Source organism: Capra hircus, chromosome 2 (assembly GCF_001704415.2).
Source record: "Capra hircus breed San Clemente chromosome 2, ASM170441v1, whole genome shotgun sequence".
NCBI lineage: Eukaryota > Metazoa > Chordata > Mammalia > Artiodactyla > Bovidae > Capra > Capra hircus.
Genome location: NC_030809.1, coordinates 15667670 through 15737485, shown reverse-complemented (window position 1 = coordinate 15737485; position 69816 = coordinate 15667670). Strand labels below are relative to the sequence as shown.

General features: G+C 50.5%; 4 protein-coding genes across 4 annotated transcripts; all 4 read left to right on the top strand.

The window, feature by feature from the left end:
- Nucleotides 16453-19338, top strand: LOC102179897 (intestinal-type alkaline phosphatase-like). Its single transcript, XM_018038246.1, has 11 exons — nt 16453-16519; nt 16599-16715; nt 16830-16945; nt 17137-17311; nt 17389-17561; nt 17791-17925; nt 18014-18086; nt 18184-18318; nt 18401-18592; nt 18816-18932; nt 19043-19338. The coding sequence occupies exons 1-11, from the start codon at nt 16453-16455 to the stop codon at nt 19336-19338; spliced, it is 1596 nt and encodes a 531-aa protein (XP_017893735.1).
- Nucleotides 39773-42754, top strand: LOC108633351 (intestinal-type alkaline phosphatase-like). Its single transcript, XM_018038236.1, has 11 exons — nt 39773-39839; nt 39919-40035; nt 40150-40265; nt 40455-40629; nt 40708-40880; nt 41168-41302; nt 41391-41463; nt 41568-41702; nt 41794-41985; nt 42214-42330; nt 42459-42754. The coding sequence occupies exons 1-11, from the start codon at nt 39773-39775 to the stop codon at nt 42752-42754; spliced, it is 1596 nt and encodes a 531-aa protein (XP_017893725.1).
- On the top strand, nt 51699-54627 carry LOC102180168 (intestinal-type alkaline phosphatase-like). The gene is made up of 11 exons (XM_018038227.1): nt 51699-51765; nt 51843-51959; nt 52074-52189; nt 52381-52555; nt 52634-52806; nt 53056-53190; nt 53281-53353; nt 53452-53586; nt 53675-53866; nt 54094-54210; nt 54332-54627. The coding sequence occupies exons 1-11, from the start codon at nt 51699-51701 to the stop codon at nt 54625-54627; spliced, it is 1596 nt and encodes a 531-aa protein (XP_017893716.1).
- LOC102190650 (intestinal-type alkaline phosphatase-like) lies at nt 61951-65370 on the top strand. The gene is made up of 11 exons (XM_018038215.1): nt 61951-62017; nt 62096-62212; nt 62327-62442; nt 62634-62808; nt 62888-63060; nt 63275-63400; nt 63488-63560; nt 63658-63792; nt 63884-64075; nt 64292-64408; nt 64538-65370. The coding sequence occupies exons 1-11, from the start codon at nt 61951-61953 to the stop codon at nt 64831-64833; spliced, it is 1587 nt and encodes a 528-aa protein (XP_017893704.1). The 3' UTR covers nt 64834-65370.

The following is a 69816-nucleotide window of genomic DNA, read 5'->3' as shown; positions in this document are numbered from 1 at the left end:
GTCATTTAAAGAGGGCAGTTCTTCTGGGTCTTTGTTTCAGTTCAGATCAGTCCAGTCGCTCAGTCGTGTCCGACATGAACCGCAACACACCAGGCCTCCCTGTCCATCACCATCTCCTGGAGTTCACTCAGACTCACGTCTGTCGAGTCCGTGATGCCATGCAGCCATCTCATCCTCGGTCGTCCCCTTCTCCTCCTGCCCCCAGTCCCTCCCAGCATCAGAGTCTTTTCCAATGAGTCAACTCTTCGCATCAGATCTAGGCCCTTAGATCTATTTCTCACTTCCACTGTATAATCGTAAGGGATTTGATTTAGGTCATACCTTAATGGTCTAGCGGTTTTCCCTATTTTCTTCAATTTGAGTCTGAATTTGGTAATAAGGAGTTCATGATCTGAGCCACAGTCAGCTCCTGGTCTTGTTTTTGCTGACTGTATAGAGCTTCTCCATCTTTGACTGCAAAGAACATAATCAATCTGATTTTGGTGTTGACCATCTGGTGATGTCCATGTGTAGAGTCTTCTCTTCTGTTGTTGGAAGAGGGTGTTTGCTATGACCAGTGCATTTTCTTGGCAAAACTCTATTAGCCTTTGCCCTGCTTCATTCTGCATTCCAAGGCCAAATTTGCCTGTTACCCCAGGTGTTTCTTGACTTCCTACTTTTGCATTCCAGTCCCCTATAATGAAAAGGACATCTTTTCTGGGTGTTAGTTCTAAAAGGTCTTGTAGGTCTTCATAAAACCGTTCAACTTCAGTTTCTTCAGTGTTACTGGTTGGGGCACAGACTTGGATTACTGTGATATTGAATGGTTTGCCCTGGAAGCGAACAGAGATCATTCTGTCGTTTTTGAGACTGCATCCAAGTACTGCATTTCAGACTCTTTTGTTGACCATGATGGCTACTCCATTTCTTCTAATGGATTCCTGCCCACAGTAGTAGATATAATGGTCATCTGAGTTAAATTCACCCATTCCAGTCCATTTTAGTTCGCTGATTCCTAGAATGTTGACATTCACCCTTGCCATCTCTTGTTTGACCACTTCCAATTTGCCTTGATTCATGGACCTGACATTCCAGGTTTCTATGCAATATTGCTCTTTACAGCATCGGAGCTTGCTTCTATCACCAGTCACATCCACAACTGGGTATTGTTTTTGCTTTGGCTCCATCCCTTCATTCTTTCTGGAGTTATTTCTCCACTGATCTCCAGTAGCATATTGGGCACCTACTGACCTGGAGAGTTCCTCTTTCAGTATCCTATCATTTTGCCTTTTCATACTGTTCATGGGATTCTCAAGGCAAGAATACTGAAATGGCTTGCCATTCCCTTCTCTAGTGGACCACATTCTGTCAGGTCTTTGTTTACCTTTGGCAAATTATTTGGTTTCTTTACCCACACCTGACCTGACCTAGGACCCTCCCCAATATGTGTGTGCAAAATTTTTCCAAAATGGACTCCAGCCCAGAGGCCTATGGGAGGCTTTGGCATCGCCTATTCTGGGGTGGTGCCCCTTCTTTTTGACCCCCAAGAAGCCTCTATGCACATGTGCAATGTCTCCCTTGCCCCCAGGATGGAAAATATATGGATCTGTTACTCAAACAAGGGTTTAGCCCCTCTCCATTCCTGCCATGACTGTTATCTTACAATGTCCTCAGGAGACAAAGCCTGACGATTTACTCTGTTTCTGTTGTTATTTCTGTTTCAAAGTGCAAACAGAAGGCTGACAGGAAATGCCTAACCTGAAGCCCACCTAATCTCTTGTCTCTGGAAATGTAAACGGGAGACTTGTTGTAAGTATCTGGACTGAAGCCCATGTTTTTGCTGTCCAAAGAAATGTAATCAAGAGGACAGTTGTAAATGGAGCCTGGAGTCCATCTATCTCCTGCCTTACTAACTGTCTGAAAGCAAAAAAAAAAAAAAAAAAAAAAAACCACCAGTGAAGGGCTTCCCTGATGGCTTAGAGGGTAACGAATCTGCCCACGATGCAGAAGACCCGGGTTTGATCCCTGGGTCAGGAAGATCCCCGGCAGAATGGAATGGCTAGGAAGTAACTGAATAGGGACCCATTTATCCAAAATATAAAATCCCTCACTCTGTTTTTTCTGTCATGAATTCCCGAGGACACACTGTTGTTAGGTGTCTGCAGTAGATTTTGGTTTAACCCTCTGTGTAACTGGATAGTGAGTTCTCTCTGTTCCTTGGCTGTTGTTGTCGTTACAGTCTCTCCCATTTGTGGTCGTAAGTTCAACCAAAGTTTGGGAGGCAGCATCTCCTGACAAATTCGTCCCATGGCGCTAGGAACTCATTCCTAGGTCAAATGAGGATTCCGTTGATAGGTCATTTGTGTGCCTTGTCTGGATGAGGTCATGTTAACAGCGTAAAACTTCTCTGGGTCACTTGTCTTGCTAGTCTCTAATGATCCAGGAAGTGTTCCTCCACTGTTACTCCTTCCTATACCTAGAGTTGTTGCTGCTTAGTTGCTAAGTCGTGTCAGACTTTTTTGCAATCCCATGGACTGTAGCCCCCAGGCTCCTCTGTCCATGGGATTTCCCAGACAAAAATACTGGAGTGGGTTGCCATTTCCTTCTCCAGAGGATCTTCCCAACCCAGGGATGGAACTCCTGTCTCCTGCATTGGAGAGCAGCTTCTTTACCACTGAGGTGGCAGAGTTGTACCACTACAATTAATTTTATGGAGAGCTACATACATGATCGATTGCCTCAGGACATTTAATCATCATTAATTTGGTCAGAAAACTGGTTACCTATCAGGTAACCTAAGAAACAACAATCTTATAAAACAGACAGGATATAAATAATACAGCTAGCTAGTACATTAAAAAGGTCATAGGACAGCAGCGAGAGAAAGAAGAAGGAAGGATTTATTAATTGTGGCAAGTAGGGAGAACACAAAGATATTCCCCAAAGCAGCTTCTTCCCAAAAAGCAAAATGGAGAATTTTTATGCTAAGGGTACATGCTTATTCATGGAAGGGGCTTGGGCAATGGACAGAGTTCAAGATGTAGCTGATTGAAATAATGAGGGTCCACAAAGGCCATCATACATGCCTTAGGTTCCAATTGATCTGATGATGGAGCGCCTTAGGAGGATGATTTAAATTCTTCAAAAACTGCTCAAGATTGTGCTTCAGGCTCATTTTTACCATTGAAATAGGATTGGGAGTCTTTATCAGTTCAGTTCAGTTGCTCAGTCGTGCCCTACTCTTTGTGACCCCATGGACTGCAGCATGCCAGGCTTCTTTGTACAAGCCATGGAGTCTTTATACCTGATTTCTTACATTTACAATTGTTACTTCTCTTGTCTGATAAGTTTGCCCTTCTCCTGAGATCAATTACTACCAAGACCTGTGCAAGGGAAAGCACTGTGTCCAGGCTTACATGACAAAATGGCTTTGGGCCAAGACAGATCTCTCATGTCAGAGAAGAGATATAAGTCTCTCTGGTTCTCTTGCTCCAGGGACCCCTACCCAATCTGGGTATACCATCCACAGGTAGAGACATATTGATAACATACGTATGACAAGTAAGCAGAAGCAGAGAACTCATAATTTCAAAACTTACTCATGTATCAGGTATTACCATTTAAGACTAATTTATAAATGGACTTTCCAGGTGGCACAGTGGTAAAGGATCCACCTGCCAACGCAGAAGATGCAGGAGACTCAGATTCAGTCCCTGGGTCAGAAAGATCCCCCGGAGACAGGAATGGCAACCCACTCCGGTATTCTTGCCTGGGAAATATCCCATGGACAGAGGAGCCTAGTGGGCTACAGTCCACGAGGTTTCAGAAGAGTCAGACACAACTGAGCAATTCAGGACAAACACACACAACAAATCAACAGAACCCAAAATCTCATATGCGTGCCTGGTGGCTCAGGTGTGACCAGCTCCTCTGCAACCCCATGGACTGTAGCCCACCAGGCTCCTCTATCCATAGGATTTCCCAGGCAAATTTACTGGAATGGGTAGCCATTCATTTTTCCAGGGGATCTTCCTGACTCAGGGATCAAACCCAAGTCTCTGGCATTGCAGGCAGATTCTTCACCATCTGAGCTACCAGGTATAGTATATTGTTAATATAAAAAATATAAATATATAATATAAAACTAGTTTATAAACACCAGTTCAAATAAGTTTATCTTCTCAAATGGCTAAGGCTTTTACTAGGTGAAGAAAGCACTTTTAAGATTTGTATTCACCTTGACAAATCCTCCCCAAACATTTCTTTTCCACGGGGATGGTCTTGATCCCTGTCTCCTGTACAATGTCATGAACCTCTGTCCATAGTTCATCAGGCACTCTATCTATCAGATCTGGTCCCTTAAATCTATTTCTCACTTCCACTGTATAATCATAAGGGATTTGATTTAGATCATACCTGAATAGTCTAGTGGTTTTCCCTACTTTCTTTAGTTTAAGTCTGAATTTGGCAATAAGCAGTTCATGATCTGAGCCACAGTCAGCTCCTGGTCTTGTTTTTGCTGACTGCATAGAGCTTCTCCATCTTTGGCTGCAAAGAATATAATTAGTCTGATTTTGGTGTTGACCCTCTGGTGATGTCCACGTGTAGAGTCTTCTGTTGTGTTGCTGGAAGAGGGTGTTTGCTATGACCAGTGCGTTCTCTTGGTAAAACTATATTAGCCTTTGTCCTGCTTCATTTCATATCCCAAGGCCAAATTTGCCTGTTACTCCAGGTGTTTCTTGACTTCCTACTTTTGCATTCCAGTCCTCTATAATGAAAAGAACATCTTTTTTGGGTGTTAGTTCTAAAAGGTCTTGTAGCTCTTCATAGAACCATTCAACTTCAGCTTCTTCAACATTACTGGTTGGGGCACAGACTTGGATTACTGTGATATTGAATGGTTTGCCTTGGAGACGAACAGAGATCATTCTGTCGTTTTTGAGATTGCATCCAAGTACTGCATTTCGGACTCTTCTGTTGACCATGATGGCTACTCCATTTCTTCTGAGGGATTCCTGCCCACAGTAGTAGATATAATGGTCATCTGAGTTAAATTTACCCATTCCAGTCCATTTTAGTTTGCTAATTCCTAGAATATTGACGTTCACTCTTGCCATCTCTTGTTTGACCACTTCTAGTTTGCCTTGATTCATGGACCTGACATTCTAGGTTCTTATGCAGTATTGCTCTTTACAGCATCGGACCTTGCTTCTGTCACCAGTCGTATCCACAACTGGGTATTGTTTTTGCTTTGGCTCCATCCCTTCATTCTTTGTGGAGTTATTTCTCCACTGATCCCCAGTAGCATATTGGGCACCTACCAACCTGCAGAGGCCTTACAAATAGCTGTGAAAAGAAGAGAAGCGAAAAGCAAAGGAGAAAAGGAAAGATATAAGCATCTGAATGCAGAGTTCCAAAGAATAGCAAGAAGAGATAAGAAAGCCTTCCTCAGCAATCAATGCAAAGAAATAGAGGGAAAGCAATAGAATGGGAAAGACTACAGATCTCTTCAAGAAAATTAAGAGATACCAAGGGAACATTTCATGCAAAGATGGGCTCGATAAAGGACAGAAATGGTATGGACCTAACAGAAGCAGAGGATATTAAGAAGAGGTGGCAAGAATACATGGAAGAACTGTACAAAAAAGATCTTCATGACCCAGATAATTACGATGGTGTGATCACTCATCTAGAGCCAGACATCCTGGAATGTGAAGTCAAGTGGGCCTTAGAAAGCATCACTATGAACAAAGCTAGCGGAGGTGATGGATTTCAGTTGAGCTCTTGCAAATCCTGGAAGATGATGCTGTGAAAGTGCTGCAGTCAATATGCCAGCAAATTTGGAAAACTCAGCAGTGGCCACAGGACTGGAAAAGGTCAGTTTTCATTCCAGTCCCAAAGAAAGGCAATGCAAAAGAATGCTCAAACTACTGCACAATTGCACTCATCTCACACACTAGTAAAGTAATGCTCAAAATTCTCCAAGCCAGGCTTCAGCAATACGTGAACTGTGAACTCCCTGATGTTCAAGCTGGTTTTAGAAAGGCAGAGGAACCAGAGATCAAATTGCCAGCATCCAGTGGATCATGGAAAAAGGAAGAGAGTTCCAGAAAAACATCTATTTCTGCTTTATTGACTATGCCAAAGCCTTTGATTGTGTGGATCACAATGAACTGTGGAAACTTCTTCAAGAGATGGAAATACCAGATCACCTGACCTGCCTCTTGAGAAACCTGTATGCAGGCCAGGAAGCAACAGTTAGAACTGGACATGGAACAACAGACTGGTTTCAAATAGGAAAAATGAGTATGCCAAGGCTGTATGTTGTCATCCTGCTTATTTAACTCATATGCAGAGTACATCTTGAAAAACGCTGGTCTGAAAGAAGCACAAGCTGGAATCAAGATTGCCAGGAGAAATATCAATAACCTCAGATATGCAGATGACACCACCCTTATGGCAGAAAGTGAAGAGGAACTAAAAAGCCTCTTGATGAAAGTGAAAGAGGAGAGTGAAAAAGTTGGCTTAAAGCTCAACATTCAGAAACTGAAGATCATGGCATCCGGTCCCATCACTTCATGGGAAATAGATGGGGAAACAGTGGAAACAGTGTCAGACTTTACTTTTTTTGGCTCCAAAATCACTGCAGATGGTGATTGCAACCATGAAATTGAAAGATGCTTACTCCTTGAAAGGAAAGTTATGACCACCCTAGATAGTATATTCAAAAGCAGAAACATTACTTTGCCAACAAACGTCCATCTAGTCAAGGCTATGGTTTTTCCAGTAGTCATGTATGGATGTGAGAGTTGGACTGTGAGGAAAGTTGAGTGCCGAAGAATTGATGCTTTTGAACTGTGGTGTTGGAGAAGACTCTTGAGAGTCCCTTGGACTGCAAGGAGATCCAACCAGTCCATTCCGAAGGGATCAGCCCTGGGATTTCTTTGGAAGGCATGATGCTAAAGCTGAAACTCCAGTACTTTGACCACCTCATGCGAAGAGTTGACTCATTGGAAAAGACTCAGATGCTTGGAGGGATTGGGGGCAGGAGGAGAAGGGGACGACAGAGGATGGATGGCTGGATGGCATCACAGACTCGATGGACATGGGTTTGGGTAAACTCCGAGAGTTGGTGATGGACAGGGAGGCCTGGCGTGCTGCGATCCATGGGGTCGCAAAGAGTTGGACACGACTGAGTGACTGAACTGAACTGAACTGAACTGACAAATCCTTAAGGAGGCTGTAAATTAGATTTTGGATGATGGAGTAGTTTGAATTTTAAAAGGCCTCTTTTCCTTTTTCCCCCTTTGGTTTCAAGTTCTACCTGATAGAATTAACTGGGCTCACTTTTAGGCCATTATGGACTGTATTTCCATTTCTGATTTCTAGAGGTGTGCAAGACAAAGACAGTTGCTTTTGATTCCCAAAGGAGCTGGCCTGCCACCAAAATGATGTCAAAAGATTGATTTGCCCAACTACATTATCTTTCATTTTCTACTTTATATTACTTAGAGTATTTCCAACTAAAATGGAAATAAAAAGATTTCTATATTCTAGAACTTTAGGATTCAAACTAGCATGCCTTCAAGAGTTTGCACACGGTGTTCAACAAAGGCCATTATTTCTGATTGGGGGTTCTGCTCAAACTCAGACCAATTCACCCTAGGAGGGAAAAAAGTCTCCCTCATTGCTTTTATTAGTTCTTGGCTTTTACCAAATACTGAATGGGCTCAGGCAACCCTATTGATTTCCTTTAGTATTTTTAACTAACATTTTTGAGAGGCAGATTTATATGGGCTCTCTTACACGCCAGGCAGGGGAAGTTTTCCCAGGGAGATATAGGTCCATCCCCACAGTACAATCCAGAAAAGGAGAAGTAGCCATCTTATATAAAGCTCACTCAAATACCAATTTTATGTAAACTTGCATCTCTCAAACAAGTCCCCTCCACTAACCCCAGTTTAGAAAAATGTAGAAGGCTGGAAGAAAAAAGTTACACTTCAGATATCTGACTAGCAATGACTTAGGGCAACAGTTAGACCAGTTAATCAAGTTCAAGGTTGACAAGAGGCCCTGGATCCCTTGGCTCCACCACTCACTGGGGGACCCCAAAGCCTTTTATATAAGAATGGATAAAATGGTGGAGTGGAGGGCTAAGAAAGGTTTCTGGGACTCCCTGCATGATGGAGACTTGTTAAGAGGGTCCTGATGGAGGCTAAGGGTAGGGGTATAAGAGTTGATGGAACTGAGATGTGCCCTACTGTTTGCCTTCTTCTGATTGGCATCTTTCATTCTAGATTGTTGGTGAAAATCTGTTGCCTGCAACAAATGTCTCCTTATTCCTATTGCTGTGCAGTGTTCCATGTATCACAGTGGGACAATTTTTTTTTTCCCTTTTTCCTGCTGATGAAAGTTGAGCTGTTTCCAACATTTTGTGTGTGTTAGTCGCTCAGTCATGCCCAACTCTTTGCAACCCCATGGACTGTAGCCCACCAGGCTCCTCTGTCCATGGGGATTCTCCAGGCAAGAATACTGGAGTAGGTTGCCATGCCCTTCTCCAGGGGATCTTCCTGACCCAGGGATCAAAACCAGGTCTCCCGCATTTGCCATGTGAGCCACCAGGGAAACCGTTTCCTGTTTTTCGCTGCTTATTAAATGGTGCTGCTGTAAGTGGGTTGGCCACACGTGCCACAGAGTCTGGAGGACATTTTACCCAGAGTAGAAGCTCTCCATCCTGGGACGAGTGTGTCCTGATGTCGCAGAGAAGGCTTGTGTCTGCAGCGAGTACAACTCCCTTCCCCCCCCCCCCCGCCCTTTCTCTCCAAGGCTCACAGGGTGGGGCTTTTGCCCTTGCCCACCTGGAGGTCTGTAAGAGCACCGTGTGGTTGATGCTACCTCACTTGAATGCCTTTCCACTGTCTCCTTGGGTGAAGAAGCTCTCCAGTGGTGGGTGGACAGGCAGCTCAGGCGAAGGGGAGAGTGGTTGGCAGAGAAAGGACAGTGGCAGAAGAGGGAGCGGGGGAGGAGCTGTCCAGGGGCACTAGCAGGAGGGAGCCAGCTAGGAGGGCAGGGACCAAGCAGAGGGCAGATTCTGAGGGCCAAGGTACCTGCCTCTCCCACCTTTCTCAGCCATGACTCCCCACCTGCATCTGCCCAAGTGCCCCCTCCTCCAGCACCACCCCTCCAGCAGCACCTTGCAGGCAGACCTCATCCGTGGATGAGGATGGTGGAGGGCCCAGCATCTCCCCACCTCTGTGCCCTCTTCTAGCCCCTGAAGTACCAATCTTGTGACCTTGTCTTGGGAATTATTCATATATCCAGGTCCTACAGGAAGCCACTCGACTTCCTGCTCCTCTCCCATGAGGGCCGGACGTTGTAAGCAGGGTAGGTCCCTGGGCTCCAGCCCGTAAGCTGTCCACACTCTTCCTATTGCCCAGCCGAGGGGACCTCGATCCTTCCCCAGGACAGTGTTCGGGAGCATGAATGGGTCACCACGCCCGGACACTCCTAGACAGGAGGCCCCACCCTGGGTGGGTCTGTGGGGGCCCCCCTGGGCCTCAAGGATGCTTTCCATGTGGTCACTGCTCAGGAGACTTTTAACTGGAATCAAGTGTCTCCTTCAAAGAGCAAGTAGCTGCCCAGCTTCTGATTTCAGTTCCTGAGGCCCTCTCTGAGGAGGGCCCCTCTCCACCGGCTCCCTGAGAGCCTCACCTCAGCTCCCTCCCCTGATCTGTGCCCAAGACCAGTATCATGAGCCCCCTCCACTAACAGCTGCTTCTGGGGCCTTCCTTTCAGCTTTGCCACCTCCCTCTGACCCCAAGTGCCACCACTGGTGCTGACTGTTCTGCAGGTAGAGCCCCAGTGTGGGGGCGACTGCAATCCCTGGGGTCCCCGGGTGAACCCCAGTGTGCACTGCCCAGCTCTGCTGAGTCCAGACATTTCCCCCCGGTGAGACCTCGGGTGCCCCCCAGGCCGTGCTGTCTCTGGGTCCTTCCACAGCCCCCGGGACTGGCCCTTCCCAAGGCTGGTCTCCGATCTGCCCTTCAGGACGTGCAGAGCCTGATCCTAAAGCTCACGGACCAGAGCTGCCAGCGCCTTCACCTTCACTATGACCTCGGAGACTCTGAGCAGCTGACCTCCACAAGAATCCCCAGGAGCCCGTGACCGAACGGGGCGGCAGCACCCTACTTGCTCTCACCTGAGCCGTCCTTCCTGAACCATCCATCACTCCGGAGCCATGAGGCCACAAACTGCTGTGCGGCTGTGATCTTCTTCTGACCAACTTTCCTGACGGCCCTTCCTCAGGGGGACTGGGAGGAGGGGTAGGGGTGGGTGGCCTGGCCTCCTCTCCTGGCCTCAGAACTGCAAGGACTGGCCTGGCTGGAGGCGAAGATACTTCATCAGAAATCCTAGGACGACCAGGCACGCATGGCCACCCTTGTCTGGGCTAGGAGGCGAGGACGTCCCCCAGCCCAGTGCTCACTCAGCGTCCGCCGACCTCCCAGTCAACCCCCCGGGGGGCGCTTCAGGAGGCTCAGCAAGGCCCCAATCCCATGTGTCCCCCCAGAAAACGAGGAAAAAATTAAACTTGTGTTTGGTTCCTGCATCCGAGCTCCAGTGGAGACATTCATACCATTTCTATGAGGCTGGCGGAGGTGGAAATGAAAGGTGGAGAGGAGGGTCCAGGGAGCCACTTGCCCTAGAAAGGGAGCCTCCATTTCTGCAAACTTCTGGAGTGTGGGGGCTGGGGGTGGGGTATTCATGATCAAAGCCTTCCTGTTCCCAGTTGCTGCCCTGCTCTCCCGAGTGACAGGACTGTCACTACATCTCAGGGGACATCCTGAGATTGAGTGGGCAGGACGCAGGCAGAAGACATCCCCCCAGGGATCCCCTGGTGCCTCTGTGGGCTCTGCACTGCCCGCATGCCAGGGGCTGAGACACAGCCCAGAGAGCCCAGGGTAGTAAATGGAGACAATGGTAGAAGGTTCTGGGCTCCAGATGAGACCCCACAGGACTAGGCCTTCTTCCTAGAGAACAGAGAGACTGGGACAACCGTCCCCCACAGAGCGGGCTCCATGGAGCTGGCCATCCCCTGGCCCCAGGCATCCATAACCCCGGAGTGCAGGACCGGAGGTGTTATCTCTTACTGCAGAACAGAAGCCATGCTGCCTGCTGCCTGATCATCACGGGCCCCAGGGGAGAGAGTGGAACAGCTTTTCATCTCACTCAAGTGATTCAGGCCCAGAAGTGGGGAGCCAGGGGCCCTGGTGGGAACTGGGACAAACACCCTTTGTTTACCACAAGGGACACCTGGTTTGTATTAGGTCTTCAGTCCTGCTCAGGAACAGGAGAAAATTCACAAGAAACCAAGAGAGATCACAGTGCCTGATCATTTAATGTTGTCATAAGAACGTTTAAGAAAACTTTATGCTCCACACCAGGCTAAAATTAAAAACTGTGACAAAACTGAATAGTGATGTGGATGCAGAAATGGTATCCCCCATAAGCTGCTGGTGGGGATGCAAAGTGGTGCGGCCACTCTGCTGAACTACACATGCAGCAACCCTATGACCCTATGACCCAGCAGCTCCACTCCTGGGCATATATCCCAGAGAAATGAAAACAAATATTCACACAGAAACAAGTCCGAGAAGATTCCTGGCTGCTTTATTTAAAACAGTCAAGCCTGGAATCAGCCCAAAGGTCCTTGCACACGTGAATGCTTAAACACACCAGGGTGGGGGGTGGGGGCAGTGGTCCAGTCACCCTGAGACTCTTCTCAGCAACACAAAGGAGTCCTGGCCCTAGTGAATCTCCAGGGGATTAGTCTGAGTGAAAAGAGGCCACTCCCACAAGACTACCTGATTCCATTCATGTAGCTTACTTAGAAACACAGGAATGGGTTAGGGAAAGAGGGCAGGGTGGTTATAAAGGGGCCCTGGGGGTTGGAGCTGTTCAGACTCCTGACTACGGTGTGTTTACATGAACCCACACATGTGATAAATGGTACAGAACCCACACACATGCAAGTGAGTGCAGGTAAAACGGCAGACTCTGAACAGAAATGTGGAAATCTGTGAGTTATACCATCGGAGAAGATTGGAGAAAACATACAAGGGATATCTGTATTACTTCTTACAATCACATGTGAGTCTATAGTCATTTCACATCAAAATTTTTAATTTAACAAAGGGACTGGGAATTCACTGAAGATGAGTCTTGCAGTAACAAAAATTTAAATTATGGCCTGATGAAAAGAACCAATCAGCTAATTAAGCACCTGCCCAAGAGTTAGTCCCTTCTGACCTTTAGCCAAGAATTTTCCAAGCACAAGACTATGTAGGGGACAGAGGCAGCTGTGGGGTGGGGGGCAGAAACAGGAAGGAGGCCCCAGCGGGCAGGTCCTCTGGAAGCTGGAGGGTAACCTGGGTCAGTGTGGTGAGCGGGTGGGACAGCAGGTCAAGGAGGAGGAACCCGGAAGCTCTGCCTGAGGGGAGGGCACCTGGGCAGGGCGCTGGGCAGGAAGATGCTAGTGGCCAGTGCAGTGTGGCTTGGGGGTAAGGGGGCCCGAGTTGGGAGGGGGCTACCCAGGTCCACTGGGGTGGGTGAGGCAGGAGGGAAGGGCTTTCTTTCTTTTGGAAAAAAAAAAAAAAAGTCTTAATTGTGGTAAAATAAAACACAGCATAAAAGTTACCAACTCGGGACTTGCCGGGTTGCCCAGCATTTAAGACTCCCCCCTCCCACTGCAGGGAGGACAGTTTCCGTTCCTGGTCAGGGAACTAAGATGCAGAATGCCCATGGTGCAGCCGAAAAAGAAAAACAAAAAGTTACAATCTCTACCATTTTTAAGGCCCAGTTCAGTAGCGCTAAGTATTCACACTAGGTTGGCCACAGATCTCCAGAACTTTGTCATCTTATAAAACTGAAAGTCTGTATCTGTTAGGTTCGATCCCTGGGTCAGGAAGATCCCCTGGAGAAGGAAATGGCAGCCCACTCCAGTACTCTTGCCTGGAGAATCCCATGGACTGAGGAGCCTGGTGGGCTACAGTCCATGAGGTTGCAAAGAGTCAGATACTGAGCGACTTCACTTTCACTTCTAGGAGCTTCCCTAGTAGCTCAGAGGGTAAAGCATCTGCCTTCAATGCAGGTAGACCTGGGTTTGATCCCTGTGTCAGGAAGATCCTCTGGAGAAGGAAATGGCAACCCACTCCAGTACCTTTGCCCGGAAAATCCCATCGACGGAGGAGCCTAGTAGGCTACAATCCATGGGGTCGCAAAGAGTCGGACACGACAGCAATTTCACTTCACTTTTAGTCTCCCACCTCCCAGCTCCTGGCAGCCACCATCCAACTTTCTATTTCTATGCACTGACTACTAGAGATACCTAAGGAAGTAGAATCACACAGTATTTGTCTTTTTGTGAGTGTTCCGCCCCCCCCCCCGCCCCCCACTGAGCATCATGTCGAGGTTCTGAAAAGTTGTTACTGAGCTGTGAAGGATGCCGGGATTCTTGGCCTCCAGAGGAGAATTCAATCTAGGGCCAGTGGCGAGGCTTGATCGCTCAGAGCTTTTGTGTGATAAAGTTTTATTAAAGTATAAAAGGGATAGACAAAGCTTCTGACATAGACATCAGATGGGAGCAGGAAGAGTGCCCCACTGTAGCCTTTAGCAGGATGTTACATGCCCACCCAGAGAAGGCAAGGGCACCCCACTCCAGTACCCTTGCCCGGAAAATCCCATGGGTGGAGGAGCCTGGTAGGCTGCAGTCCATGGGGTCTCGAAGAGTTGGGCATGACTGAGCGACTTCACTTTCACTTTTCAGTTTCATGCATTGGAGAAAGAAATGGCAACCCACTCCAGTGTTCTTGCCTGGAGAATCCCAGGGACAGGGGAGCCTGGTGGGCTGCTGTCTATGGGGTCGCACAGAGTCGGACACGACTGAAGCGACTTAGTAGTAGTAGTAGTAGTAGTAGTAGTAGTAGTAGTACCTGCCTACCAGCAAGCTGTTAATTAGAGAAAGGAAATATCTCAAAACTGGCACCAGGCCCCTCACCCACAACATGCATTTTGAGATAACATTGGCACAAGGTGAGCCATCCCAGGCCATAAAATGATTGACATGAATCTTGAAGGAAGGCAGGTTTCCAAGTAAATATATAGTTTCATTAACATAGATTAGGAGAACAATGTATAAGTAAAACATATTTTACTCCAAACTAGTAAAACATCTTGGTTTGTTGAGCCCTTATTGGTTCTGAGCCTTAAGCAGAACTGACTTGAAGAAAGACAAAGTCTAGGGTAAATACATAGTTCATTAACATAGCTTAAGAAAAACATTTCCATAAGAAAAACGCATCGTTTAGCTCAAGTTTGTTTTTTTTTTTTTTTAATTGCTGGAAACAAACAGAAATAGTTTGTTTATTTAAGACGGAAGCAAGGTAGAAATATACATCCAGAGAGGAGTGCAAGAGTCCTGAATGAGCAGCACAAAGAAGCGGATTTAACACATGCATACAGGGCTTCCCTTGTAGCTCAGGCAGTAAAGAATCTGCCTGCAGTGCAGGAGACCTGGGTTCAATCCCTGGGTTGGGAAGATCCCCTGGAGAAGAAAATGGCAACCCACTCCAGTACTCCCTTGCCTGGAGATTTCCAAGAACAGAGGAGCTGGCAGCTGATAGTCCGCGGGATCCCAAAGAGTCGGACATGATTAGCTCAAGTTTTGAGAAAAGTTAAGTTCAGGTGGAACTAGGTGTTGTCATGGCAACACAGAATTTTAAGAGAAACCTACTTTTAATTTTGATGCTTTTGAACTCTGGTGTTGGAGAAGACTCTTGAGAGTCCCTTGGACTGCAAGGAGATCCAACCAGTCCATTCTGAAGGAGATCAGCCCTGGGATTTCTTTGGAAGGACTGATGCTAAAGCTGAAACTCCAGTACTTTGGCCACCTCATGCGAAGAGTTGACTCATTGGAAAAGACTCAGATGCTGGGAGGGATTGGGGGCAGGAGGAGAAGGGGATGACAGAGGATGAGACGGCTGGATGGCATCACTGCCTCGATGGACGTCAGTCTGAGTGAACTCCGGGAGTTGGTGATGGACAGGGAGGCCTGGTGTGCTGCGATTCATGGGGTCGCAAAGAGTTGGACACGACTGAGCGACTGAACTAAACTGAACTGAACTGAGCCTTCTTGCCCTTTACCCTCTCAGTTCATTCATGTTGTAGTGGGTGTCAGACTTTCCTTCCTCTTTAAGGCAGCATAGTATTCCACTGTATAGCTCTATCATGCTTTGTTTATCCATCCATCTGCCAGTGGACTGTTGAATTACTTGCAAGTCTTGACTATTGTGAATAATGCTACTACAAATGTTGGTGTGCAAAAACTTCTTCTAGACCCTGCTTTCCACTCTCTGACACTATTTTGGCTGAGCCACACAGCTTGCAGGATCTTAGTTTCCTGACAAGGTATCGAAGCTGAGCCCCCTGCATGGAATCCTAACCACTGGACCACCAGAGAATTCTTTCTGCCTTCAAAGTTTTGGGGATACACGCCCAGAAGTGAGATTGCTGGATTGGAGAAATATCTTTTTAACCCAACCTAGGGTTGCTGAAACCTCTTAACTCCTATCACAAGCTATTCCTATGAGTGCGGGTGGCCTGAGGAGAGAACAGATTCACCTCTGCCTTCCATCTACCTGTCTAGGGGAGCAGAGGTCTGCGTCATGTACAAGGCACTGGGCCCGCATTCCTGGCCTTTCACAGGAAACACACACACACACACAGCGTGCCGACCGAGCCCAGCCCTCAGTAACTGAAGACACAGACAAGGCCCTCACTCTGCTGTCATCTCAATTCTCCACAGAAGAAGTTGGGCCCAGGCTCCCAGGTGCCCCCGCTAGCCTAGTGCCCACCCCACCTGCCCAGGCCAAGCCTGGTGAGGAGCTGTGTGGTGGGCAGGGCTCCCAGGCCACCCTCTCTGTCTCTGTCCCTCAGGGCATCAGGAAACCAAACCCAGGCCCTGGCCCAGTCTGTATGCTTCCAACCCTACCTCCCTGAGCACTCAGAACCAAACCTGAACACATGAGGTGAATAAAGCAGAGATGATTTTGTCACAGCACTTGGTGGGCGAGGATTAGAAGTAGCCCCTGTCAGGACCATGCAAATATTCCTCAGGCGAAAGACATCTGCACCCTAATCCCACCCCTACTCTGAGCAGATGGCGGGGACCATCCTGTGAGGGAGGGACCTGACTCAGATGCTTGGCCACATCTACCAATTCTGATGTTGACAGGGCCTAAAGTCACAGGGCAGGTGAGGGGCAGGGTGTGGCCCCCTCAGGCACTGGGAGGGACACAGAGACTTTACAGCAGGAATTTAAGCTCGGCAGCCAGTGCTGCAGCCAGTCCCTGGTGCCCCAGCCTTGCCCAAGATCCGGCCTCCCCAGGTCCCATCCTGACTCTCCACCATCACACAGCCATGCAGGGGGCCTGCGTGCTGCTGCTGCTGGGCCTGCAGCTACAGCTCTCCCTCGGCCTCGTCCCAGGTAACCAGGCAGCTCCCGGCAACCCCTACTCACAGGGGCAGCCCCAGGCTGACCTGACCTCCACTCTCCCCTTGGGCAGTCGAGGAGGAAGACCCCGCCTTCTGGAACCGCCAGGCCGCCCAGGCCCTCGATGTGGCTAAGAAGCTGCAGCCCATCCAGACAGCCGCCAAGAATGTCATCCTCTTCTTGGGGGACGGTGAGTGTGCTAGGCTGGTCCACTCCCTGTCCTCCCACAATCCTGGAGCCCTGGGCTGCCAGCTGACCCAGGCTGGCCCCAGGGACTCAGACCTGACACAGTGTGTACCTTCAGGGATGGGCGTTTCCACGGTGACAGCCGCTCGGATCCTAAAGGGGCAGATGGCTGGCAAGCCGGGACCTGAGACACCCCTGGCCATGGACCAGTTCCCATACCTGGCTCTGTCCAAGGTAAGGGCTGAGTGGCCTCAGGGTGGTCTATTCCAGAGAGGTGGGTGTGGGCCTAGGGAGCAGGGTAGGAGGGAAAGCCCCAGGAGGGTTGGGGGCTGAGATAGGGACTGAGGGCTGTGAGCATGGGCCCAGGGCCTGGGTCAGGAGCTGGGTGTCTACCCCAGCAGAGCTGAAGGCATTTATGCCCCCAGACATACAATGTGGACAGACAAGTGCCAGACAGTGCAGGCACGGCCACCGCCTACCTGTGTGGGGTCAAGGGCAACTACAGAACCATTGGTGTAAGTGCAGCCGCCCGCTACAACCAGTGCAACACGACACGTGGGAACGAGGTCACGTCTGTGATGAACCGGGCCAAGAAAGCAGGTAGGCTTGGGCGTCAGCTTCCTGGCAGGGACAGGCTCAGAGACCTCAGTGGCCCACCTGACCTCTGCCACCCTCAGGGAAGTCAGTGGGAGTGGTGACCACCACCAGGGTGCAGCACGCCTCCCCAGCCGGGGCCTACGCGCACACGGTGAACCGAAACTGGTACTCAGACGCCGACCTGCCTGCTGATGCCCAGAGGAATGGCTGCCAGGACATCGCCAAACAGCTGGTCTACAACATGGACATTGATGTGTGACATGAGGGGCTAAGGGCGGGGCTGCGCAGAGGGGGTGGGACAGACACCTGTCACAGACCCAGGAAACTCACAGCCCTGGGGACTGACAGGGTCTCCATGTGTGGAGGGGGAGGAGGTGGGGACAGGCCTTTCCCACAGACCTGGCTGGGGAGGTAGGGGCTGTGTGAGAGGAGTAAAGGGCCAGCCAGGCCCCTAACCCACCTGCCCTAATCTCTGGCTCCAGGTGATCCTGGGTGGAGGCCGAAAGTACATGTTTCCTGAGGGGAGCCCAGACCCTGAATATCCACACGATGCCAATCAGACCGGAGTCCGGAAGGACAAGCGGAATCTGGTGCAGGAGTGGCAGGCCAAGCACCAGGTGACGGGGGCTCATGGGTGCAGGGGGTACAGCGGGGCCGGGCCTGGGGTGTCGGGCTATGGGCTGAGGCCTGGTTCTGCCCTCCCAGGGAGCCCAGTATGTGTGGAACCGCACAGCGCTCCTTCAGGCAGCCAGTGACTCCAGTGTAACACACCTCATGGGTAACGACTCCACCCACAACCACTGCCCTCCCCACGATGGGCGCCACGGGCCCCCTGTCCCTAGCTTGCAGGTCTCTGCTGGTCCCCTTTCCCACAGGCCTCTTTGAGCCGGCAGACATGGCCTATGAGACCCAGCGAGACCACACCAAGGACCCGTCCCTGGAGGAGATGACGGAGGCGGCTCTACGAGTGCTGAGCAGGAACCCCCGGGGCTTCTTCCTCTTTGTGGAGGGTGAGTGGCAGCCCTTTGGGAACAGAGGAGTGATGAGGGCCATCAGGGCGGGTTTGGTATCTTATATGTGACTTACCTGCAGGAGGCCGCATTGACCACGGTCACCATGAAGGCAAAGCTTATATGGCGCTGACCGAGGCAGTCATGTTTGACAATGCCATCGCCAAGGCTAACGAGCTTACTAGCGAACTGGACACGCTGATCCTTGTCACTGCAGACCACTCCCATGTCTTCACTTTTGGTGGCTACCCCCTTCGTGGGACCTCCATTTTCGGTAAGCCCAGGCAAAGTGGCAGGTCCTTGTCCCTAAGTTACGAGGCTCAAACTGCTCTGAGCCTATTCCCTCCTCTGCAAAGTGGAGTAGTAACAGCAACTGCCCTGCATCCCTCTGGTGAGGATTAAGCCAGTGAACAGACAAGACCTGCCTGGGCTCAGCACACAGAAGGCACCGCAAAGGCTGGGGTCAGTGTGATCACCGGGTCCCCTCTTCCTTGCAGGGTTGGCCGATGGCAAAGCCAGAGATGGCAAGTCCTTTACCTCCCTCCTCTATAGCAATGGCCCTGGGTACCAGATGAACAGGGACTCACGACCTGATGTGGATGAAACCAAGAGCAGTGAGTGGGCCCTTGGGTGCAGGGGAAGAGGAATGGGAGGATCCTGGCTAGGAAATCAGAGGAGGGGGAGGCTGCCTCCCTGCCGGCTCTGAACTCCCATTCTCTGCCAGGGGACCCCTCATACCGGCAGCAGGCGGCCGTGCCCCTGGCTAGCGAGACCCACGGGGGTGAGGACGTGGCGGTGTTCGCACGCGGCCCGCAGGCGCACCTGGTGCACGGTGTGCAGGAGGAGGCCTTCGTGGCGCACGTCATGGCCTTTGCGGGCTGCGTGGAGCCCTACACCGACTGCAATCTGCCGGACCCCGCTCACCCCACCAATACTGCATGCCAGGCCACCTGCCCACCTTCCCTGGCACTGCTGGCCGGGGCCCTGCTGCTGCTGCTGCTGGCCCCTGCCCTGCACTGACCCCCACCAGCCCGGGCCTAGGGAACTCCTGCTCCCCTGCCAGAAGCTTCAGTGGACTTGAACCACCCTGGGGGCTGAGGCCCTGACTTTCCTGTGAGAGCCACAGTCCTCAGTGCCCTCGGCCTCGGTGTCCCCAGATTTTGTGGGAGCCACCCCAGCCCCCAGGAGAGGCAGGGGCTCAGACCACCCAGTCTCTTCTCCCCACCCAACAGCCCTGCCTGGGGACCACACTGGCACCAGAGGTGTCCCCCACAGGGTATCAGGACCCACCAGACCCCCACTGGGGGCTTCCGGGAGGCGTGGCTTCTGGTTGCCTGACTTCCGGGAGGCGTGGCTCCTGGGGAGCTGTGCCTTGCGGTCCTCCTGGAACCCACCCTGTGGGCACCTCGCTGGCCAAGGAAGCGTTGGGGCTAGGAGCACCGGGGGGCCCCTCGACACAGAGTCCTCAACGGTCCCTCCTAGGAACCCAGCGGTACCATTACAGAGAGGAGACGGCGACACAAGAGGAGAGGAGACTTGTCCCAGGTCCCCCAGCTTCCAAGCTGGGGGAATCCCAGGAGCACTGGGGGAGCTGGGGGTGGGGACACAGGCCCCGCCCTCCTGGAAGGGAGGAAGCAGCCCCCAAATAAACTGTTGTAAGTCTGACACAGAGGGGATACATGTGGGAAGAGAAGCCCTTAGGTGGGGGCACAGAGTGTGTGTCTGTGTGAGGCGGGTCAGGGTCACATCAGGGAGGGGTTGGTGAAAGGCTCACATTGAGCAAAGACCAAAGGCGGTGAGGGCTGGAGCCCCGATGGGGCATAGGCAGGGCCAGGTGAGGCCAGCATCGGACAGAGTTGGGGGGAGCCGGGAGGGTGAAGAAGGTCAAAGCTGAGGGAATGGGAGGATGGGGGAGGAGCTGGTATTTCATCCAGAACGTGGGAGGGGAGTGGAAGGCTGTGAGCAGGGACATAACAGGACCGGAAGACTCTAGAAAATATCCTGCTGGCTACTGAGCAGAGAAGACTCTATTCTGTTTACTTGCTGTTGTGGGGGTGGGGCAGAGGTAGGAGCTGGGAAACCCGCATTTCTGACCTCTCTCCGAAAATATTCCAGAGCTTCTGGTCCTATATAATTACACTGAGCATGTAATTACCCCTAAAGGAACATTTCAAAGAATTTTATACAAGTGAACAGAGCCCTTTTTTTCGATAAATTTTACAAAATTACAGATTTCTTTGTACTTTTTTACAAAGGTGTCAAATGGTATTTTGCTCTCATTGGAAATGTTAACGTGATTGAGTATGCTTCCTTATTTACTAAAATTTTGATTTAAAACTATAAACATCAATTTGAAGGCCAGGCTCTCAGTGCAGTTTATTTAGCTCTGGGTTTTATTAGCTGTCACAGATCTATGGAGCTGAATAGAACAAGGGCATCAGTAGCTAGATTTACTATATCAATGGACTCATTTTTTTTTAAATTGTGGTACAGTTGCTTTACAATGTTGTGTTAGTTTCTGCTGTACAACAAAGTGAATCAGCTATAAAAGTGTTACTAGCTCAGTCGTGTCCAACACTTTGCGACCCCATGGGCTGTAGCCTGCCAGTCTCCTCTGTCTGTGAAATTCTCCAGGCAAGAATAACCATGGTGGGTAGCCGTTCCCTTCTCCAGGGGATCTTTCCGACCCAGGGATGGAACTCTAGTCTCCTGCATTGCAGGCAGATTCTTCACCATCTGAGCCACCTGGGAAGCCCTTATGAGTATATATATCCCTTCCCTCTTGGATTGCCCTCCCACCCCCATCCCCATCCCACCCACTGAGGTCACCACAGAGCGTGAGTTGAGCTCCCAGCACTGTACACCAGGTTCCCACTAGCTGCTTTGCTGGTGACCACCCAGTAAAGTCCCAATCTCCCCAGCACCACCCACCAATTGTGCAAAGGCATTTTGATACAAGGCAGCTTGCCTGGTTCTGCCTTCTCTGTTGTCAGCTGGTCCAACAAACCAAAGGGAAGGGGTTGCTTGTTTATGTTTCATAGTGTGTTAGTCGCTCATTCATGTCCGACTCTTTACGACCCCATGGACTGTAGCCCCGCCAGGCTTCTCTGTCCATGGGATTCTCCAGGGCAAGAATACTGGAGAGAGTTGCCATTCTCTTCTCCAGAGGATCTTCCTGACCCAGGGATTGAATCCAAATCTCCTGCATTGCTGGCAGATTCTTTACCGTCTGCTGCTGCTGCTAAGTCACTTCAGTCGTGTCCAACTCTGTGCGACCCCACGGATGGCAGCCCACCAGGCTCCCCCGTCCCTGGGATTCTCCAGGCAAGAACACTGGAGTGGGTGCCATTTCCTTCTCCAATGCACGAAAGTGAAAAGTGAAAGTGAAGTCGCTCAGTTGTGTCCGACCCTCAGCAACCCCATGGACTGCAGCCCACCAGGCTCCTCCATCCATGGGATTTTCCAGGCAAGAGTACTGGAGTGGGGTGCCATTGCCTTACCGTCTGAGCTACAGGTAAATCCCCCGGGTTCAAAGCCCAAGGGAACTCTGCATTTTCAAACCATGAGTTTTATAAACAGATTATTCTGGAATACATGGTGATCTTTGCACAACTTTGATTATCCTGAAAATCACTGAATTGTACACTTGAAAAGGGTGAATTTTGTGGTATATAAATTATACCTAAATGTTAAAAAGTTTCTGTTTCCAAGTTTTTTCTAAATTGTGTAGGCATGAGGGATTTTATCAGCCAAACACAGTGCTGGCCACAAGATCAAGGACAGATTCTCCAGCATCAGTTTTGATGTCTTGACCTTGAAGGGGCAGATGCAGGGGAAGTGTGCTTACTTTATTCCAAGATTTTTATTTTATTGGGGGCTCAGAATGGACAGCACTTGTCACCTCAAGAAATCTCAGCACGTGGGTCTTTAAGAAAGAAAGGGAGTCAGGAAGAAAGAGGGCAGGAGGACTCATACCAGGTCCCTTCAATACCTTGCCAATAACATGGCTCAAAATGTGGGGGGCTGGTCTGGAACATTCTCATGGCCACCCCCAATCTCATTACCAAGTATCTATCATAAAGCTTCTCCTTTACTCGGACAATCTTGGTTTTAGAAAGTTAACAACACTGTATAGCTCCTACAGCTTTTTATGTATCCTCAAGGTTTCTGGATCTTCCCTGCAATGGTTGACTGTGAATGGACCAGTGAGTGAGCTGGGCAGGTTCTGCTGCCTCTGCATCTCTTATCATCCAGAATCCTTTAACATCACATCCTGTGAAGCAGCTATTCCATCAGGGGTGCGCTGACAGTGTTCTCCCCACATGACATTGCTTTCATTAAATAAATAAGAAATTAAATGTTAGAAACATATTTTCCCTGCTAGATCTTTCCTCTAGTGGTTCACTCACGAAAAAATAGTGTATTTTGTCATTTAAATATACATTATTATGTATTTCATCCAGCAAGTACCTTACACTGAGATGTGTAGAAACATCTCTACTTTCAGCCAACTGACTATGTAGCAAACCCCCCACACTGAATAATCTGCTCTAAGACTTTTGCTTCGATCTACAGCAATGTTTTCTCTACATCTTCCAAAGACATTTGTGGATGAAGAAATGCCTTTTGGTTTTGTGACAGATCATTTTCTGTTCATTGTTTCTGCCATTTTTACTGCAGCAGAAAGAATAAATGTCTGCCTGGTGGTAGGTGTTTTATGTCTTATGGTATTATGGAAGAAACTTTAAAAGAGGCTTCCAAATATTTATCATTGCTTAGGGAAATGTCATAAAGTACTAGATGGAATTATGTATCACTTTAAACTTCACTGGGAAAAAACAATGGGGGGCTGTCTTCATGTTCTGAAAGCTTAGTTGCTCACCAGGAGGGTTTCTTGCAGTTCTTGTTGTTCAGTCACTCGGTCGTGTCTGACTCTTTGTGACCCAATGGACTGCAGCACACTAGGCCTCCTGTCCCTCACTCTATCCTGGAGTTTGCTCAGACACATGTCCATTGAGTCAATGATGCCATCCAACCAACTCATCCTCTATCGCCCCCTTCTCCTCCTGCTCTCAATCTTTCCTGCATCAGGGTTTTTTCCAGTGAGTTGGCTGTTCACATAAGTGGCCAAAGTATTAGAGCTTTAGCTTCAGCATCAGTCCTTCTACTGAATACTCAGGGCTGATTTACTTTAGGATTGACTGGTTTGATCTCCTTGCAGTCCAAGGGACTCTCAAGAGTTTTCTTCAGCACCATAGTTCAAAAGCACCAATTCTTTGGTACTCAACCTTCTTTATGGTCCAGCTCTCACATCTGTACATGACCACTGGAAAAACCATAGCTTTGACTAGATGGATCGTTGTTGGCAAAGTGATATCTCTGCTTTTTAAGAGGCTGTCTAGGTTTGTCATAGCTTTTCTTCCAAGGAGCAAGCATATTTTAATTTCATGGCTGCAGTCACCATCTGCAGTGATTTTGGAGCCCAGGAAAAGAAAATCTGCCACTGTTTCCATTTTTTTCCCATCTATTTGCTATGAAGTGATGGAACCAGATGCCATGGTGTTAGTTTCTGAATGTTGAGTTTTAAACCAACTTTTTCACTCTCCTCTTTCACTTTCATCAAGAGGCTCTTTAGTTCTTCTTCACTTTCTGCCACTAGGGTACTATCATCTGCACATATGAAGTTATTGATATTTCTCCTTGTAATCTTGATGAATGCAAAAGTAGGAAGTCAAGAAACACCTGGAGTAACAGGCAAATTTGGCCTTGGAGTACAGAATGAAGCAGGGCAAAGGCTACTAGAGTTTTGCCAAGATAATGCACTGCTCATACCAAACACCCTCTTCCAACAACACGAGAGAAGACTCTACACATGGACATCACCAGATGGTCAATACCAAAATCAGATGAATTATATTCTTTGCAACCAAAGATGGAGAAGCTCTATACAATCAATAAAAAACAAGACTGGGAGCTGACAGTAGCTCAGATCATGAATTCTTTATTGCAGAATTCAGACTTAAATTGAAGAAAGTAGGGAAAACCACTAGACAATTCAGGTATGACCTAAATCAAATCCTTTATGATTATACAGTGGAAGTGAGAAATAATTCATGGGATTAGATCTGATAGACAGAGTGCCTGAAGAACTATGGATAAAGGTTTGTGACATTGTACAGGAGGAAGGGATCAAGACCATCCCCAAGAAAAAGAAATGCAAAAAGGCAAAATGGTTGTCTGAGGAGGGCTTACAAATAGATGAGAAAAGAAGAGAAGCTAAAGGCAAAGGAGAAAAGGAAAGATATACCCATTTGAATGCAGAGTTCCAAAGAATAGCAAGAAGAGATAAGAAAGCCTTCCTCAGTGATCAATGCAAAGAAAGAGAGGGGAAAAATAGAATGGGAAAGACTACAGATCTCTTCAGAAAATTAAAGATAACAAGGGAACATTTCATGCAAAGATGGGCACAATAAAGGACAGAAATGGTATGGACCTAATAGAAGCAGAAGCTATTAAAAGAGGTGGCAAGAATACACAGAAGAACTATACAAAAAAGATCTTCATGACCCAGATAATCACGATGGTGTGATCACTCACCTAGAGCCAGGCATCTTGGAATATGAAGTCAAGTGGGCCTTAGGAAGCATTACTACAAACAAAACCAGTGGAGGTGATGGAATTCCAGTTGAGCTATTTCAAATCCTAAAAGATGATTCTGTGAAAGTGCCACAGTCAATGTGCCAGCAAATTTGGAAAACTCAGCAGTGGCCACAGAACTGGCAAAGGTCAATTTTCATTCCAATCCCAAAGAAAGGCAATGCCAAAGAATGCTCAAACTACCGCACAATTGCACTCATCTCACATGCTAGTAAAGTAATGCTCAAAATTCTCCAAGCCAGGCTTCAACAGTATGTGAACCATGAACTCCCAGATGTTCAGGCTGGATTTAGAAAAGGCAGAGGAACCAGAGATCAAATTGTCAACATCTGTTGGATTATCGACAAAGCAAGAGAGTTCCAGAAAAACATCTACTTTTGTTTTATTGACTATGCCAAAGCCTTTTGACTGTGTGGATCACAAGAAACTGTGGAAAATTCTTCAAGAGATGGGAATACTGGACCACCTCACCTGCCTCCTGAGAAACCTATACAGATTTTTTATTACAGAAATCTATGCAGGTCAGCAAGCAACAGTTAGAACTGGACATGGAACAAACAGACTGGTTCCAAATTGGGAAAGGAGTACATCAAGTCTGTATATTGTCACCCTGCTTATTTAACTTATATGCAGAGTACATCATGAGAAACACTGGGCTGGATGAAGCACAAGCTGGAATCAAGATTGCTGGAGAAGTAGCAATAACCTCAGATATGCAGATGACAACCCTTATGGCAAAAAATGAGGAAGAACTAAAGAGCCTCTTGATGAAAGTGAAAGAGGAGAGTGAAAAAGTTGGCTTAAAATTCAACATTCAGAAAACTAAGATCATGGCCTCTGGTCCCATCATGGCAAATAGGTGGGGAAGCAATGGAAACAGTGACAGACTTTATTTTGGGAGGCCCAAAATCACTGCAGATGGTGACTGCAGCCATGATATTAAAAGACGCTTGCTCCTTGGAAGAAAAGCTATGACCAACGTAGACAGCATATTAAAAAGCAGAGACATTACCTTGCCTACAAAGGTCCATCTAGTCAAAGCTATGGTTTTTGCAGTAGTCATGTATGGATGTGAGAGTTGGACTATAAAGAAAGGTGAGTGGCGAAGAATTGATGCTTTTGAACTGTTGTGTTGGAGAAGACTCTTGAGAGTCCCTTGGACTGCAAGGAGCTCAAGGAAGATCAATCTTAAAGAAAATCAGTCCTGAATATTCATTGGAAGGATTGATGCTGAAGCTGAAACTCCAATATTTGGCCACTTGATGCTCATTTGAAGAGACCCTGATGCTGGGAAAATTTGAAGATGGGAGGAGAAGGAGATGACAGAGGATGAAATGGTTGGATGGCATCACCAACTCAATGAACTTGAGTTTGAGTAAAAACTCTGGGAGTTGGTGATGGACAGGAAGGCCTGGCATGCTGCGGTCCATGGGATTAGAAAGAGTCAGACATGGCTGAGCGACTGAACTGACTGAATCTTGATTCTAGCTTGAGCATCATCTAATCCAGCATTTCACATGATATACTCTGCATATAAGTTAAATAAGCAGGGTGACAATATACAGACTTGATGTACTCCTTTCCCAATTTGGAGCCAGTCTATTGTTCCATGTCCACTTCTAACTGTTGCTTCTTGACCTGCATACAGATTTCTCAGGAGGCAGATAAGGTGGTCTGGTATTCCCATCTCTTGAAGAATTTTCCACAGTTTGTTGTGATCCACACAGTCAAAGACTTTGGCATAGTCAATAAAGCAGAAGTAGATGTTTTTCTGGAACTCTCTTGCTCTTTCAATCATCCAATGGATGAGATGGTTGGATGGCCTCACCAACTCGATGGACATGGGTTTGGATAGACTCCGGGAGTTGCTGATGGACAAGGAGGCCTGGCGTGCTGTGGTTCATGGGGTCGCAAAGAGTCAGACACGACTGAGCAACTGAACTGAACTGAACTGAATGGATGTTGGCAATTTGATCTCTGCTTCCTCTGTCTTTTCTAAATCCAACTTGTACATCTGGAAATACTGACCTTGCTAGCATGTGAGTTGAGTGCAATTGTGCGGTAGTTTGAACATTCTTTGGCATTGCCCTTCTTTGGGATCGGAATGAAAACTGATCTTTTCCAGTTCTGTGGCCACTGCTGAGTTTTCCAAATTTGCCGGCATATTGAGTGTAGCACTTTCACAGCATTATCTTTTAGGATTTGAATTAACTCAGCTGGAATTCCATCACCTTCATCAGCTTTGTAGTAATGCTTCCTAAGGCCCACTTGACTTCACATTCCAGGATATCTGGCACTCGGTGAGTGATCACACCATCGTGGTCATCTGGGTCATTAAGACCTTCTTTGTACATGCTGTTACTTTTTAGAAAACATTTATTTATTTTCAGCTGCGCAGGGTCTTCGTGCTTTGTGGGGGCTCACTCTGGTTGTGTCACGCAGGGAATGCCCTCTAGTGACGCTGCACCGGCTTCTCATCACACTGGCTTCTCTTGCTCTGGAGCAGAGGCTCTAGGCATGTGGGCCTCAGTGATTGCAAGTCATGGGCTCCTGAGGCAGGCCCAGTAGTTGTGGCTCACGGGCTTAGTTGCCCCTCAGCATATGGAATCTTCCAGGACCAGGGATGAAACCAGTGTCCCCTGCATTGACAGGGGAAGTCTTACCCATTGCATCACCAGGGAAACCCAGTTTTGTGCTGTTATTGATGAAGACCTCCAGGTACCCAGAGCAAGCTTTACCAATGACAGTGGAGGTGGGGGTGCTTCAAACAGTTTGGTTTTGTTTAATGTTTTATGTTTGGGGCTGACTTCCTGTCAGCTCTGTACCACGGGTGATGAGTATGCGTCAGGAGGGAGGAAGTGGCTGCCACTTCTGTGGCTCTTCACCTGGTCTGGATTACAGGTATTATTTGTGTTACAGTTTCTTTACAGGAATTTTTCATAAGCCACTTGATTGTTTGGGAAGATTCATTTGTTTAAAACTACAATAGATCATATAGTCTATAAACTTTCCTAGCTCAACACACTCAACCCTACTCTGTCCCAATCTACCAGAAGTGAGCAAACAGGGAGGAGACACTGTGTCACCCCCTGCCTGTAGCATCCATATTCTCTTCCCCAGGACACCTGAGAACCATGCTGGAGGGTGGGTGCCCGGTTGAGACCGTTGTTGATGAAAAACTAATCAGTGATGATCTAAAGAGACAGAGAATTTTATTTGACCCATGAGGATTATAACTTGGGAGAGAATCTTAAAAAAATCCAAAGGACTGTCCGTACACATTTGTGAGATAAAAGTTCATACATTAAAATGGCACACTCACATATCACACAAAGTTCATCCAAGATACAGGGTTCAGATAAGCACATTCAAACTGAACAACAGGTCCCAGGACTCCTTATGGGATTTGGACAGAAAGGTAACATTAGAGGAGTGACATTGCTGTGTCCAAAAAGATAACGAGAAACCCTGATCTTCAGGATAGAGCAGGTGACCGAAGCTTCCAGAAGTACAGAGTCCTAACTACTGATAGCTTATGCTGAACAGTGTTAGATTTGTGATCTCTGAAGAAGATTTCGCTTCAGGACCAGGGACCAGGCTTGATCACTCAAGAGCTTTCAGATAGCAGGGTTTTATTAAAGGAACAGAGAAAGCTTCCGACATAGACATCAGAAGGGAGATCGAAAGTGCCCCCCTAGCTAGTCTTACCAAGGCTATATACTTTTACAACATACATCTTAACAAGATTAGAGCTAGCAATAGGGAGGTCTTAACCAGATACACTCTCACAATATAAGTCTTAAGATAACAAGATTACTCAGAAGGTTCTTGTTAGGGAGAAACATGTCCTGGAGCAAGATACCTTGTTATATTGACTAAGACAAAGCAATGTAGAAAAAAAAAATCTTTGTCCTTTTCTCCTTGAGAGCCCCAGACCCCTTTCTTCTTCTCAAGGGCTCTGGGCCCCTTTCTCCTCTTTGGGGACCCTGGACTTTTTATCAACCTGCCTAGGAATGGACTCTCTCACTACTGGACTGCCAGGGAAGTCCTAAAGTAGAGAATTTTATATCACCCAAGTGAAGATTATAACCCAGTAGGAAGTCTTCCAGAAAGCTCCAAGGAATGCTCCAACGCATTTTTGAAATAAAGGGGCCATACATTAAAAGGAGACAGTCATATTTTACACAAAATTCACCCAGAAATAGAGAGTCCAGACAAGCACATACAAAGTGAGCAACAGGCCCCAGGACTCCTGATGTGATTGGGAAAGAAATGGGACATTGAAGGAGTTACATTGCTGGTGTCAGAAAAAATGAAAAGCAACACTGATCTTCATGAGAGAGCAGGCACAGAGCAAGCGCTCACAGCTTCGAGAAGGTCGGCTTTATGTATAATGCAGGTGCAGGCTGAAGGTTGGGGAGGGCCCACCACAGTAGGGAGTGCATTATGCTTAGATTGTCTTGAAGAGTGAAAGTGAAAGTCACTCAATCCTGTTGGACTCTTTGTGACCCCATGGACTATACAGTCCATGGAATTCTCCAGGCCAGAATACTGGAGTGGGCAGCCATTCCCTTCTCCAGGGGATTTTCTCAACTCAGGGATCAAATCCAGGTCTCCCGCATTGCAGGCAGATTCCTTACCAGCTGAGCCACAAGGGAAGCCCAAGAATACTGGAGTGGGTAGCTTATCCCTTCTCCAGCGGATCTTCCTGACCCAGGAATTGAACTGGGGTCTCCTGCACTGCAGGTGGATTCTTTACCAGTGTGAGCTATAGATTGTCTTGTCCTTCACTAAATACAAATTTTATTCCATCACGACAAAGGCTCCAGCATGGAGATAGACATTAAATAGGACCAGGGCTGACTGCCAGGGTTGTTGTAGCAAGGCTGGAATGAGATAAAGCCTGGGAGAACCAGGCACAAAGTAGGCACACTGGGAGGCCTGGTGTCTCTTCAGCCAACCCACTGAGATCCAAATGGGAGACCTGGAGCCCTTGGGTCCCAGAAAAGACTCAGGCCAAACAACTCCCTGTGACTACAGGTGCATCACTCCCTGAAGAGTTCGGACTGGGCTCTAGGGGGCGCACCAGGTTCAGTCCCAGCCAGACCTGTAGCACAGCCCATCCCTGGCTCCTGGAGTCTCTCCTTTCTCCCAGCCCTGGTCCCTGCACCAAGCCCAGAGGGGCTCTGGTGACCACACAGGATGCTCTGATGGGTAGTTACCGGTGCTGCCTGGAAACCTTGGGAGACCTCAGATAAGATGACCTTTGTCAAGACCTTGAGCCTGACACTCCCATCTAAGGCTGTGACCGCCCCCTGCTTCCAGACATAGGTCTCCCCACTTGCTCAGCATCCTCAGACTGGCTGTTGTCCCTTCCAGGATGCCTCCCTCACCCCTGTCTCTGATAAGGGTGGGGTTGAGGGCCCAGAGACCTGCAGGAAGCTGAGTCATATTCTTAGTCGCACCCTCTCATCTAAAGTGACCCAGGGTCTGCTTCCTCTAGGTGAACAGAGCTTCAGGGTTGCTCCTGCACACACGCCAGGCCATAGCTCAGAGTCCCCTTGACATGATCTCACCACTAGGGATGCCAAATCTATGCCAATGTGCCAGGCATAGTGCCCAGGAGCCAGTTGTGTGTCTCTGGAGAGGCCCCTCAATAAAACTATGAACCATGCGGCATAGGGCCACCCAAGACAGCCGAGTCATAGAGAAGAGTTCTGACAAAATGTGGTCCACTGGAGAAGAGAATGGCAAACCACTTCAGTATTCTTGCCTTGAGAATCCCATGAACAGTATGAAAAGGCAAAAAGATAGGACTCTGAAAGATGAACTCCCCAGGTCAGTTGGTGCCCAATAGGCTACTGGAGATCAGTGGAGAAATAACTCCAGAAAGAATGAAGAGACGGAGCCAAAGCAAAAACAATACCCAGTTGTGGATGTGACTGGTGATGGAAATAAAATCCAATGCTGTAAAGAATAATATTGTATAGGAACCTGGAATGTTAGGTCCATGAATCAAGGTAAATTAGAAATGGTCAAACAGGAGATGGCAAGTGAACACTGACATTTTAGGAATCAGTGAACTAAAATGGACCAGAATGGGAAAATTTTTTTCAGATGACCATTATATCTACTACTGTGGGCAAGAATCCCTTAGAAGAAATGGAGTAGCCATCACAGTCAACAAAAGAGTCCAAAATGCAGTACTTGGATGCAGTCTCAAAAACGACAGAATAATCTCTGTTCGTTTCCAAGGAAAACCATTCAACATCACAGCAATCCAAGTCTATCCCCCAATGAGTAATGCTAAAGAAGCTGAAGTTGAATGGTTCTAAGAAGACCTATAAGACCTTCTAGAACTAACACCCAAAAAAAGATGTCCTTTTCATCATAGGGGGCTGGAATGCAAAAGTAGGAAGTCAAGAGATAACCTGAGGTAACAGGCAAATTTGGCCATGGAATACAAAATGAAGCAAGGCAAAGGCTAACAGAGTTTTGCCAAGAGAACTCACTGGTCATAGCAAGCACCCTCTTCAAACGACACAAGAGATGACTCTACACATGGACATCACCAGATGGTCAACACCGAAACCAGATTGATTATATTCTTTGCATCCAAAGATGGAAAAGCTCTATGCAGTCAGCAAAAACAAGACTGGGAGCTGACTGTGGCTCAGATCATGAACTGCTTATTGCCAAATTCAGACTTAAATTGAAGAAAGTGGGGAAAACCACTAGACCATTCAGATATGACCTAAATCAAATCCCTTGCAATTATACAGTGGAAGTGACAAATAAATTCAAAGGGTTAGATCTGACAGATAAAGTACCTGAAGAAATATGGACGAAGGTTGGTGACACTATATAGGAAGCAATGATCAAGGTCATTCCCAAGAAAAAGAAATCCAAGGCAAAATGGTGGTCTGAGGAGGCCTTACAAATAGCTGAGAAAAGAAGAGAAGCAAAAGGCAAAGGAGAAAAGGAAAGATATACCCATTTGAATGCAGAGTTCCAAAGAATAGCAAGGAGAGATAAGAAAGCCTTTCTCAGTGATCATTGAGAAGAAATAGAGGGAAACAATAGAATGGGAAAGACTAGATATCTTGTCAAGAAAAGTAGAGACACCAAGTGAACATTTCATGCAAAGATGGGAAGAAACAGTATGGACGTAACAGAACCAGATGATATTAAGAAGAGGTGGTAAGAATACACAGAAGAACTATACAAAAAAGATCTTCATGACCCAGATAACCATGATGGTCACTCACCTAGAGCCAGACATCCTGGAATGTGAAGTCTAGTGGGCCTTACGAAGCATCACTACAAATAAAGCTAGTGGAGTGATAGAATTCCAGTCAAACTCTCAAATCCTAAAAGATGATGCTATGAAATTGCTGCACTCAATATGCCAACAAATTTGGAAAGCTCATCATTGGCCACAGAACTGGCAACAGTCAGTTTTCCTTCCAATCCCAAAGAAAGGAAATGCCAAAGAATGCTCAAACTACCACACAACTGCACTCATCTCACACGCTAGCAAAGTAGTGCTCAAAATTCTCCAAGCCAGGCTTCAACAGTACATGAAACAAGAACTTCCAGATGTTCAAGCTGGTTTTAGAAAAGGCAGAGGAACCAGAGATCAAATTGCCAGCATCCACTGGATCATCAAAAAAGCAAGAGAATTCCAGAAAAACATCTACTTCTGCTTTATTGACTATGCCAAAGCCTTTGACTGTGTGGATCACAAGAAATTGTGGAAAATTCTTCAAGAGATGGGAATACCAGACCACCTGACCTGCCTCTTGAGAAATCTGTATGCAGGTCAAGAAGCAATAGTTAGAACCGGACATGGAACAACAGACTGGTTCCAAATTGGGAAAGGAGTACATCAAGTCTGTATATTGTCACTCTGCTTAGTTAACTTACATGCAGAGTACATCATGAGAAATGCTGGGCTGGATGAAGCACAAGCTGGAATCAAGATAGCCAGGAGAAATATCAATAACCTCAGATATGCAGATAACCACCCTTATGGCAGAAAGCAAAAAGGAACTAAAGACCCTCTTGATGAAGGTGAAAGAGGAAAGTGAAAAAGCTGGCTTAAAACTCATCATTCAAACACGAAGATCATGGTATCTGGTCCCATCACTTCATGGCAAATAGATGGGGAAACAGTGGAAACAGTGAGAGACTTTATTTTGGGGGGCTCCAAAATCACTGCAGATGGTGACTGCAGCCATGAAATTAAAAGACTCTTGCTCCTTGGAAGAAAAGCTATGAGCAACCTAGACAGCATATGAAAAAGTAGAGACATTACTTTGCCAACAAGGTCCATCTAATCAAAGCTATGGTTTTTCCAGTAGTCATGTATGGATGTGCAAGTTGGACTATAAAGAAAGGTGAGTGCTGAAGAATTGATGCTTTTGAACAGTGGTGTTGGAGAAGACTCTTGAGAGTCCCTTGGACTGCCAGATCAAACCAGTCAATCTTAAAGGAAATGAGTCCTGAATATTCATTGGAAGGACTGATGCTGCAACTGAAACTCCAATACTTTGGCCACCTGATGCAAAGAACTGACTCATTTGAAAAGACCCTGATGCTGGAAAGATTGAAGGCAGGAAGAGAAGGGTATGACAGAGGGTGACATGGTTGGATGGCATCACCAATTCAAAGGACATGAGTTTGAGCAAGCTCCGGGAGTTGGTGATGGACAGGCCTGGTGTGCTGCAGTCCACGGGTCAGAAAGAGTCGGACATGACTGAGCAACTAAACTGAACTGGAGTGGTCCTTCAGGGAGGAAACGGCCACCCTCCCATCCAGATGCTGAAGCCACTGTCCACCTCAGCAGGGAGCACCCGGCTCGGTGCCTGTTCTGGTCCTTTCTCTGCTCACCAGATGCCCCAGTTCCTGGTCATCAGCAGCAGGGCACCGCCTCCACCCCCACTCCAGCCTGGGCTCCTCGAGCAACAAGAAAGTCGTCGCCTTCAGACCTCTGTGAGCGGTGACTGCCATGGTTTGGTCCCGTGGGAAGCTAGGAGGGTTTTTTATTATTATTTATGCAAAGTAGACAAGGAGAGACGCGGTTTTGCAGCACCAGGGGACCACGGCTTGGGGATCTGAGCTGCCTGCTGCCCGGTGAATTGGCCTGAGCGGCAGCCAGAGGCTCACAGGTCCGGGCCCAGCTGAGGTCCGGGGGGGCCAGACGCCATGTCCTTTTCCTCTGACCTGGTGAGCTCATGCTGCCCGCAGCCCGGCTGCAGGGCTGCTCAGAGGGCTGGACCCAAGGGATGGGCGGTGTGTCCCCGCAGCCCCTGCAGTGGGCTCCCCCCACCCTGTGCAGGAGGCAGGGAGCATGGGGAGGAGGGAGGCATCCACGGGCCTGGCTGGGCCAGGCCCTCGTTGAGGACAGTGGGCCACAGGGCAGAGAGGGACTGAAGGACACCCCCATACTAGTGTGGGGGGACACGGTCAGTGGAACCTGAGGGTTGGTGCCTCAAGGGTGGCCTGTAACCGAGTGAGGGCTGAGAACCCCACCAGGGCCAACAAAGAGGCCCCAGATGAGCCACAAACCGTGTCCCGTGAACACAGAAGTTGGTGTTAGGTCTGCAGGGTTAGGAGCCTGGGGTCCCCTTGAATATATGGGGCAGGGACCCCACCAGGACACCAGGGCTGAAGACCAGTTCCCAAGAGGGCTCTGCAAGATGGGTCAGGACAGAACAGGGCACAACTAGCTTTCCCCAAAGGTGAAGGGGACTTGGAATGTGGGACCGCAGCCCCTGGTGGTCTTGGACATGAGGACAGTGGCTCTGTGGCTGCTGCAGGGGCCAGTCACCCTGACCAGTCCACGCTGCCAGAGTCCTGCTCAGCTGCATGCTGTCCAAATTCAGGGTCTCCTCCAGGAAAGGGAGCCTGCAGAGCAAGGACTTCTAAGGGGAGGATGGGCTGAGAGTCATACTGTTCTGAAACCTTCAATAATCCCATGAAGGAATTTTAAATAGCACTTGTTCAGAGGCCTGCATTTTTCTGTCTACAGTCTTGGACCTATCTGGTTCTAATCAGTTTGTGTGGTCCCCTCAGGCTATGTCATTCTGTTCCAAGTTGTCCCCTGCCCCCTTCCTTCCTGTTTCAAGACCAGCTAGGCAGAACATGAAAAGATTACTGCTAATTAAAGAAAATCAGACATCTCATCTTAATGAAAGTTGTGATGTGATGGTTTATAGGCTGCAATATCTTTTGCTTACTGATTTGACATGGAAGGATTTTTTTCATTGACATGGACCAGCAATTGCTTGGGGCAACAGTAAAGCTGGTTAGTCAAGTGCAAGACTGATAAAAGGGCCTGGGTCCCTTGGATCAACCCTTCATCAGAGAGCTCTAAAGCCTTTTATATAAAATGGCCAAGTGGGTGGGGGGAGGCGATAAAAAGAAAGATTTCTGGGACTCCTTGCAAGATGGAGACTTGTTAAGGGGGTTCTAATGGAGGCTTCCCTGGTGGCTCAGTGGTAAAGAATTCGCTTGCCAAGTAGAAGCGGGTTTGATCCCTGGGTGAGGAAGATCCCTTGGAGGAGGAAGTGGCAACCCACTGCATTATTCTGGCCTGGAGAATTCTATGAACAGAGGAGCCTGATGGGCTACAGTCCATGGGGTTGCAAAGAGCCGGACATGACTGAGTGAATAACACTTTCTAAATGTATTGCAATATACCTCCTGGGGCACGTGTGCCATGGATTTTCCAGGACATTTACCCAGAGTAGAACTGAAACAGGAGAAAAGAGGACAGGGCAAAAACTTGAAAAGAATGACATCGCCCAAGGACATGACACAGGCTGATTAGAAGCAAACAGGTCCAAGATGAGTTCACTGACAGGAGGGCTTGAGCCTCAGTATACAATCACTGTAACATGTGCACACACACACAAGCTACGTGACACACCCGCAGGCGCCTTGACAGCTCTGAGGCCAACCATCAAAGACGAAAAAGCGGGGTGGCTGTTGGCTCAAATCCTGGAAATCCTGCCTTTTCTCCTGAAGTAGATAAAATAAACTTCCCCCCTCATTGGCCTATGAAATTACCCAGCCCATAAAACTCAACACAACATATTTCAGGTCCATGCTCACCTTCTGAGACGATCAACACTCTGTCTGGAAGGCATGTTTCTGCTACATGAATCTGCTACTAACCTATCACTTTGTCTTTCACTGAATTACTTCTGCCATAAGATATCAAGAACCTGAATTCATGAAGGATCCTGCTTTCAAATATTTAGGATTGTTGTTGCTGTTGTTCAGTTCCTAGGTTGCGTCCAAATATTTGCGAACTCATGGAATGCAGCACACCTGGCTTCCAGGTCCTTCACTATCTCTCAGAGTTTGCTCAAACTCATATCCATTGAGTCAGCTCAGTCACTCAGTTGTGCCCAACTCGTTATGACTCCATGGACTGCAGCACACCAGGCTTCCCTGTCCATCACCAACACCCAGACCTTGCTCAAACTCATGTCCATCAAGTCAGCGATGCCATCCAACCATCTCATCCTCTGTCATCCCCTTCTCCTGACTTCAGTCTTTCCCAGCATCAGGGTCTTTTCAAATGAGTCAGTTCTTTGCACCAGGTGGCCAAATACTGGAGTTTTAGCTTCAACATCAGTGCTTCCAATGAATATTCAGAACTGATTTCCTCTAGGATTGATCTTCCTTGATCTCCTTGCAGTCCAAGGGACTCTCAAAAGTCTTCTCCAACACAACAGTTCAAAAGCATCAATTCTTTAACACTCACCTTTCTTTGTAGTCCAACTATCACATCCATACATGACTACTGGAAAAACCATAGTTTGATTAGATGGACCTTGTTGACAAAGTAATGTCGCTGCTTTTTAATATGCTGTCTAGGTTGCGCATAGCTTTTCTTCCAAGGAGCAAGCATCTTTTCATTCCATGGCTGTAGTCACCATCTGCAGTGATTTTGGAGCCCCCCAAAATAAAGTCTCTCACTGTTTCCATTGCTTCCCCACCTATTTGCCATGATGGGACCAGAGGCCATGATCTTAGTTTTCTGAATGTTGAATTTTAAGCCAACTTTTTCACTCTCCTCTTTCACTTTCATCAAGAGGCTCTTTAGTTCTTCCTCACTTTCTGCCATAAGGGTGGTGTCATCTGCATATCTGAGGTTATTGATATTTCTCCCAGCAATCTTGATTCCAGCTTGTGCTTCATCCAACCCAGTGTTTCTCATGATGTACTCTGCATGTAAGTTAAATAAGCAGGGTGACAATATACAGACTTGATGTACTCCTTTCCCAATTTGGAACCAGTCTGTTGTTCCATGTCCAGTTCTAACTGTTGCTTGCTGACCTGCATACAGATTTCTCAGGAGGCAGGTCAGGTGGTCTGGTATTCCCATCTCTTGAAGAATTTTCCGCAGTTTCTTGTGATCCATACAGTCAAAAGGCTTTGGCATAGTCAATAAAGCAGAAGTAGATGTTTTTCTGGAATTCTCTTGCTTTTTTGATGATCCAGTGGATGTTGGCAACTTGATCTCTGGTTCCTCTGCCTTTTCTAAAACCAGCTTGAACATCTGGAAGTTCACAATTTATGTACTGTTGAAGCCTGGCTTGGAGAATTTTGAGCATTACTTTGCTAGCGTGTGAGATGAGTGCAGTTGTGCGGTAGTTAGAACATGCTTTTGCAATGCCTTTCTTTGGGATTAGAATGAAAACTGACCTTTTCCATTCCCATGGCCACTGCTGAGTTTTCCAAATTTGCTGGCATATTGACTGCAGCACTTTCACAGCATTGTCTTTTAGGACTTGAAATAGCTCAGCTGGAATTCCATCACTTCCACTAGCTCTATTCATAGTGATGCTTTCTTTCTATTTTTTTCATAGTGATGCTTTCTAAGGCCCACTTGACTTCGCATTCCAGGATGTCTAGCTCTAGGTGAGTGATCACACCATTATGGTTATTTGGGTCATGAAGATCTTTTTGTATAGTTCTTCTGTGTATTCTTGACACCTCTTCTTAATATCTTCTGCTCCTGTTAGGTCAATAATTAAGTTAGTAATGGCATCCAACCATCTCATCCTCTGTTACACCCTTCCTCCTCTCCTCAATCTTTCCCAGCATCAGGGTGTGTTCCAATGAATTGGCTCTTCACAAGAGGCAGCCAAAGCATTGGAGCTTCAGATTCAGCATCAGTCAGTCCAGTGAATATTCAGGGTTGATTTCGTTTAGAATTGACTGGTTTGATGTCCTTGCAGTCCAAGGGATTTTCAAGAGTCTTCTTCAGCACCACAGTTAGAAAGCATCAGTTCTTTGATGTTCAGCTTTCTTTATGGTCCAATTCTCACATTCATATTCGACTACTGGAAAAACCATAGCTTTGACCTGATGGACCTTTGTGGGCAAAGTGATGTCTCTGCTTTTTAATATGCTATCTAGGTTAGTCACAGCATTTCTTCCAACGAGCTAGCATTATTTAATTTTGTGGGTGCAGTCACCATCTACAGTGATTTAAGAGCCCAAGAAAATAAAATCTGTCACTGTTTCCACTTTTTCCTCACCTATTTGCCAAGAAGTGATGGGACCGGATGCCATGATCTTAGTTTTTTGAAGGTTGAGTTTTAAGCTAAGTTTTTCACTCTCCTCTTTCACCTTCATCAAGAGGCTCTTTAATTCCTCTTCACTGTCTGCCATTAGGGTGGTATCATCTTCAAATCTGGGGTTGTTGATATTTCTCCCAGCAATCGATTCCAGCTTATGAGTCATCCAGTCTGGCATTATGCATGATATACTCTGCATAGAAGTTAAATAGGCAGTGTGACAATATACAGCCTTGATGTACTCCTTTCCCAATTTAGAATCAGTCCAGTGTTCCATGTCTGGTTCTAACTGTTGCTTCTTGTCCTGCATATAGGTTTCACGGGAAACAGGTAAGGTGGCCTGGTATTACCACACTTTAAAAATTTTCCACAGTGTGTTGTGATCCACAGAGTCAAAGGCTTTAGCATAGTCAATGAAACAAAAGTAAGACATTTTTCTGGAATTCCCTTGTTTGTCTATGACCCAAGAGATGTTGGCAATTTAATCACTGGTTCCTCTGCCTTTTCTTAATCCAGCTTGTATTTCTGTAAGTTCTCGGTTCCCCCCTACTAGCCCTTTATAGAGACCTTACACATACACACACAAATAGCCCAGTGCCCACCTGACCTGCCCAGGCCAAGCCTGGTGAGGAGCTGAGCAGGGGCGGGGCAGCCTGGCCATTCCAATGTCTCCCTGTCTCCGGGCCTCAGGGCAACAGGAAAGCAAACACAGGCCTGGCCCAGTGGCCAGCGTCCAACCCCACCTCCCTCTGTACTCAGAACCAAACCAGGCTAAAGCTGACTTTCAAAAAATATGGAACATATGACCAGAAGAAAAGATGGTTCTCCCACAGGACTTGGTGAGCAGAGGGATGTGAGGAGCTCTTGAGAGGACCTGGAAAATGTTCCTCAGGCCAAAGACAACTGCACCCTATTCCCCACCCCACCCTGAGGAGACCACCTGTGAGGGAGGGACCTGCCTCCTCAGGACCCCTGCTGGCTCAGCCACACCCACCATGTCCCTCTAGCAACAGGGCTCAAAGTCATATGGCAGGTGAGGGGCAGGGTGTGGCCACCTGGGGCACTGGGAGGGACACGGAGACTTTTATAGCAGGGAATTAACCCAGGCAGCTAGTACTGCAGCCAGTCCGTGGTACTCCAGCCTTGTCCAAGACCCGGCCTCCCCAGGTCCCATCCTGACCCTCCGCCATCACACAGCCATGCAGGGGGCCTGCGTGCTGCTGCTGCTGGGCCTGCGGCTACAGCTCTCCCTCGGCCTCGTCCCAGGTAACCAGGCAGCTCCCGGGGAACCCTACTCACCGGGGCGACCCCAGGCTGACCCGACCTCCACTCTCCCCTTGAGCAGTCGAGGAGGAGGACCCCGCCTTCTGGAACCGCCAGGCTGCCCAGGCCCTCGATGTGGCTAAGAAGCTGCAGCCCATCCAGACAGCCGCCAAGAATGTCATCCTCTTCTTGGGCGATGGTGAGTGCGCTAGGCCAGTCCACCCCCTGTCCCCCCACAACCCTGGAGCCCTGGGCTGCCGGCTGACCCAGGCTGGCCCCAGGGACTCAGAACTGACACAGTGTGTACCTTCAGGGATGGGGGTTTCCACGGTGACAGCCACTCGGATCCTAAAGGGGCAGATGGCTGGCAAGCCGGGACCTGAGACACCCCTGGCCATGGACAAGTTCCCCTACATGGCTCTGTCCAAGGTAAGGGCCGAGTGGCCTACTATGGTCTACACCAGAGGGGTGGGTGTGGGCCTAGGGAACAGTGTACGAGGGAAAGCCCCTGGAGGGTTAGGGGCTGAGATAGGGGCCAGGGGCTGGAGGATGGACTCAGGGCCTGGGTCAGGAGCTGGATGTCTACCCCGGCAAAGCTGAAGGCATCTCTGCCCCCAGACATACAACGTGGACAGAGATGTGCCTGACAGCGCAGGCACAACCACCGCCTACCTGTGTGGGGTCAAGACCCGTATGAAGGTCATCGGTGTAAGTGCAGCTGCCCAATTCAACCAGTGCAACACGACATATGGGAACGAGGTCACGTCTGTGATGAACCGGGCCAAGAAAGCAGGTGGGCTTGGGCATCAGCTTCCTGGCAGGGACAGGTTCAGAGACCTCGGTGGCCCACCGTGACCTCTGCCACCCTCAGGCAAGTCGGTGGGAGTGGTGACCACCACCACAGTGCAGCACGCCTCCCCAGCCGGGGCCTACGCGCACACGGTGAACCGAAACTGGTATTCGGATGCTCAGATGCCTGCCCAGGCCAAGAGGGAGGGCTGCCAAGACATCGCCACACAGCTGGTCTACAACATGGATATTGACGTGAGTTGTGACACGAAAGGCAAGAGGCAGGGCTGGGCAGAAGGGATGGGACACACAGCTGACAGTCCTAGGTGACCCACAGCCCTGGGGCCTTGGGAGGTCTCTGTTTGCAGGCAGCATTGTTGGCAGAGGTTGGGGTGGGGTGGGAGTGGGGTACAATGCAAGAATTAGAAGTGGGGACAGGCCTTTCTCACAGACCTGGTGGGTGAAGAGTCTGGGGGCTCTGCGTAAGAGGAGCAAAGGGCCAGCCAGGACCCAAACCCATCTGCCTTAATCTCTGGTCCCAGGTGATCCTGGGTGGAGGCCGAATATACATGTTTCCTGAGGGGACCCCAGACCCTGAATATCCATACAATGTAAGACAGAATGGAGTCCGGAAGGACAAGCGGAATCTGGTGCAGGAGTGGCAGGCCAAGCACCAGGTGATGGGGGCTCACAGGTGCGGGGGTACACCGGGGCCGGGCCTGGGGTGTCCGGCTATGGACTGAGGCCTGGTTCTGCCCCTCCCAGGGAGCCCAGTATGTGTGGAACCGCACAGCGCTCCTTCAGGCGGCCAATGACTCCAGTGTAACAAAACTCATGGGTAAATCCACCCACCCACCCCCACTGTCCTCCCCAGGAAGGGTGCCACAGGCCCCCCACCCCCATCCCCAGCTTGCAGGTCACCACTTGTCCCATTTCTCACAGGCCTCTTTGAGCCAGGAGACATGGCCTATGACATCCACCGAGACCACATCAAGGACCCATCCCTGGAGGAGATGACAGAGGCAGCCGTGCGTGTGCTGAGCAGAAACCCTCAGGGCTTCTTCCTCTTCGTGGAGGGTGAGTGGCAGCTCCTCGGGGATCAGAGGGGAAAGGGGTGGCACTCAGGGTGGCTTTTGCATCACCCACCTTCCACATGACCTTCTTGCAGGAGGCCGCATTGACCACGGTCACCATGAAAGCATAGCTTATCGGGCACTCACCGAGGCGGTCGTGTTCGACAACGCCATCGCCAAGGCTAGCCAGCTCACCAGTGAAGCAGACACACTGACCCTCGTCACTGCCGACCACTCCCATGTCTTCACTTTCGGTGGCTACCCACTTCGTGGGACCTCCATCTTTGGTAAGCCAGGGATAGTGGCAAGTTCTTGTCCTAGGTTATGTTGCACGAAGTGCTCTTGAGTCAGCTCCCTCATCTGCAAAATGGAGTAATATTAATAATAGCAGCTGCCCTGCCTGGCTCTGGTAAGGATTAAGCCAGTGAACAAACAAGAGGAGCCTGAGCTCGGCACACAGGAGGCACCCCAAAGGATCGGGTCAGTGTGATCACGGGGTCCCCTCTACCCTGCAGGGCTGGCTGATGGCAAGGCCGGAGATGGCAAGCACTATACCTCCCTCCTCTATGGCAACGGCCCAGGGTATCGGCTGTACATGGGCTCACGATCTGATGTGAATGAAAAGCAGAGCAGTGAGTGCAGTGGGCGGGGCCTGGGGAGAAGGGTGGGGGGCGGATGGGAGGAGGGGAAGACACCACTGGAATTCCTGGGAAGGGGAGGCGACTTCCCTTCCTTCCCTGAATCCCCTCCCTCCTCTCAGTGGACCCTGAGTACCAGCAGCAATCCGCAGTGCCCCTAGGGGGCGAAACCCACGCTGGTGAGGACGTGGCAGTGTTTGCACGAGGCCCGTGGGCACACCTGATGCACGGCGTGCAGGAGCAGACCTTCGTGGCGCATGTCATGGCCTTTGCTGCCTGCGTGGAGCCCTACACCACCGACTGCAACCCTCAGCCCCCCAGCGGTCCCTCGGACGCTGCCCACCAGGCGGCCTGCCCATCCTCACTGGCACTGCTGGCCGGGGCCCTACTGCTGCTGCTGGTGCCCACCCTGCACTGACCCCCACCCACCCGGGCCTCAGGGCCTCCTCCCCACCCCCAACCTTGATAGACCCAAACCACCCTGGAAGCTGAAACCCTGACATTCCTGTGAGAGCCACAGTCCTCAGTGCCCCCACCTCGGTAGCCTCAGATTTCACTGGAGCTGCCCCAGACCCCAGGAAAGGCAGGGGCTCAGACCACCCAGTCTCTTCTCCCCACCCAACAGCCCTGCCTGAGGACTAGGCAGGCACCAGAGGTGTCCCCCAGGGGACCAGGACCTACAAAGACCCCTACTGGGGGCTTCCAGGAGGCATAGCTTCGGGTTGCCTGACTTCCGGGAGGCGTGGCTCGAGGAGGCGTGGTTTCTGAGAGGGCGTCGCTCCCAGGGAGCTGTGGCTTCCCCTCCTCGTGGAACCCACCCTGTGGGCACCTCGCTGGCCAAGGAGACGTCTGGGTCCAGGAGCGCTGGGGGATCCTGGACACACAGTACTCAGCGGCCCCTCCTAGGAGACAGGGACACAGAGAAGAGGACACTTGTCCCAGGTCCCTCAGCTGCTGTGAGGGTGGCCCCAGTGCCCCTTCCAGGCTGGGGGATCCCAGGAGAAGCGGGGAAGCTGGGGGTGGGGACACAGGCCCCGCATGCCTGGGAGGGAGGAAGCAGCCCTCAAATAAACTGTTTCAAGTGTGATATGTATGGGAGTATATGTGTGGGAAGAGAAGCCCTTAGCAGGTGGGGGCACAGGGTGTGTGTGGCGGGGGATGGCGGTTTGGGGCGGGGATGTGATTTACATCAGGAGGTCAGGGAGGGTCTGATGAGGGGCTGACATTGAGCAAAGGCCAAAGGGGATGAGGGTGGGTAGAGCAATGCTGACGGTTGTGAGGGAGCGTGAGGCCAGCAGCGGTACCAAGTTGGGGCTTTCCCCTCCCAGAAGCCAGGCTTTCACCTTCTCTGAAAACAGAAGGACATTCCTGAGCCCCAGTGCTCACCCCTCCTACCTCCCTGCCTGACGCCCAGGTGGTCATCTGGTGGCTTATCACCTCCTTGGTCCTGTGAGGTCCACTCGATGCAGCCCTCAAGAGATAGGAACACACATAAACTTGTGTTTGCTTCTTGCTGCCTAGTTCCTGGGGCAGGGCGTGCGGGGGGTAGACATTCATACCACTCCCTACAGGACTCAGTTCAGTTCATTCAGTCAGTCATGTCTGACTCTTTGCAACCCCATGGGCTGCAGCATGCCAGACTTCCCTGTCCATCACCAACTCATCACCATCACCACCTCATCACCATCACCACCTCAGCTTGCTCAAACTCATGTCCATTGAGTCAGTGATGCCATCCAGCCATCTCACCTTCTGTCTCCTCCCCCCTTCAATCTTTCCCAGCATCAGGGTTGGAGGCAAAAACAGGAAGTGGGGAGGAGGTCCAGGGAACTCTTCTTTCTAGAAAGGGACCCTCCGCTTATGCGAAGTGCTGGGCTTGGGGGCAGGGGCAGTTTTAGTGATTTAGTCGGTAAGTCGTGTCCAGCTCTTGCAACCCTGTAGCCTGCCAGATTCCTCTGTCCATGGAATTTCCCAGGCAAGAATACTGGAGTGGGTTTCCCACAGGATCTTTAACCCAGGGATCAAACCCAAGTCTCCTGCATTACAAGCGGATTCTTCACTGACTGAACCCCTAGGGAAGCTCCCCCCACCAGTCGGAGAGCCTTTCTGTTCCCAGCTACTGTCCTGCTCCACCTGAGGATAGAATTCTCACTGGATCCCGCAGGGGACATCCTGAGAGTGGGCGGTGGGGTGCAAGCAGAAGACATCTCCCCATGGGTCAGCTGGGCTTCCCTCATAGCTCAATCGGTAAAGCATCCGCCTGCAATGCAGAAGACCCGCATTCGATCCCTGGGTTGGGAAGATCCCCTGGAGAAGGAAATGGCAACCCACTCCAATATTCTTGCCTGGAGAATCCCATGGACAGGGAAGCCTGGCAGGCTACAGTCCCTGGAGTTGCAGAGAGCCAGACACAACTAAACCACCACCATCACCTATCAGCTGGTGCTGAGGTGGCCTTAACATTGCCCAGCCAGTGGCAATGCCTATGTCAATGTGAAAACTTTGTCTCACCTCTTGCTGAGCATGGAACCAATAGACACCACCAACCCAAACATGTGAGAAGTAAGGTTTTATTATGATTAGCTGAAACTAAGAACCCTGGATCTCTCCCAGAGCAGTGTCTCCTTGAACAGAAAGACTGGGGGAATTTTGTTTTAATCTTTGAAAATAAATATTTATTTTTAATTGATGATTGGTTTACAATATTGGTTTGCTTTCTGTCCTACATCAACATCCCTCCTTGAATCTCCCTCCCAACTCCTACCCATTCCCACCCCTCTAGGTTATTACAGAGCCCCAGTTTGAGTCCCCTGTGTCATACAGCAAATACCCATTTAAGTCAAAGGGAGTTTTAGGCATATTCCTGAGGGGCTTGAGCAGAGGAGAATTCAGCATAGGATTGGAGCAAGTTCTATAGTTAGTGGCTCAGTCCTGTCCAACTCTTTGTGACCCATGGACGGTAGCCATCAGGCTCCTCTGTCCATGGAATTCTCCAGGCAGGATTGGTGGAGTAGGTCGTCATTTCCTGCAGGGGATCTTCCTGACTCAGGGATTGAACCTAGGTCTCCTGCATTGCAGGCAGATTCTTTACTGTCTGAGCCACCAGGGAAGCTTCATTGAAATCAAGAGGGTCAAAACCATCATTCCACCCTCCACCTGGTAGGGGCCTTCAGCAATTCGCCAAGATTTATTTGTGTAAATCCCTTAAAGAGGGATTAGAGCTCTGCTTATCTGCACTACTGTTTGACTGCATTTTTTCCTGCATTCCTTTGTCCTCTTAAGATAAGTAATTCCTGAGACCTTTTCAAGGTCTAGCACTGAGCTCAGGCTGAGACTGAAAATAACTTAGGTCAAACTGGCTTCTCTTATTGTCTTAAGCTCTTGGACAGCAAGGAGCAAGGTTTGATACCAGCCAATTCTAAAGGAAATCAACCCTGAATATTCATTGGAAGGACTGATGCTGAAGCTGAAGCTCCAATACTTGGGCAAACCTGTTTCCAAGAGCCGACTCATTGGAAAAGACCCTGATTCTGGGAAAGATTGAGGGCAGGACAAGAAGGGGGTGACAGAGGATGAGATGGCTGGGTAGCATCACTGACTCAATGGACATAAGTTTGAGCAAACTCTGGAGATGGTGAAGGACAGGAAAGCCTGGTGTGCTGCAGTCCATGGGGTTGCAAAGAGTCGGTTGTGACTGAAAAACAGCAGTAAATACCAAGAAAACCATTCCTAGTCTCTTCCTCCGGGGACTCCCTAACTTATCAGCTTACACCTACACAGGGCATCGTGACAGAGGGGGCTAAGACAGGGCCCAGAGAGCCCAGGGTGGTAAATGGGGACACTGGTAGAGGGTGCTGGGCTCCAGATGAGACCCCACAGGGCTAGGCCTTCTTCCCAGAGAACAGAGAGACCGTCCCGCACAGAGCTGGCTCCATGGAGCTGGCCATCCCCTGGCCCCAGGCATCTAAAACCCCGGAGTGTAGGACTGGAGGTGTTATCTCTTACTGCAGAGCAGAAGCCATGCTGCCTGCTGCCTGGTCACCCCTGGGCCCCAGGGGAGGGAGCATGACAGCCTCTCATCTCACTTAGGTGACTCAGGTCCCGGGGGAAGGGGGGGCCAGGTGCTCTGGTGGGAACTTGGACAAACATTTTTATTTGCTGCAATGACATGTGGTTTGTATTTGGTCTCAGGCCCTGCCCAGGCCCAGGACAAAATTCACAAGAAATCAAGCAGGAGCATAGCTGATGATCACATAATGTCATCCTAAGAAGAACATTCAAAGACACTTTAGGAATTTCCCCAGTGATCCCAGTTGTTAAGAATACCTCTGCCTATGCTGGGAACCTGGGATCGGTTATCTGGTCCAAGAAGTTCCCGCATGCTGCAGGGCAGCTAAGGCTTTGTGCCACAATTACTGAGCCAGCGCTCTAGAGCCTGCTCGTCAAAACTACTGAGCCCACAAGCTCCAGAGCCTGTGCTCTGCAACAAGAGAAGTCACCATGAGGAGAAGCCCTCACATCACAGCTCAGAGTAGCCCGTGCTCAGCAACAGAGAGTCAGTACAATGGGAATAAATACAGTTTTTAAAAAAAAGCAACTTTATACTCCACTCCTATCAGAAGGGCTAAGATTGTAAAATGTCAAAAAAAAAAAAAAAAAAACCAGCATCAACATCAAATGATGGTATGAATGGAGAGAAGCTGAATCCCTCATACATTGCTGATGGGAATGCAAAATGGTATGGCAGTTCCCTTTGGTTATTTTTTTTGAGCGGTGATTGGGATCAGGGTGAGATATTGTAAAACAAAAATCAAAAACAAAATTAACATGCAACAACCACGAAAGTGAAGTGAAAGTTGCTCAGTCGTATTAAACTCTTTGCAACCCCATGGACTATAGAGTACATGGACGTCTCTAGGCCAGAATACGAGACTGGGTAGCCATTCCCTTCTCCAGGGGATCTTCCAAACCCAGGGATTAAACCACATTGCAGGCAGATTCTTTACCAGCTGAGCCACAAGGGAAGCCCAAGAAGAGCTCAGTGGGTAGCTTGTCCCTTCTCCAGAGGATCTTCCCTATCCAGGAATCAAACCGGGGTCTTCCGCACTGCAGGCGGATTCTTTACCAACTTAGCTATGAGGGAAGCCATTGCACTCCTGGGGGCTTACCCAGAGAAACAGTGCAATGAAATGCTCACACAGAAACCCATTTGTGAAGATGTGTGGCTGTTTCCCTTTTTCTCTTTGGGCCTCGCTGTACAACTTGCAGGATCTTAGTTCCCTGACCAAGAATCGAACCAAGACCCACAGCAGGGGTAGTGCCCCTTCCTAACCCCAGGACCACCAGGGAATTCCCACAGCAGCTTTATTGATCACAGCCAAACCTGGAATCGGCCCAGAGGTCCTTCCACACGTGAACAGTTAAGCACGGCCTAGGCTCCACTCCATCCCAGACACAAGGAGTCAACTCCTGAGCCCTCCTCCAGGGAATACCCGGGGAATTAGGGTGAGTAGGGGAAAAGCCATTCCCAAAGACTGGGTGATTCCATTCCTGTAACTTACTTGAATCCACAGGGTTTCAGGTTTTTGGTTTTTGTTTGTTTGGGTTGCACCATGCAGCATGCAGGGTCTTAGTTCCCAGGCCAGGTATGGAGCACCCACTGCCAGCAGTGGAAGTGTGGAGTCTTAACCAGTGGACCAAGGGGGAGTCTCTAAAATGACATTTTACAAACACAGGAAGCTATTAGGGACAGAGGGCAGGGATTATACAGGCGTCCTAGGGGCTGGAGCTGTTCAGTGTCCTGACTATGGTGTGATTACATGAACCCACATGTGCGACAGATGGTACAGAACCCACACACACGCAAGTGAGTGCAGGTAAAACGGCCGACTGAACAGAAATGTGAAAATCCGAGTTATACCGTCAGAGAAGATTGGAGAAAGCATGCAAGGCATGTCTGTATTATTTCTTAAAACCACGTGTGAATCTACAGTCATTTCATGTCAAAAATTCAAATTTAACAAAGGGACTGGGAATTCACTGGACCGAAGACAAAATTGCAGTAATAAAAATTTAACCTATGGACTGATCAAAAGAATCAATCAATTAATTAAGGGCCTACCCAGGAGTTAGTCCCTCCTGACCTTTAGCAAAGAATTTTCTGAGCACGGGACTATGCGGTGGACAGAGGCAGCTGTGGAGCAGCTGGCAAAGGCAGCAAGGATGCCCCCCACCCCCAGCAGGCAGGTCCTCTAAAGCAGGGGTCTCCAACCTTTTCAGCACCAGGGACCAGTTTCCTGGAAGATAAACTTCCCACCAACTGGAAAGAAGGGGGATGGTTTCGGGATGATTCGTCGATTACATTTTATTGTGCACTTTATTTCCAATCAAATTCCGCCGCTGATGTAACAGGAGGTGCCAGTCCTCAGTCTGGAAGGGTTGGGGACCCTTGCTCTAGAGGGTAAGTAGAGGATACCCTGGGTCAGCGTGCTGAGTGAGTGAACAGCAGGTCAAGGCTAGAAGAGCTCAGAGGCTCTGCCTGAGGGGAGGGCACGCTGGGGAGGGGGCTACCAAGGTCCACTGGGGTGGGAGCGACTGGGAGGAAAGGCTTTTTGTTGTTGTGTTGTTGTTGGACATGTACATACTGCTGTTTAGCATTTAGTTATGTATTTTTGGCTGTGCTGGGTCTTCCTTGTTGCATGGGGTCTTTCTCTAGTTGCAATGCAGAGGCTTCTCATTGCGGTGACTTCTCTCCTTGCAGAACACACGCTCTAGAAGCACAGCTTCAGCAGTTGCAGCACTTGGGCTCTGTGGCTGCAACTCATTGGCTCTCCTGCTTGCAAGCTTCTGCAGCTGCAGCTCAGGGGCTCATGAGTTGTGGCTCCCAGTGACTACAGTGTTTGGCCTTCAGCGGTTGTGGCACACAGCCTAAACAGTTGCAGCTCCCAGGCTCTAGAGTACCAGCTCAGTAGCTGCAGCACCCAAGATTAGTTGCTCCACGCCAAGTGGAATCAACTCACCAGGGATCGAACCCATATCCCCTGCACTGACAAGCAAATTCCTATCCCCTGGGCCACCAGGGAAGTCTGCAAATTTTCTTAATTCTGATAAAAAGCACTACATAGAAATGACCATCGTGGGACTTCCCTGCAGTCTAGGGGTTAAATTCCAGTTCAGATGGCAATGGCACCCCACTCCAGTACCCGTGCCTGGAAAATCCCATGGACGGAGGAGCCTGGTAGGCTGCAGTCCATGGGGTCATGAAGAGTTGGACACTTACTGAGCGACTTCCCTTTCACTTTTCACTTTCATGCACTGGAGAAGGAAATGGGAACCCAGTGCTTAGTGGGCTGCCATTTATGGGGTGGCAGAGAGTCAGACAGGACTGAAGCGACTTAGCAGCAGCAGTGGCAGCAGATGGCATAGATTCCACCCATGTTTGGGGAACTAAGATTCAGAATGCTCTGTTGTGTTTTAAAAAAAAAAAAAAGAAAGAAAATTTAAAAGGGAAAAAAAGTTACCATCTTCACCATTTTTATACCCAGACCATTAATGTTCTGCAGAAGAACTGATGCGTTTGAATTGTGGTGTTGGGAAGGACTCTTGGGAGTCCCTTGGACTGCAAGGATATCCAACCAGTCCATTCTGAAGGAGATCGGCCCTGGGATTTCTTTGGAAGGAATGATGCTAAAGCTGAAACTCCAGTACTTTGGCCACCTTATGTGAAGAGTTGACTCATTGGAAAAGACTCTGATGCTGTGAGGGTTTGGGGACAGGAGGAGAAGGGGACGATAGAGGATGAGATGGCTGGATGGCATCCCTGACTTTATGGACGTGAGTCTGAGTGAACTCCAGGAGTTGGTGATGGACAGGGAGGCCTGGCGTGCTGCGATTCATGGGGTCGCAACGTGTCGGACTTGACTGAGCCACTGAACTGAACTGAACTGAACTGATTCACATAGTTGGCCACAGATCTACAGAACTTTGTCATCTTGTAAAACTGAAAGCCTGTATCTTGAACAAGTCCCCAGTCTCCCTCCTCCCAACTCCTGGTGCCACAGTCCAACTTTCTGATTCTAATCATCTGACTACTTGAGATCCCTAGTGAATTAGAACCACACAGTGTTTGCCTTGTTCTGACTTTCTTCACTGAGCATCATGTCCACAAGATTCATCCATGTGGTAGCAGGTGTGAGACTTACCTTCCTTTTTAAGGCAGCATAGTATTCCACTGCATAGCTACATCACAAGTTGTTTATCCATTTGTCTGCTGTGGATGCTGGAGTTGCTTGCACCTCTTGCTACCATGAATAAGGCTGCTACAAATGTGGGTGTGCAAATTCCTCTTCCAGATCTTGATTTCAATTCTTGGGGATACACACCCAGAAGAGAGATTGCTGGATGGGAGGACTGCTTTTGAACCCAACCTGGGGTTACTGAAAGCTTTTAGCTCCTAGGCTATTCCTGTGAGAGTGTGTGGCCTGTGGAGAGAACAGACTCACCCCTGGCTTCCATCTACCTGTCCAAAGGAGCAGAGGTCAACGTCACGTATGGGGCACTGGGCCCACACCTGTCAGCCCTTTACAAGCACCTTATACACAAACAGCGGTGCAGACCCAGCACTTCAGTAACTGAAGACACAGACAAGGCCCCCAATCTGCTGTCACCTCCAGTCCCATCCTTCTCCACAGCAGAAGCTGGGCCCAGGCTCCCAGGTGCCCCCACTAGCCAAGTGCCCACACCTCCTGCCCAGGTCAAGTCTGGTGAGGAGCTGAGCAGGGGCCAGGGCAGACAGGCCACCCCATGGATCTCTGCCTCAGGGCACCAGGGAATTAACCCAGGCCCCTGGCCCAGGCTGATTGCCTCCAGCCCACCTCCCTCAGCACTGGGAACCAAACCAGGCCAAGGCTGAACCTCAGAAAACACTGAACACATGAAGGAAGGACAGACGGTTCTCCCACAGGACCTGGTGAGCAGAGGGCTGGGAGGGAGCTCAGTCAGGACCCTGAATGTGTTTGTCAGGCCTAAGACATCTGCACCCTAATCCCCACCCCACCCTGAGGAGACAAGACAGCTGGGGACCATCCTGTGAGGGAGGGACCTGCCTCCTCAGGACCACGGCTGGCTCAGCCACACACCACGATCTCCCCCTGGCAATGGGGCTCAAAGTCATAGGGCAGGTGAGGGGCAGGGTGAGGCCACCCTGGGCACTGGGAGGGACATGGAGGCTTTTACAACAGGCAACCATAACCTCCCCAGATTTAAGCCCAGGCAGCTAGTACTAACCTGGTACCTGGTGTCCCAGCCTTGCCTGAGACCCAGCCTCCCCAGGTCCCATCCTGACCCTCTGCCATCACACAGCCATGCAGGGGGGCTGCGTGCTGCTGCTGCTGGGCCTGCGGCTACAGCTCTCCCTCGGCCTCGTCCCAGGTAACCAGGCGGCTCCTGGAGCCCTACTCACGGGGGCGGCACCAGGCTGACCTGACCTCCACTCTCCCCTTGGGCAGTCGAGGAGGAAGACCCCACCTTCTGGAACCGCCAGGCAGCCCAGGCCCTCGATGTGGCTAAGAAGCTGCAACCCATCCAGACAGCCGCCAAGAATGTCATCCTCTTCTTGGGGGATGGTGAGTGAGCTGGGCCAGTCCACTCCCTGTCTCCCCACAACCCTGGAGCCCTGGGCTGCCTGCTGACCCAGGATGGCCCCAGGGACTCAGACCTGACACAGTGTGTACCTTCAGGGATGGGGGTTTCCACGGTGACAGCCACTCGGATCCTAAAGGGGCAGATGGCTGGCAAGCCAGGACCTGAGACACCCCTGGCCATGGACCAGTTCCCATACCTGGCTCTGTCCAAGGTAAGGGACAAGAGGCCTCAGGGTGGTCTACACCAGAGGGGTAGGTGTGGGCCTAGGGAGAAGAGTAGGAGGGAAAGCCCCTGGAGGGTTAGGGGCTGAGATAGGGGCTGGGGGCTGTGAGGATGGGCCCAGGGCCTGGGTCAGGAGCTGGATGTCTACCCCAGCAGAGCTGAAGGCATCTCTGCCCCCAGACATACAATGTGGACAGAGATGTACCAGACAGCGCAGGCACAACCACCGCCTACCTGTGTGGGGTCAAGACCCGTATGAAGGTCATCGGTGTAAGTGCAGCTGCCCAATTCAACCAGTGCAACACGACATATGGGAACGAGGTCACGTCTGTGATGAACCGGGCCAAGAAAGCAGGTGGGCTTGGGCGTCAGCTTCCTGGCAGGGACAGGTTCAGAGACCTCGGTGGCCCACCATGACCTCTGCCACCCTCAGGCAAGTCAGTGGGAGTGGTGACCACCACCAGGGTGCAGCACGCCTCCCCAGCCGGGGCCTACGCGCACACGGTGAACCGAAACTGGTATTCGGATGCTCAGATGCCTGCCCAGGCCAAGAGGGAGGGCTGCCAGGACATCGCCACACAGCTGGTCTACAACATGGACACTGACGTGAGTTGTGACATGAGGGGCTAAGGGCGGGGCTGGGAAGAGATGGTGGAACACATGTCCCAGTCCCAGGCAACCCACAGTCTGGGGTCTTGCAGAGTCTCTGTGCGTTTGCCAGAATGGGGGGAGGTAACCATGTAGGAGGTACAGGTGGGGACAGGCCATTCCACAGACCTGGTGGAGAGTTAGGAGCTTGTAAAGGTAGAGCCAAGGGCCAGCCCCAAACCCACCTGCCCTAACCTCTGGCCCCAGGTGATCCTGGGTGGAGGCCGAAAGTACATGTTTCCTGAGGGAATCCCAGACCCTGAATATCCACAATATGGCAGACAGAACGGAGTCCGGAAGGACAAGCGGAATCTGGTGCAGGAGTGGCAAGCCAAGCACCAGGTGATTGGGGCTCACAGGTGCGGCGGGGGTACAGCGGGGCCGGGCCTGGGGTGTCGGGCTATGGACTGAGGCCTGGTTCTGCCCTCCCAGGGAGCCCAGTATGTGTGGAACCGCACAGCGCTCCTTCAGACAGCCAATGACTCCAGTGTAACACACCTCATGGGTAACCCCACCACCCCCACTGTCCTCCCCAGGAAGGGTGCCACAGGCCCCCCACCCCCATCCCCAGCTTGTAGGTCACCACTCGTCCCATTTCCACAGGCCTCTTTGAGCCAGGAGACATGGTCTATGACATCTTCCGAGACTACACCACGGACCCATCCCTGGAAGAGATGACGGAAGCGGCCCTGCTAGTGTTGAGCAGAAACCCTCAGGGCTTCTTCCTCTTCGTGGAGGGTGAGTGGCAGCTCCTTGCAGATCAAGGGGAAAGGGGCAGCACTCAGGGTGGGTTTGGCATCACCCATCTTTCACGACCTTCTTGCAGGAGGCCGCATTGACCATGGTCACCATGAAAGCATAGCTTATCGGGCACTCACCGAGGTGGTCGTGTTCGACAACGCCATCGCCAAGGCTAGCCAGCTCACCAGTGAAGCAGACACACTGACCCTCGTCACTGCTGACCACTCCCATGTCTTCACTTTCGGTGGCTACCCACTTCGTGGGACCTCCATTTTCGGTAATCCCACGGAGAGTAGCAGGTCCTTGCCCCTAAATTACCTGGCACAGTGTGCTCTGAGCCAGTCCCCTTATCTGCCAGGTTGAGGAATATTAATACCAATTGCTCTTCTGAGCTCTGGTGAGGATTAAGTCAGTGAGCAGGCAAGAAGTGCTTAGGCTCAGCAACAGAGGCGGCGCCCCAAAGACTGGAGTCAGTGTAATCACGGGGTCCCCTCCACCCTGCAGGGCTGGCTGATGGCAAGGCCGAAGACGGTGGATCCTACACCTCCCTTCTTTATGGAAATGGCCCTGGATTCCGACTGTACTGGGGCTCACGACCTGATGTGGATGAAACCGAGAGCAGTGAGTGCACTGGGTGGGCCCTGGGGATGCAGGGGATGGCAGGAGGGGAGAACTCAGGCCTGGAACTCAGGCGAGGTCATGGCCACCTCCTTCCCACGCTGAATCCCCTCCCTCCTGCCAGTGGACCCCAACTACAAGCAACAAGCTGCAGTGCCCCTAGGGAGTGAGACCCACGGTGGTGAGGATGCGGCAGTGTTTGCACGAGGCCCGTGGGCACACCTGATGCACGGCGTGCAGGAACAGACCTTCGTGGCGCATGTCATGGCCTTTGCTGCCTGCGTGGAGGCCTACACCACCGACTGCCACCCTCAGCCCCCCAGTGGTCCCTCGGACACTGCCCACCAGGCTGCCTGCCCATCCTCACTGGCACTGCTGGTCGGGGTCCTGCTGCAACTGCTGGTGCCTGCCCTGCACTGACCCCCGCACAGGCCCGGGCCTAGGGAACTCCTGATCCCCTGCTTGGAATCTTCAGTGGACCCGAACCACCTGGAAGCTGAGGTTTGACCTTCCTGTAATATCCACAGTCCTCAGTGCCCCCATCTTGGTGGCCTCACATTTTGTGCCGATCCGCCCCAGACCCCAGGAAAGACCAGGGCTCAGACCATCCAGTATTTTCTCCTGACCTAAGAGCCCTGCCTGAGGACCAGGCTGGCACCAGTGGTGTCCCCCAAGGGGCCAGGACCTACCAGACCCAAGGTGGGGGCTTCTGGGAGGCGCGGCTTTTGGTTGCATGGCTTCCAGGGAGCTGTTGCCTCTGGGGAGCTGTGGCTCCCTATCCTCCTAGAACCCAATCTGTGGGCACCTGGCCGGCCAAGGAGGCGTCTGGGGCCAGGACAGTTTTGGGGCCCTCGACACAGAGTCCTCAGCGGCCCCTCCTAGGAACCCAGCGGTACCATTACAGATAGTAGACAGCGACACAGAGAAGAAGACACTTGTCCCGGGCCCCTCAGCTTCTGTGAGGGTGGCCCCGGCGCCCCTTCCAGGCTGGGGGATCCCAGGAGAAGCGGGGAAGCTGGGGGTGGGGTCACAGGCCCCATCCTCCTGGGAGGGAGGAAGCAGCCCTCAAATAAACTATTCTAAGTGTGATACAGGAGTGATACATGTGGAAAGAAAAGCCCTTAGATGGGGGCACAGAGTGTGTGTCTGTGTGTGGGTGTGTGTGGGTGTGATTCACATCAGGAGGTCAGGGAGGGGCTGATGAAGGGCTGACATTGAGCAAAGATCAAAGGCGGTGAGGGCGGGAGCAACGCAGAAGGACATCGGTGCAGGGGCCCCGAGGGAGTCAGCAGGGCCAGGTGAGGCCAGCAGCTGGGCCAAGTTGTGGTTTTCTCCTCCCCACAAAGCCAGGCTTTCACCTTCTCTGAAAACAGAAGGACATACCCCAGGCCCAGTGCTCACCCTTTCTACCTCCCTGCCTGATGCCCATGTGGTCATCTGGTGGCTTGTCACCTCCTTGGTCTCATGAGATTGATGAGATGTGGCCCTCAAGAGAAAGGCCTTCCCTGGTGGCTCAGCTGGTAAAGAATCCTCCTGCAATGCGGGAATCCTGGGTTTGATCCCTGGGTTGGGAAGATCCCCTGGAGAAGGGAAAGGCTACGGACTCCAGTATTCTGGCCTGGAGAATCCCATGGACTGTATAGTCCCTGGGGTTGCAAAGAGTCAGACACGACTGAGTGACTTTCACTGCTTTCAGTGCAAGCCTGCGCTTGCTTCTTACATGCCAGTTCCTTTGGGGACATTCATGCCACTCCTACAGGGCTGGTGGGAGACAGAAATGAGAGGTGGAGATGAGGCCCGAGGAGCACTTGCCCTAGAAAGACAGCCTCCACTTCTGCAAAGTTTGGGGAAGGAATGGGTTGGTTCTAGATCTTCAAAGCCTTTCTGTTCCCAGCTGCTGCCCTGCTCTCATCTGAGTGGCAGGACTGTCACTACATCTCCAGGGGACATCCTGAGATTGGGAGGGCAGGAGGCAGGCAGAGGGCATTCCCTCCCCACCCTCATGGATCCCCTGGTGCTGCAAGGAGCTCAGCATTGTCCCCAGCTGACAGTGCCTACAGTGGGGCTGAGACAGGGCCCAAAGAGCCCAGGGTGGCAAATGGGGAAAATGGTGGAGGGTGCTGAGCTCTGGATGAGACCCCATAGGACAAGGCCTTCTTCCAGAGAAGAGAGAGAGACTGGAACAACCATCCCACACAGAGCGGGCTCCATGGAGCTGGCCTGGCCTCCCAGGCATCCATAACCCCGGAGTACAAGACCGGAGGTGTTCTCTCTTACTGCAGAGCAGAAGCCATGCTGCCTGCTGCCTGGTCATCCCTGGGCTCCAGGGGAGGGAGCGTAACAGGCTCTCATCTCACTCAGGTGACTCAGGCCCAGAGCGGGAAGCCAGGTGCCCTGGTGGGGACTTGGACAAACACCCTTTGTTTACTGCAAGTGACACATGGTTTGTATTTGGTCTTCAGTCCCGCTCAGGCACAGGAGAAAATGCCTAAGAAACAGAGCGATCGTAGCTCCTGATCATTTAATGTCATTATAAGAAGAATATTCAGAGAAACTTTAGGGACTTCCCTGGTGGTCCAGTGGCCAAGAATCCTTCTGCCAAGGCAGGGAACCCAGATTTAATCTCTCATCCAGGAAGTTCCCACATGCTGCAGGGCAACCAAGTCCTAATCCCACAACAACTGAGCCAGCTCTTGAGAGCCTGTGCTCTGCAACAGAGGGAAGTCACCACAGTGAGAAGCCATCCCACTGCAACTAGAAAGGAGTCCCTGATCACCGCAAGCACAGAAAGTCCATGCTCAGCAACAAAGACCCAGGGCAGCCAGAGTAAATACTCCATACCTATCAGAATGACTAAAATTAAAAACAGTGGCAACACCAAGTGGTGTGAATGCAGAAAAACTGACTTCCTCATACGCTGCAAGTAAGAATGCAAAGTTGTGCAGCCACTCTACAAAACAGTTTGGCAGTTTCCCACCCCCCACCCCCAACCCCGGGGGAGGTGTTGGGGGGAGGTGAGATCCTAAAAAACAAACAAACAAAAAAGCTACACACACAGCAACCATATGACCTAGCAATTGCACTCTTGAGCATATACGCCAAAAAATGCAATGAAATGGAATGCTCATACAGAAACCTGTAAGTGCAGATTTGTGCTGGTTTCCTTTTTTCTCTCTCCTTTGGCATTCTTGCACAATTTGCAAGATCTCAGTTCCATGACCAAGAATTGAACCCAGGCCCACAATAGCAAAAATATCCATTCCTAACCCCAGGACCTCCAGGGAATTCCCACAGCAGCTTTATTTACAACAGCCAAACCTGGAATCCGCCCAAAGGTCCTTCCACATGTAAATGGTTAAGCAAGGCTTAGGGTCCACTCAACCCCATATACAAGGTGTCAACTACTGAGCCTTGTTCCACTAAATCCCCAAAGAATTAGGCTGAGACTTAGGAATTAGGAAAAAAAAGACCATTCCCAAAGATTGGGTGGTTCCATTCCTGTAACTTATTTGAAATGACAGGGTTTTATTTATTTATTTATTTTTGGTTGCACCATGTAGCATACAGGATCTTACTTAGTTCAAAGGCCAGGTATGGACCATCCACCACCGGCAGCGGAAGTGTGGAGTCTTAACCAGTGGACCAAGAGGGAGTCCCTAAAATGACACTAGGAACACAGGAAGCTGTTAGGGACAGAGGGCAGGGTGGTTAGAAAGGGCCCTGGGGGTTGGAGCTGTTCAGTGTCCTGATTGTGGTGCGTTTACATGAACCCGCACATGTGACAGATGGTACAGAATCCACACACACGCAAGTGAGTGCAGGTAAAACGGCTGACTCTGAACAGAAATGTGAAAATCTGTGAGTCATACCGTCAGAGAAGATTGGAGAAAGCATGCAAAGGATGTCTGTATTACTTCTTAAAACCACGTGTGAATCTACAGTCATTTCATGTCAAAATACACTGGACTGAAGACGAATCTTGGAGTAACAAAAATTTAACCTAATTGATCAAAAGAATTAATTAATTAATCAATCAATTAATTAAGGGCCTGCCCAGGAGTTAGTTCCTCCTGACCTTTAGCCAAGAATTTTCTGAGCACCGGACTATGCAGGGGACAGGGGCAGTTGTGGGATGGGGGACAGAGGCAGCAAGGATGCCCCCCACCCCCAGCAGGCAGGTACTCTAAAGCAGGGGTCTCCAACCTTTTCAGCACCAGGGACCAGTTTCCTGAAAGATAAACTTTTCACAAACTAGAAAGAAGGGGGATGGTTTCGGGATGATTCAAGTGCATTACATTTTATTGTGCTCTTTATTTCTAATCAAATTCCACCACTGACCTAATGGGAGGTACCAGTCCTCAGTATGGAAGGGTTGGGGACCCCTGTGCTAGAGGGCAAGTAGAGGATACCCTGGATCAGCGTGCTGAGTGAGTGAACAGCAGGTCAAGGGAGGAGGCGCCCAGAGGCTCTGCCTGAGGGGAGGGCACGCTGGGGAGGGGGTTACCAAGATCCACTGGGGTGGGCGGAGCTTGCAAGAAGGAATTTTTTTCTTTGGAAAAGAAATGTTTTTTTGACATGTACACATCGCTATATTTATTTGCCTGCATGCTGAGTCCCTTTAGTGGTGTCCAACTCTTTGCAACCCTATGGACCATAGCCCACCCCCCCCCCCCAGGCTCCTCTTTCCCTGGGATCTCCAGGCAAGAATACAGGAAGGGGTTGCTATTTCCTCCTCCAGGGGATCTTCCCTATCCAAGGATCGAACTCATGTCTCTTAGGTCTCCTGCGTTGGCAAGCGGGGTCTTTACCACTAGCACCACCTGGGAATTCCGTATTTATATATATGTTACAGGCTGTGCTGGGTCTTCCTTGCTGCACACAGGCTTTCTCTAGTTGCAGGGAGTGGGGCCTACTCTCTAGTTGCGGTGCACAAGCTTCTCACTGCAGTGACTTCTTGCAGACCACAGGCTCTAGTGGCGCAAGCTCCATAGTTGTGACTTGCTGGCTTTAGGGCAGGAAAGCTTCAGTAATTGCATCACTGGGGTGAATTATCTGGGGCTCCGAGGCTCTACAGGGGCAAGCCTCAGTAATTGTGGAGCACAGCCTAAGTAGTTGTGGCTCACAGGCACTAGAGCACAGGCTTAGCAGCTGTCTCGCCCAGGTTTAGTTGCTCCAGGGCACGTGGAATCTTCCTGGACCATGGATCAAACCCGTGTCCCAGGCACTGGCAGGCGGGTGGATATTATCCACTGTGCCACCAGGCAAGTCCAAAAAAATTTCTGATTTAAAAAAAAAATGTAAATTTTACCATCTTGGGACTTAACCTGTGGTCCAGGGGTTAAGATTCCCCACTTCCACCACTTGGGGCAGGTTCCATCCTTTCTGGAGAAACTAAGATCCTGAATGTCTGGCTATGCAGGAAAAAAATGAAAGCTTAAAAAGGGAGAAAAAAGTTACCTTCTTCACCATTCTTATGACCCAGTTCAGTAGTGCTGTCTATTCATATAGTTGGCCACAGATCTCCAGAACTTTTTCATCTTGAAAACTGTAAGTCTGTATCTGTTAAACAAGTCCCCAGTCCCCTCCTCCCAGTTCTGGGAGGCCACCATCCAACTTTCTCTTTCTATGCATTTGACTACTAGAGCTACCTAGTGAAATAGAATCACATAGCATTTGTCTTTTTTGCGAGTGTTTTTTTTTTCACTGAGCATCATGTCTACAAGGTTCATTCATGGTGTAGAAAGTGTCAGACTTTCCTTCTTTTCTAAGGTTGCATCATATTCCATTTATAGCTGTATCACACTTTGTTTATCCATTTGTCTGCTGTGGATGGTTGAGGATGCCTGCACCTCTTGGTTACTGTGAAAAATGCTGCTACAAACATGGGTGTGCAAATACCTCTTCCAGATCCTGCCTTCAATTCTTGAGGATACACAGCCAGAATTGGGATTGCTAGATGGGAGGAATGCTTTTGAACCTAACCTGGGGTTACTGAAACCTCTTAGCTCCTTATGATGAGCTACACTTGTGAGTGTGTGAACAACCTGTGGAGAGAACAGACTCACCCCTGCCTTCCATCTATCTGTCTAAAGAAGAGGAGGTCGATGTCATGTACTGAGCACTGGACCCACCCCTGCCGGCCCTTTACAGGCACCTTACACACTAACAGGGAGAAATATCAGCAGCCTCAGATATGCAGATTATACCACCCTTAAGGCAGAAAGCAAAGAGGAACTAAAGAGCCTCTTGATGAAAGTGAAAGAGGAGAGTGAAAAAGCTGGCTTAAAACTCAACATTCAAAAACAAAGATCATGGCATCTGGTCCCATTGTGAAGTGAAGTTGCTCAGTCATGTCTGACTCTGTGACCCCATGGACTGTAGCCTGCCAGGCTTCTCCATTCATGGGATTTTCCAGGCAAGAATACTGGAGTGGGGTGCCATTTCCTTCTGGTCCCATTACTTCATGGCAAATAGATGGGGAAACAACGGAAACAGTGACAGACTTTAGATGGTGACTGCAGTCATGAAATTAAAAGACGCTTGCTCCTTGGAAGAAAAGCTATGACTAACCTAAACACCATATTAAAGGCAGAGGTATTACTTTACTGACAAAGGTCTGTCCAGTCAAAGCTATGGTTTTTCCAGTAGTCATGTATGGATGTGAGAGTTGGACCATAAAGAAAGCTGAGTACCAAAAAATTGATCCTTTTGAGCTGTGGTATTGGAGAAGACTCATGAGAGTCCCTTGGACCGCAAGGAGATCAAACCAGTCAATCCTAAAGGAAATCAGTCCTGTATATTCATTGGAAGGACTGATGCTGAAGCCAAAGCTCCAATACTTTGCCACCTGATGCAAAGAACTGACTCACTGAAAAAGACCCTGATGCTGGGAAAGACTGAAGGCAGGAGAAGGGGATGACAGAGGATGAGATGGTTGGATGGCATCACTGACTTGATGGACATGAGTTTGGGCAAACTCAGGGAGTCAGTGATGGCCAGCATGCTGCAGTCCATGGGGTGGCAAAGAGTCGGACACGACTGAGAAGCTGAACTGACTGATTGACTACACGTAAACATCAGTGCTCACCAGTCTGGCCTTCAGTAATTAAGACAAAGACAAGGCCCCCACTCTGCTGTCACCTCCAGCCCCATCCTTCTCCATGGCAGAGGGGCCCGATCTAGCCCAGTGCCCACTCCAGCCCAGATCAAGCCTGCTGAGAAGTAGAGTGTCTCTCTGCCTCAGGAAACCAAACCTAGGGCCCCAAGCCCAGGCTCTGTGCTTCCAAGTACACCTCCCTCAGCACCCAGAACCAACACTGAGTCTCAGAATACATACATAAGAAGAAGAGACGGTTCTCCCACAGGACTTGGTGAGCAGAAGGATAGGAGGAGCCTCACTCAAGACCTTGAAAGTGTTCCTCAGGTCTAAGATATCTGCACCCTAATCCCCACCCCATCTTGAAGAGACAGCTGGGGACCATCCTGTGAGGGAGGTACCTGAATCCTCAGGACTCCAGCAGGCTCAGCCACACCCACCACATCCCTCTGGCAACAGGGCTCAAAGTCATAGGGCAGGTAAGGGGCAGGGTGTGGTTACCTGGGGCACTGGGAGGGACATGGAGACTTTTATAGAAGGGATTTAAGCCCGGGCAGCCAGTGCTGTAGCTTGTAACCTGGTGTCCCAGCCTTGCCCGAGACCCAGCCTCCCCAGGTCCCATCCTGACCCTCCGCCATCACACAGCCATGCAGGGGGCCTGCGTGCTGCTGCTGCTGGGCCTGCGGCTACAGCTCTCCCTCAGCCTCATCCCAGGTAACCAGGCGGCTCCTGAAGCCCTACTCACAGGGGGTGGGCCCAGGCTGACCTGACCTCCACTCTCCCCTTGGGCAGTCGAGGAGGAAGACCCCGCCTTCTGGAACCGCCAGGCAGCCCAGGCCCTCGATGTGGCTAAGAAGCTGCAGCCCATCCAGACAGCCGCCAAGAATGTCATCCTCTTCTTGGGCGATGGTGAGTGCGCTAGGCCAGTCCACTCCCTGTCCCCCCACAACCCTGGAGCCCTGGGCTGCCGGCTGACCCAGGCTGGCCCCAGGGACTCAGGCCTGACACAGTGTGTACCTTCAGGAATGGGGGTTTCCACGGTGACAGCCGCTCGGATCCTAAAGGGGCAGATGGCTGGCAAGCTGGGACCTGAGACACCCCTGGCCATGGACCAATTCCCATACCTGGCTCTGTCCAAGGTAAGGGCCGAGTGGCCTCAGGGTAGTCTACACCAGAGGGGTGGGTGTGGGCCTAGGGAGCAGAGTAGGGGGGAAAGCTCCAGGAGGGTTGGGGGCTGAGATAGGGGCTGGGGGCTGTGAGGATGGGCCCAGGGCCTGTGTCAGGAGCTGGATGTCTACCCCAGCAGAGCTGAAGGCATCTCTGCCCCCAGACATACAACGTGGACAGAGATGTGCCCGATAGCGCAGGTACGTCCACCGCCTACCTGTGTGGGGTCAAGACCAACATGAGGACCATTGGTGTAAGTGCAGCCGCCCGCTTCGACCAGTGCAACACGACACGTGGGAATGAGGTCACATCTGTGATGAACCGGGCCAAGAAAGCAGGTGGGCTTGGGAGTCAGTTTCTTGGGCAGGGAAGGGCTCAGAGACCTCGGTGGCCCACCATGACCTCTGCCACCCTCAGGGAAGTCAGTGGGAGTGGTGACCACCACGAGGGTGCAGGATGCCTCCCCAGCCGGGGCCTACGCGCACACTGTGAATCGAGACTGGTTCTCTGACGCCGACCTGCCTGCCGATGCCCAGACGTATGGCTGCCAGGACATCGCCACTCAGCTCGTCTACAACATGGACATTGATGTGCGACATGAGGGGCACAGGGCGAGGCTGGACAGAGGGGGTGGGATACACTCTCAATACAGTTCCAGGCAACCCACAGTCCTGGGGTCTCACAGTTAACTGGTGGGGACAAACCATCCCACAGACCTGATTGAGGAGGCAGGGACTGTGTGAAGGGGGGTGAGTAAAGGGCCAGCCAGGCCCTGAACCCACCTGCCCTAATCTCTGGCTCCAGGTGATCCTGGGTGGAGGCCGAAAATACATGTTTCCTGAGGGCACCCCAGACCCTGAATACCCAGATGAGAATGGAGTCCGGAAGGACAAGCGGAACCTGGTGCAGGAGTGGCAGGCCAAGCACCAGGTGATGGGGGCTCATGGGTGCAGGGGTACAGCAGGGCTGGGTCTGGGGTGTTGGGCTATGGGCTGAGGCCTGGTTCTGCTCTCCCAGGGAGCCCAGTATGTGTGGAACCGCACAGCGCTCCTTCAGGCAGCCAGTGACTCCAGTGTAACACACCTCATGGGTAACGACCCCACCCACCCTCACTGTCCTCCCCAGGATGGGTGCCATGGGCCCCCCATCCCCAGCTTGAGGGTCACCATTGGTCCTGTTTCCAATAGGCCTCTTTCAGCCAGGAGAAATGGCCTATGACATCTTCCGAGACCACACCACGGACCCATCCCTGGAGGAGATGACGGAGGCAGCCCTGCGTGTGCTGAGCAGAAACCCTCGGGGCTTTTTTCTCTTTGTGGAGGGTGAGTGGCAGCTCCTTGCGGATCAGAGGCGTAAGGGGCAGCAGTCAGGGTGGGTCTGGCATCACTCACCTTCCACACGACCTTCTTGTAGGAGGCCGCATTGACCATGGACATCATGCCAACATAGCTTATCGGGCACTGAATGAGACGATCATGTTCGACAACGCCATCGCCAAGGCTAGCCAGCTCACCAGTGAAGCAGACACACTGACCCTTGTCACCGCCGACCACTCCCATGTCTTCACTTTCGGTGGCTACCCACTTCGTGGGACCTCCATTTTCGGTAATCCCACGGAGAGTGGCAGGTCCTTGCCCCTAAGTTACCTGGCACAAAGTGTTCTGAACCAGTTCTGCCAATTGGAGTAAAAATAGTAACTGCCCTACTTTACTCTGGTAAGGATTAAACCAGTGAACAAACGAGAGGTGCCTGAGCTCAGCATGCAGGAGGCACCCCAAAGGATCGGGTCAGTGTGATCACGGGGTCCCCTCTTCCCTGCAGGGCTGGCTGATGGCAAGGCCGGAGATGGCAAGCACTATACCTCCCTCCTCTATGGCAACGGCCCGGGGTACCGGCTGTACATGGGCTCACGACCCGATGTGAATGAAAAGCAGAGCAGTGAGTGCAGTGGGCGGGGCCTGGGGAGAAGGGTGGGGGGCGGATGGGAGGAGGGGAAGACACCACTCCGGAACTCCTGGGAGGGGAGGCCACCTCTCTTCCTTCCCTGAATCCCCTCCCTCCTCTCAGTGGACCCCGAGTACCAGCAGCAAGCTGCAGTGCCCCTAGGGGGCGAAACCCACGGTGGTGAGGACGTGGCAGTGTTTGCACGAGGCCCGTGGGCACACCTGATGCACGGCGTGCAGGAGCAGACCTTCGTGGCGCATGTCATGGCCTTTGCTGCCTGCGTGGAGCCCTACACCACCGACTGCAACCCAAAGCCCCCAAGCGGTCCCTCGGACGCTGCCCACCAGGCTGCCTGCCTACCCTCACTGGCACTGCTGGCCGGGGCCCTACTGCTGCTGCTGGTGCCCACCCTGCACTGATCCCCACCCACCCGGGCCTCAGGGCCTCCTCCCTGCCCCCAACCTTGAGGGACCGGAAACATCCCAGAGGTTGAGGTCCTGACTTTCCTGAGAGCCACAGTCCTCAGTGCCCCAGACCTCGGTGGTCTCGGCTATTTTGAGGAGCTGCCCCATATTCGAGGATACTCCAGGCCGGGCCGCAGACCACCCAGTCTCTTCTCCCCACCCAATAGCCCTGCCTGAGGACCAGGCTAGCACGAGAGGTGTCCCCCACAGTGAACCAGGGCCTACCAGACCCCCACTGGGGGCTTCCGGGAGGCGTGGCTTCTGGTTGCCTGCCTTCCGGGAGGCGTGGCTCCCGGGAAGTTGTGGCTTCCGTCCTCCTGGAACGTCTCGCTGGCCAAAGAGACATCTGGGGCCAGGAGTGCTGGGCAGCCCTCTACAGTCTTCAGCGGCCCCTTCTAGGAACCCAGCGGTATCTTTACAGCGACATAGAGGAGAGGGGACTTGTCCCAGTCTCTCAGCTGCTGTGAGGATGGCCCTGGTGCCCCTGGGAGATCCCAGGAACAGTGGGAGAGCTGGGAGTGGGGACATAGGCCCGGCCCTCCTGGGAGGGAGGAAGCAGCCCTCAAATAAACGGTTTCAAGTGTGATATGGGAGTATATGTGTGGGAAGAGAAGCCCTTAGCAGGTGGGGGCACAGTGTGTGTGTGGGGGGGAGGGGGTGTCGGGGCAGGGGTGTGATTCACATCAGGAGGTCAGGGAGGGGCTGATGAGGGGCTGACATTGAGCAAAGGCCAAAGGGGGTGAGGGTGGGCAGAGCAATGCTGACGGTTGTGAGGGAGCGTGAGGCCAGCAGCGGTACCAAGTTGGGGCTTTCCCCTCCCAGAAGCCAGGCTTTCACCTTCTCTGAAAACAAAAGGACATTCCTGAGCCCCAGTGCTCACCCCTCCTACCTCCCTGCCTGACGCCCAGGTGGTCATCTGGTGGCTTATCACCTCCTTGGTCCTGTGAGGTCCACTAGATGCAGCCCTCAAAAGATAGAGACCAATATAAACTTGTGTTTGCTTTATGCTTCCCAGCTCCTTGAGGATGTGGGCAGAGAGGTAGGGGGGACATTCATACCACTCCCTACAGGGCTCAGTTGTTCATTCAGTCAGTCATGTCCGACTCTTTGCAACCCCATGGGCTGCAGCATGCCAGACTTCCCTGTCCATCACCAACTCATCACCATCACCAACTCAGCTTGCTCAAACTCATGTCCATTGAGTCAGTGATGCCATCCAGCCATCTCATCCTCTGTAGTCCCCTTCTCCTCCCACCTTCAGTCTTTCCCAGCATCAGGGTCGGAGGCAAAAACAGGAAGTGGTGAGGAGGTCCAGGGAACTCTTCTTTCTAGAAAGGGACCCTCCACTTATGCGAAGTGCTGGGCTTGGGGGCAGGGGTAGTTTTAGTGATTTAGTCGGTAAGTCGTGTCCAGCTCTTGCAACCCTGTAGCCTGCCAGATTCCTCTGTCCATGGAATTTCCCAGGCAAGAATACTGGAGTGGGTTTCCCACAGGATCTTTAACCCAGGGATCAAACCCAAGTCTCCTGCATTACAAGCGGATTCTTCACTGACTGAACCCCTAGGGAAGCTCCCCCCACCAGTCGGAGAGCCTTTCTGTTCCCAGCTACTGTCCTGCTCCACCTGAGGATAGAATTCTCACTGGATCCCGCAGGGGACATCCTGAGAGTGGGCGGTGGGGTGCAAGCAGAAGACATCTCCCCGTGGGTCAGCTGGGCTTCCCTCATAGCTCAATCGGTAAAGCATCCGCCTGCAATGCAGAAGACCCGCATTCGATCCCTGGGTTGGGAAGACCCCCTGGAGAAGGAAATGGCAACCCACTCCAGTATTCTTGCCTGGAGAATCCCATGGGCAGGGAAGCCTGGCAGGCTACAGTCCCTGGAGTTGCAGAGAGCCAGACACAACTAAACCACCACCATCACCTATCAGCTGGTGCTGAGGTGGCCTTAACATTGCCCAGCCAGTGGCAATGCCTATGTCAATGTGAAAACTTTGTCTCACCTCTTGCTGAGCATGGAACCAATAGACACCACCAACCCAAACATGTGAGAAGTAAGGTTTTATTATGATTAGCTGAAACTAAGAACCCTGGATCTCTCCCAGAGCAGTGTCTCCTTGAACAGAAAGACTGGGGGAATTTTGTTTTAATCTTTGAAAATAAATATTTATTTTTAATTGATGATTGGTTTACAATATTGGTTTGCTTTCTGTCCTACATCAATATCCCTCCTTCTTGAGTCTCCCTCCCAACTCCTACCCATTCCCACCCCTCTAGGTTATTACAGAGGCCCAGTTTGAGTCCCCTGAGTCATACAGCAAATTCCCAATTAAGTCAAAGGGAGTTTTAGGCATATTCCTGAGGGGCTTGAGCAGAGGAGAATTCAGCATAGGATTGGAGCAAGTTCTATAGTTAGTGGCTCAGTCCTGTCCAATTCTTTGTGACCCCATGGACTGTAGCCATCAGGCTCCTCTGTCCATGGAATTCTCCAGGCAGGAATGGTGGAGTGGGTCGTCATTTCCTTCTGCAGGGGATCTTCCTGACTCAGGGATTGAACCCAGGTCTCCCGCATTGCATGCAGATTCCTTACTGTGTGAGCCACCAGGGAAGCTTCATTGAAATCAAGAGGGTCAAAACCATCATTCCATCCTCCACCTGGTAGGGGCCTCGAGTGAAGTCGCTCAGTCATGTCCAACTCTTTTTGACCCCATGGACTGTAGCCTACCAGGCTCCTCTGTCCATGGGATTTTCCAGGCACTAGTACTGGAGTGGATTGCCATTTCCTTCTCCAGAGGATCTTCCTGACCCAGGCATCAAACCCAGCTCTCCCGTATTGTAGACAGACACTTCACCGTCTGAGCCACCAGGGAAGTCAGTAATTCTCTAAGATTTATTTGTGTAAATCCCTTAAGGAGGGGGTTTCCCTCAGGGTCACCCCCAATCTCATTACCAAGTATCTATCATAAAGCTTCTCCTGACTCAGACAATTTTGGTTTTAGAAAGTTAACACCACCAAATGCTTCCCTCATAGCTCAGTTGGTAAAGAATACACCTGCAATGCAGGAGACCCTTGTTCCATTCCTGGGTCGGGAAGACCCGCTAAAGCAGAATATGCTACCCACTCCAGTATTCTTGGGCTTCCCTGGTAGCTCAGCTGGTAAAGAATCTGCCTGCGATGCAGCAGGCCTGGGTTTGTTCCTGGGTTGGGAAGCTCCCTTGAAGAAGGGAAAGGCTACACACTCCAGTATTCTGGCCTGGAGAATTCCGTGGATGGTCTTTGGAAAAACCAAAAGGCATTTCTTTAGCAATGATTACTGTTGGAAGATGTAGAAAAAACACTGCCACATGGGACCACAAAGACTCGGACATGACTGAGCAAATTTCACTTTCACCACTGATGGCTCTTACAGCATTTTATGTGCTCTGAAGGTTTCTGGATCTTCCCTGCAATGGTTGGCCATGGATGGACCAATGAATGAGCTGTGCAGATTCTGCCACCTCTGCAGCTTTTTATCATCCGGAATCCTTTAACATTACATCCTGTGGAGTAGCCATTCCATCAGTAGGTGCACTTACAGTGTTCTCCCCAAATGACACTGTTTTTGTTAAACAAACGATGAACTGTTGAAAACATATATTCCCTGCTCTATCTTACCTCTAGTGGCTCACTCACAGAAAAAAGGAAAAGAAAATCTGGTCTGCGTATTTCATTATTGGAACAGAATCCAGCAAATACCTTAAGCTGAGATGTGTAGAAACATCTGTGCTTTCAGCCAGCTGTTCCTCCCACACTGGGTAATTTGCTCTGACACTTTTTTTTTTCAATCTACAGCAGTGTTTTTTCTACATCTTCCAACAGTAATCATTGATGAAGAGATGCCTTTTGGTTTTTCGAAAGACCATTTTCTGTTCACTGTTTCTGCCATTTTTACTGCAGCAGAAAGAGTAAATGTTTGCCTAGTCTTATGTGCTTTTTGTCTTATGCTATTATGTAAGAAACTTTAAAAGAGCCTTCCAAATATTCATTATTGCTTAGGGAAATATCAAAAATACTAGTGGAACATCACTTTATTTTATTCTTTTTTTTTTTTTGTTTTTTAGCACATCACTTTAAACATCACTGGGAAAGAACTCTCTGTGTCTGTCTTCATGTTGGGATAGCTTAGTTTTTGAATGTCTTTCTAAACAGGAGGGTTTCTTGCTGTTATTGAGAATACCTCAAATTGTGCAGAGCAAACATTCCCCAAGCAGCAAGTTCAGAGAGGTACTGGGGTTGGGAGGGGCTCACAAACACCAGGGGAAGGGCACAGGCCTAGGTCCAAAGGCTGGAGGCCACGCGGAGTCGCCAACAGCGAGTGGGCCTGGGGCCTGGCCTCCCTGCGCCACTCGGGGTTGGAGGGAGGGAGAAGGCTCCGAGCGGCCACCAGCCACTGTAGGCACCGTCCGTCCATCACCGTCCATTACTGTCTCCTGTCCCCGCACACACGTGCCCGCCGCAGGCTGGGGAGACACCCCTGTGCCAGGTACCGGGCCTGGCACATAGTAGGCCGTCAGTGTTTCTCTCCTCTTCATTGCTTACCCCCGACCTGCTACAGACAAGGCCAGATGGGGGTAGAGGGGAAGTGGAGGCCGGGAAAAGGAGGTGTGGTCAGTGCGGCGTCTATGCGGGCCCTGAAGCCGCCTTCAGCTTTTCGCACTGGAACCTCAAGGAGCCTCGGGAACCAAACTTTGTCCTCGCGGATGTCCACAGAGCCATCCCCGGCCCCGTCCTCTCTATTCAATGGCCAGAACCCTCACCAGTCCTTTTGCCAAGCCCCCGCGCCGGCGCGCCGTCCCGCCCAGGATCAGGGAGAAAGCCCCGACGGCCGTAAAGGACCCGGGACCGGTTCCGTCCCGCGTCCTCGCCCCCCGGCCCCTCCCGGCTTCAACAGGTTCTCCCCG

Bases quoted from the DNA above. Each gene is read 5' to 3' on its own strand.
- LOC102190650 (XM_018038215.1), top strand. From the start codon at position 61,951: ATGCAGGGGGCCTGCGTGCTGCTGCTGCTGGGCCTGCGGCTACAGCTC. The intron at 63,561-63,657 runs GTAACGACCCCA...TGTTTCCAATAG, and splicing joins CAGTGTAACACACCTCATGG to GCCTCTTTCAGCCAGGAGAA. The intron at 64,076-64,291 runs GTAATCCCACGG...TCTTCCCTGCAG, and splicing joins TCGTGGGACCTCCATTTTCG to GGCTGGCTGATGGCAAGGCC.
- LOC108633351 (XM_018038236.1), top strand. From the start codon at position 39,773: ATGCAGGGGGCCTGCGTGCTGCTGCTGCTGGGCCTGCGGCTACAGCTC. The intron at 40,036-40,149 runs GTGAGTGCGCTA...GTGTACCTTCAG, and splicing joins CATCCTCTTCTTGGGCGATG to GGATGGGGGTTTCCACGGTG. The intron at 41,303-41,390 runs GTGATGGGGGCT...TGCCCCTCCCAG, and splicing joins AGTGGCAGGCCAAGCACCAG to GGAGCCCAGTATGTGTGGAA.
- LOC102179897 (XM_018038246.1), top strand. From the start codon at position 16,453: ATGCAGGGGGCCTGCGTGCTGCTGCTGCTGGGCCTGCAGCTACAGCTC. The intron at 16,946-17,136 runs GTAAGGGCTGAG...TTATGCCCCCAG, and splicing joins CATACCTGGCTCTGTCCAAG to ACATACAATGTGGACAGACA. The intron at 18,593-18,815 runs GTAAGCCCAGGC...TCTTCCTTGCAG, and splicing joins TCGTGGGACCTCCATTTTCG to GGTTGGCCGATGGCAAAGCC.
- LOC102180168 (XM_018038227.1), top strand. From the start codon at position 51,699: ATGCAGGGGGGCTGCGTGCTGCTGCTGCTGGGCCTGCGGCTACAGCTC. The intron at 53,191-53,280 runs GTGATTGGGGCT...CTGCCCTCCCAG, and splicing joins AGTGGCAAGCCAAGCACCAG to GGAGCCCAGTATGTGTGGAA. The intron at 53,587-53,674 runs GTGAGTGGCAGC...ACCTTCTTGCAG, and splicing joins CTTCTTCCTCTTCGTGGAGG to GAGGCCGCATTGACCATGGT.